This window comes from Arachis hypogaea, chromosome 4, assembly GCF_003086295.3.
Source record: "Arachis hypogaea cultivar Tifrunner chromosome 4, arahy.Tifrunner.gnm2.J5K5, whole genome shotgun sequence".
NCBI lineage: Eukaryota > Viridiplantae > Streptophyta > Magnoliopsida > Fabales > Fabaceae > Arachis > Arachis hypogaea.
This window is the reverse complement of record NC_092039.1, coordinates 4,378,569-4,439,553: the sequence shown is the minus strand read 5'-3', so window position 1 is coordinate 4,439,553 and position 60,985 is coordinate 4,378,569. Positions and strand designations below refer to the sequence as shown.

General features: G+C 34.7%; 7 protein-coding genes across 12 annotated transcripts; 4 read left to right on the top strand and 3 right to left on the bottom strand.

Moving 5' to 3' along the window:
- The first annotated feature begins 6 nt into the window (after nt 1-6).
- LOC112795874 (ATP-dependent (S)-NAD(P)H-hydrate dehydratase-like) lies at nt 7-2,034 on the top strand. Of its 2 annotated transcripts, XM_072234643.1 has the most exons (7): nt 7-351; nt 462-625; nt 766-827; nt 1,040-1,106; nt 1,361-1,428; nt 1,506-1,632; nt 1,718-2,034. In XM_072234643.1, the coding sequence occupies exons 1-7, from the start codon at nt 307-309 to the stop codon at nt 1,743-1,745; spliced, it is 561 nt and encodes a 186-aa protein (XP_072090744.1). In that variant the 5' UTR covers nt 7-306; the 3' UTR covers nt 1,746-2,034. The 2 variants fall into 2 exon arrangements, with proteins under 2 accessions (XP_072090744.1, XP_025693838.1); XM_025838053.3 differs by lacking the exon at nt 1,361-1,428 and having other exon boundaries at nt 1,504-1,632.
- A 4,319-nt stretch (nt 2,035-6,353) lies between these two features.
- LOC112795871 (nuclear transcription factor Y subunit C-2-like) lies at nt 6,354-7,271 on the bottom strand. Its single transcript, XM_025838049.3, has one exon. It carries the CDS (start codon nt 7,269-7,271, stop codon nt 6,549-6,551), a length of 723 nt encoding a protein of 240 aa, XP_025693834.1. The 3' UTR covers nt 6,354-6,548.
- A 1,314-nt stretch (nt 7,272-8,585) lies between these two features.
- On the bottom strand, nt 8,586-14,318 carry LOC112795873 (stem-specific protein TSJT1-like). Of its 2 annotated transcripts, none has more exons than XM_025838051.2 (5): nt 13,875-14,318; nt 10,110-10,350; nt 9,821-9,941; nt 9,355-9,487; nt 8,586-8,955 (listed from the first exon to the last, which is right to left on the bottom strand). In XM_025838051.2, the coding sequence occupies exons 1-4, from the start codon at nt 14,075-14,077 to the stop codon at nt 9,366-9,368; spliced, it is 687 nt and encodes a 228-aa protein (XP_025693836.1). In that variant the 5' UTR covers nt 14,078-14,318; the 3' UTR covers nt 8,586-8,955; nt 9,355-9,365. The 2 variants fall into 2 exon arrangements, with proteins under 2 accessions (XP_025693836.1, XP_025693835.1); XM_025838050.2 differs by having other exon boundaries at nt 9,378-9,487.
- A 9,310-nt stretch (nt 14,319-23,628) lies between these two features.
- LOC112795870 (G-type lectin S-receptor-like serine/threonine-protein kinase LECRK3) lies at nt 23,629-26,650 on the bottom strand. 2 transcript variants are annotated; one of them, XM_072233882.1, is made up of 2 exons: nt 26,471-26,650; nt 23,629-26,244 (listed from the first exon to the last, which is right to left on the bottom strand). In XM_072233882.1, the coding sequence occupies exon 2, from the start codon at nt 25,907-25,909 to the stop codon at nt 23,885-23,887; it is 2,025 nt and encodes a 674-aa protein (XP_072089983.1). In that variant the 5' UTR covers nt 25,910-26,244; nt 26,471-26,650; the 3' UTR covers nt 23,629-23,884. The 2 variants fall into 2 exon arrangements, with proteins under 2 accessions (XP_072089983.1, XP_025693832.1); XM_025838047.2 differs by lacking the exon at nt 26,471-26,650 and having other exon boundaries at nt 23,629-26,455.
- Nucleotides 26,651-28,007: 1,357 nt separating this feature from the next.
- LOC112795869 (ras-related protein RABD1) lies at nt 28,008-31,036 on the top strand. The gene is made up of 9 exons (XM_025838046.2): nt 28,008-28,190; nt 28,290-28,445; nt 28,523-28,595; nt 28,676-28,723; nt 28,826-28,873; nt 29,636-29,707; nt 29,826-29,981; nt 30,403-30,506; nt 30,794-31,036. Exons 2-9 carry the CDS (start codon nt 28,432-28,434, stop codon nt 30,882-30,884), a joined length of 606 nt encoding a protein of 201 aa, XP_025693831.1. The 5' UTR covers nt 28,008-28,190; nt 28,290-28,431; the 3' UTR covers nt 30,885-31,036.
- A 5,193-nt stretch (nt 31,037-36,229) lies between these two features.
- Nucleotides 36,230-38,836, top strand: LOC112798342 (uncharacterized). Its single transcript, XM_025841607.1, has 4 exons — nt 36,230-36,256; nt 36,325-36,706; nt 37,027-37,827; nt 38,019-38,836. The coding sequence occupies exons 1-4, from the start codon at nt 36,230-36,232 to the stop codon at nt 38,834-38,836; spliced, it is 2,028 nt and encodes a 675-aa protein (XP_025697392.1).
- Nucleotides 38,837-54,193: 15,357 nt separating this feature from the next.
- Nucleotides 54,194-59,340, top strand: LOC112795867 (dihydroxy-acid dehydratase, chloroplastic). 3 transcript variants are annotated; one of them, XM_025838044.3, is made up of 14 exons: nt 54,194-54,873; nt 55,261-55,332; nt 55,524-55,571; nt 56,034-56,188; nt 56,290-56,484; nt 56,563-56,674; nt 57,228-57,297; nt 57,387-57,445; nt 57,568-57,691; nt 57,791-57,861; nt 57,962-58,063; nt 58,395-58,475; nt 58,737-58,895; nt 59,008-59,340. In XM_025838044.3, the coding sequence occupies exons 1-14, from the start codon at nt 54,352-54,354 to the stop codon at nt 59,056-59,058; spliced, it is 1,821 nt and encodes a 606-aa protein (XP_025693829.1). In that variant the 5' UTR covers nt 54,194-54,351; the 3' UTR covers nt 59,059-59,340. The 3 variants fall into 3 exon arrangements, with proteins under 3 accessions (XP_025693829.1, XP_072089982.1, XP_072089981.1); XM_072233881.1 differs by having other exon boundaries at nt 54,220-54,873; nt 55,268-55,332; XM_072233880.1 differs by having other exon boundaries at nt 54,240-54,873; nt 55,253-55,332.
- The last annotated feature ends 1,645 nt before the right edge of the window (nt 59,341-60,985 follow it).

Sequence of the window (60,985 nt, the reverse complement as noted above, 5' to 3'; positions counted from 1 at the left end):
AGATAGCAAAGATGAACAAGCTCACCTTGGTTAAACAAATTTGGTGTAATTTCAAAGAATTGCACTATCCTACAAGCTTTAACTATACGTCTTGTACATAGATTTTATAGCTTTAAGATGTGCTCAGTAGTTGTGAAGCATACTGTTTTCTACTTAGTACTTGCCCTTCTGATGTAGGAATTGTTTTTTCCCATTGATGTTATATGAAATTGCATGCTGTGCAATCTAACTGTTGCCCCATGCCATTGTTCATTATCATTAATTCTAACGTTTGCACAATGTTGTTAGGATTGTGTGAGTGAAATAATGAGACATGCAAGACAGACAAATGTCCCAATTGTGATTGATGGGGTATGTCTACTGAGGTTCAGACTTACGAACATATGATCATATGACTGATTTCGTTTAAGATTGTATATATTTGATTGATTATCCTCAACAACTTTTTTGGGGAAATTCAGGATGGACTTTTCCTTGTGACAAATAATATTGACCTTGTTAGCGGTTATGGCTTAGCTGTTCTAACCCCAAATGTCAATGAATACAAGCGTCTTGTGGAGAAAGTATTGAGTTCAGAAGTGAATGATGTAGATGCTACTCAGCAAGTGCTCTCTCTTGCCAAAAAGTAAGCCATTGGTTTGTACTAGAACATTACCAATTTTCTGGCAATTGATCCTTGTGTATTTACAGATAGATTTTAGTGACTAATCATTATTTGCTATTAATTACACCAGTTAAATGCTACTATCCACTCTTCTTTGGCAGGATTGGTGGCGTTACTATTTTAAAGAAAGGAAAATCTGATCTGATAAGTGATGGTGATACAGGTGCAATTTTGATATATAGGAAATCCTTGTTCTTCCTTAATTTTGCGGAAACGTAGGGCGGCTGAAAGGATGAAGATTATTTTATCGTTCATCCTTCTTTTGCTTGAACAACATTTTCTTGTACCAATCAAGAATGTGATGTTCTTCTGGTACTCCATATTACTTTTCATAGATGTTTGTAACTCTTTTGATTCTGGTTATTATGCATGCAGTCAAATCGGTGAGCATATATGGTTCTCCTAGACGATGCGGCGGCCAAGGTGATGTCCTTTCTGGAAGGTATGTAATTCTTTGCTCATGGTGTTTGTGAAATTCCTCTCATGAAAGAATGTGTTGTATCTTTAGATGGCTCCTGCATTTATTGATATCACTATATCAGTTTTATTTCCAGGTAATTAATTATTGCTATTTAAAATTGAAGAAACATTAAAATAATTGATAGGATAAGCTCTTATCAAACATACCAAACAGGCCTTAAGATCAAAATTCAAGATTTTTGAAGTAAAAATACACCTTTCTTTTCATTGTTGCAGTGTCGCTGTCTTTTTGTCGTGGGCACGCCAACATATCATAGCTGCTGATCCAAATTCAAATCTCAGTTATATGCCATCATTTTTCTTAGGTGCAGTGGCCAACCCTATTAACCTAAGCCTTTTTTTTTAAATTCCTTTTTCAGTTGTAAAAATCCAGCTGTTCTGGGATGCGTTGCTGGGTCTGCAATGATGAGGAAGGCTGCTTCACTTGCATTCTGCCATAAGAAAAGATCAACAGTCACTGGTGACATTATTGAGTGCCTTGGGGAAAGGTAGAGAGTCTTCTACAAAGAAACATTATCTATTTTCAGTTTTTCAATGATCTTAATTCTTAAGCTCTTGCATTCTTTCATGCAGTTTGGAAGATATTTGCCCTGCCACTTAATGCTGTTTTGTGAAGACATGTGAAATTACTGTTAGCCTTGCCCACAAAGTAAGGCCTTGTTTGAACTAGCCATGAAAAGATATTACTCTTTCTCTTTGTTACTGTTTTTTTTGGTGTTTCCTTACATCAATGTATCTAGATATGAATTACCCGATCAATTACGATATAGTTTGGCACATATTCATACAAGGATCCATAGAAAATGATTTGATCAGAGTAGAGGAAATTTAGGTATATCTACCGGTGTCTATCGCAGAAGTTGATTGCTAATGAAACTCCTCTACTTATTATATATTTTGGTGCTTACTATACTTATGACATGGTAAAATAATGGTGTCAATGGGTAGAAAATCAAATAAAATGTATTCAGTTATAATTGGATTATTAAAAACTGAAAAGAGATGTCAGATGATGCAAGAGTAAGAATTTAATTGTTGGTATAAATTATTAGTATAGTTGGATTTTCTGAATAAGCTTACAAGAATTTGAATATCTTCTAATAGTGAATTGTTAAATTTTCTCGAAAAAGTCAGAGAGAATCTATTTGTCTACTGAAATGAAAGTAAAATTGTTAAAATACATTGTCAATGTTAACCTTTTTTTAATCATGTATCAATTTCTGGAGTCATGCAATGTGATGTTGGTCTTTAGAGGGAAGGTTCTTAGTATTTAGTGTGACATAATGAGATAATTTTACATTTAAGTCACTTTAAGTGTTACAATAGACAGTGATGGATTGCTTATCTCCTATGAACCACAAGTAGCTAAGCATCTGTTGTTGGTCTTTAGAGGGAAGGTTCGTAGTATTTAGGGTGACATCATAAGATAATTTTACATTCAAGTCACTTTTAGTGTTACAACAATAGAAATTGATGGGTTGCTTATCTCCTATGGACCACAACTGGTTATGCCATTTTCAAATTTCAACGCTAGATTTACTCCATGATGATGGTTGAATTTTAAACATGTTTAGTTTTAGTTTCTTATTTAACCATGAGTCAAGTAGATCATTTCGTTTTTAACTTAATTAACAGAATATGTATGTGTGCAATAATTAACTGCAATTGTTGCAGCTTAATAGTTAATTGATATTTTATTAAAGGCTTGAGACTCAATTGGTCCTTCAATAGACTAAATTGAGCCATTAAGTCACCTAAAAAACCAAATTGAGTTCGATACTTTTAGATACCCTTAGTGTCACGTAGACTAACCGTTAAAATGCTATATTCGTAGTTAATTACACACACTAAGTATTAGATGTCCAAATTACTAAAATAATTATAAAGCAAAAATTTAGAGACCAAATTAAACCTTATCTAAAAAATATTAGATGTATATATTATGTGCAAAATATGGTGTTGACTTACAGGTTATTCACTATTAGAAACAAACAATGTAGACTCCACTCGAATTATAAATACAAACTTTGAATTCAGGAACAACATGTAAACTACTTCCCTTGAAGCCATTGAGCCACTATCCCTAGTTAGACCCTTCATCAATCCATGATTCCTTCCTCCAATTTCAGCATGCAAGATTTGCTGTCTTAGTTGCATCATGTTCACCACTGCATACACGTTCCGTTCAAGATCATCAATGAGAAAGACAAGCAAATCCTTTTGAACTTCAAAAATGGAGCTATAGATCCAACAGGCCTCCTCTCTGCATGGTCCTCTCAAACAGATTGCCTGCCATTGGTATGGAGTTGTGTGTCACAACTTCACCATAGAGTCACACAACTCAATCTCCCTTGTTCATTATAAATGGCTATGGTTATTAATAACTTCATGATAAATCACACTGTCTCTCAGGTGACATCCCATACTTTGTTGCAAATGGAATTTTAGAACACTTGGATTTGGAGTAACCATGATTACTTAGCTATGACATATGATTCCATGAATAGTCCAAGTTGTCATAACCTTTCATTAGGTAATCTTCATTATCAGTGTGAAAACTCTCAAGTCTTCATACCTTGATCTATCAGGTAATTTAAACCTTCTAATTCACAATTTGGAATGGCTTTCTAGTGCTTACTCATTGAAATATATTGACCTTAGTGGTATTGATCTTCGCACGGAAACAATTGGGTCCAGTTAATGGCTATGTTCCATCGTTGTCAGAGTTTACTTGGTTGATTGTCATCTTGATAACATGAGTCCTTCTCTTCATTTTGCTAATTTTACTGCACTTGAAGTCTTGATCTTTCCGTGAATGCAATTACTCAGAGGTGCCTAATTGGTTATTCAATCTTACTTGTGATATCTCGTATATTTACCTTGACAATAATCTTTTGAGAGTGAATTACCTAAGGCAATGCCAAATTTTCAAGTCTTGAAATACTTGGTTTTGTCTAACAATGATTAAATGGACCAATTCCAGATTGCTTAGGTAAACTTGAGCATCTCACATACCTTGATTTATCTTCAAACTTATTTTCTGGACCTCTTCCTATAAATTTGGGAAACCTGTCATCTTTAGTTGCCTTAAAGGCCAGGTCTAACTACTTTACAGGAGTTGTGTCTGAAAAACATTTCACAAATCTATCAAATTTAAAGTTCTTGTTTGTGGAATCACCAAACATCATCTTTGATTTTGACTTACATTGGATACCTCCTTTCCAACTTGATGGTGTATTTTTGGGTCCTGTTGGCCCTAAACCTCCTCAATGGTTGTATACACAGACATCTCTCAAGTCCCTTGGTTTTGCGAACTCAAAATTTTCATTTGAGACTGGAGACAAGTTTTGGAGTTTTGTATCCAAAATTGAACTTCTCCAATTGGTGGGCAACTCAATAGATGGGGACTTGTCAAATGTGTTGCTTAATTCTTCTTTCATACAACTATCATCAAATAATTTGAAAGGTGGTCTCCCTAGATTATCATCAAGTGTACGCGTTTTCATGTAGACAACAACTCTCTATCAGGATCGATGGTTCCCCTTTTGTGCCATGACATGGACAGAAGAACAATTGGAGTACTTGGACATGTCCAACAACAAATTATCTGGAGGGCTTACAGATGCTGGACAATTGGAAATCGTTGCTTCATATCAATCTAGGAACAATGATCTAAGTGCAAGATTCCCCCATCAATGGGATGTTGGAAAATCGTACATCACTCCATTGCATGAGAATAATCTCTCTGGAGAATACCTCTCTCACTACAAAATTGCCACTCCTTGTTGATCCTGAATGTTCGCGAAAATCGCTTCTCAGGAAGTATACCAAACTGGCTTCCACACAAAGCAAGGGCTCTCCAACTAAGGTCCAATCAATTCACTGGTACCATTCCACCACAGATATGCCAAATGCATTCCCTCACTATCTTGGATTTTGCAGATAACAGAATCTCAGGACACATACCAAGTTGCATAAACAATATCACAGCTATGGTTGTCCATGTTCGTTCAGTCATTGCAATTGGCTACATCTTTTATATTGATGGTAGTGTTACATCATACCAGAAATCTTATGCTGCTTATGAAGGGTAAGGATTAGAATATGAAGACTGGAATTTGATTCGCATTGTTGACCTTTCAGTAATGATCTGCTTGGAACATACCTGCACAAATGTTTAGCCTCACTAAATTGCACTCCTTGAACTTGTCCCACAATCAGTTAGTGGGAAGATACCAAAGGAAATTGGCAACATGAGAGAACTTGAGTCCCTTGATTTATCAAGGAATCAACTTCAGGTGAAATTCCTGAGAGCATGTCAAACTTGTCTTTCTTAGTTACTTGAACCTGTCATTCAATAACTTAACAGGAAAAATCCCATCAGGGACACAACTTCAAGGCTTTGGTGCACTCAGCTACATTGGAAATCTTGATCTTTGTGGACCTCCACTTACAAAAAGTTGCTCACATGATGGTATATTTGGAGGCACAGAGCCTTTGGATGCTGATGATGATGATGATGATAAGTCTCAGTTTTGGTCATCTTTCTATATGGGCATGGGGGTTGGTTTTGCTACCTGCTTTTGGGGAGTGTGTGCTGTCATCTTCTTCAATAGAAAGTGGAGACATGCTTATTTCAGATTTTTGTATGACTTAAGAGACAGCTCTATGTCATGGTGGTCACAAAGATGAACAAACTTTTCAAATAGCCCTCAAAGTAGTGTTTCTCAAGTATATCCTGCTATTACAATATATATTAATAGTGAAACCAAATTGTGTGTTTTAGACTATAAAGTTTCTTTATTGTCATGAATAATATATCAATGTTACAACTTACAAGTGTGGGGCAATACTTTTATTACAAATAACCTAACTTTATGAGTGCTTATAATTTACTATATTCATCTATTTTAAAATGTCATTTTCTTATATTTTAAAGGATTAAGTTCCTCTATAGTGAAGAAGTAATCTCTAATCACCCTTAAATCAAGTTAGTGAGTGTGGGATTCACACATAATAGAAGTTACAAATTTAAGGGTGATTAACATCTTACTTTATTACTTGAGAAATCTTCTCACTTTAGATTATCTTTTCCATTGTTAAAATGTTGACAGATCTAGTAATCTGTAAAATCCAAAGTATGGCCTTATCTTACACTACATATTTACAAAAAACAAAAAAATCTACATTTTTGTTTCTGAAATTGCTATTGAAAAATAGATTCATATTTTATAATTTATACTAAGATGAACAGCAATAAAAGGATAGCATATATAAAAAGAAAGAGAGAATTCTGACTACTTAATACACTTTCCTGGCTGAAGTCAAAGCTGAACAAATACATGCATCTAATAGCTATGTCCTCACTATTATATATTTTCTCCAAGTGACCATTACTTGCTCCTCATTCATCTGAATCTGAAGAATGATTTTGCTCCTTTGGACACATAGCATGAGTAGTATTTTCACTATTTTGCTGCTCATTAATGTTATCTTGATTAGGAACATGTCTTCCCACCATAGGCACTCTTGGAGGACCATATGGTGGTGGACCCATAACATGCTGAGGTGGCACATAATAGTAGCAAGGAACAATATTATTATTGCCTCCACCTCTTCTTATACCAGCATATAAACCAAGGTCCACGGTTTCATCTCTAGGGACAACATCAACAAGAAAATCAAACACATCAGTTTTTGTGACTGCAGCAGCAATGTCATTCTTCTGAAGTGTTCTCCTTTTGTTCTCTTCAGCATTATTCCAAGCCCTCATTGTCAATTCCATGATGAACATTTCACAAGCCTTGGAAAATATAATAGGAGCCTCTGCTGATATCATCTTCACATTTTCATCAGCCTTCATGATCTTCTTGATTCTAGCCAAGGGTAAGCTGTGGATCCTGAAATCGGCCGCTTGTTCGATTTCACGGTACTGATTGTCCCAAAAGTTGTGAAGTTTTTGGTGAAATTCTTCTTCTTGTTGCAGGTGGTGGTAGTGGATGTAATGGTGAGAATGTTGATGATCTCTTAAGAGAGGTGAAGGAACAGAAGGACCAGCTACTACCTTGGTGTGTGATGGAGTGCTTGTCCCTCTTGTTGCAGATTGATCACTCTCTTTTTTATCCATAGTTTTGTTTTATGAGCTTCAAATTATTCTATGAACAAATAGTGTATATCATAAGAAACAACATTAAGAAGAATACATTTAAACAATTAATAAATCTTAATTAAACATGATAAAGAAAACTGCCATTAGTCCCAAAAAAAAAAGTATATGATACATGCATCATGATTGACTAGCCAAGAAGGAAGATGCAAAGTTTGCAATGATATGTATCCTTCAATTTGCACTTAAAAAGTATAGTTTTGTTACTTGAATAGCAAGCTATGTGAAATCATTCTGAGGTTAGTGTCTCGGTGACATTGTATATGAAGTTATGAACTTATATGTTATATCCAAATACATAACAAATTTACTTATGTGATGTATGAGAAAAGTTTCATTCATTTTTTATTTTCACAATAAAAATAATCCGAACAAACATTAAATGGAAAGAGAAAGGGAAAAGAATACAAGTCATTTATAAGTATAGTATTCTAATCAAGTGTATATAATACTGCATTTGTGGGTCATCCTTGCATGCAATGTATACAAAAATATAAATATATATCCAGAACTACAAAATCCACCATAGAACCAACTACATGCTTCATGCACAAACATTTTTATGATGTATGAAATTGAACTGAATATGAATACAATAAAGAACACAGAGAAAGAGATAGAGATACACACCTCAACTACAATTAGAGATTTCAGTTCTGCCGAGAGAGGAAAAACTGAAGAAGAAATGTAAGAATGGTGCTTATAACGCATGATAATATTTTTTGTATGACGAAGTTGCCCTTACCTTAAGTGGTTTATTACATGATGATATATACGCATTGAAACAAGCTAAGGTTGCGTTCGTAAGCTGCTGTGTTGGAATCTACACAAATGGCAAAAGGAAATTAAATAAGAAAGATGAAGATGCATGTAACTTGTGCTAGTTGCGTTCATTCATATCTCTAAAGTAGTTAAGTAGAGATGTTCCATGCATGTTTTACTTTTATAAGTTATTACTACTAGCTTGCTAGTTACAAAATAAAATCAGCAACATGCCATATATTTCGGAGCGAATATTGGGCATACTTCCATTTTTACATCAAACTCTTCTAAGTGCTATATGAACGTAATGCACGAAAATGTTGTGAGTTGTATTGCAAGAAAAAACGTTGCCTTCTACGCTTTTTCTGAATCTGATGTTTCTTCATAACAATTGACTTCATATATAGTCCAAGCAAAGATTTAAGGGTAATTTATATCGCTGAATTTTCAGAAATAGACCATTTTAATATAAAATTTTAGGGTACAACCACATATATAGACTTGCCTAAAACCTTTAGGTGAAATCTTAATGCATACATATATAATAAAGTTAAGATGCATTACATGGAATGAGAGTATTACAGAATCCCAAGCCAAACGCATAGTTTTATTACATGGGGAAGAGCTACATACACTGTACAATGGAAAGAGAGTAAAAGGCTAACCTAAAGAACAAGATACAGGAACACATTAAGTTACACTACTAGATGCACTCTTCTCACATTTATGATTTATCATTCAAAGGAAGGTATTTACATGGCCCCTCATGCATGCCTTGCAGTGATAACCACATAAACACATTACTCTGATACATCATTATGTGGAAACCCCACTTCAACAAAAACATCTACTCTGTAGCTGCAACAGCTGCTGGTCCCTCCACCTGATAATTCATCCCACCAAATAGACAAAATTAAAATGTCAGATATGGATATGTGAAACGTCATCTACCAAGAGCGCGGAACCGACAATAGAGTTAAAACTATGAATGCAAAATTTATCTGCAATCTCAAGTCTCATATTGGACTTATATTTGAAAAATAGTCTATTGACTTTGATTGATTCATTTGGATTGACATTCAACCTTTGTGAAATATCATTCAGTTTTCCCTCAGATTTTGTAGTTTTTTGGTTTTTGTTTTTTCCAATGATTCCAAACATTTCAGTTTCCTTCTGTAGTCTGTACCTAGTAGAACCTCTCTTATAACTTCTGTTACTGTTGGCTCTCTAATCTAAGCGGATAAAGATGAATATTCTGCAGGGAGAAATGAGGGGGAAGTACCGAAACTTGTGTCATGTTGTTACCTTGAAGGTTGCTCCCCAGATTTCCTCCTCCTCAGCTGGTACTGCAGTAATTTTGTTCTTAGGATTCTCATAGCATCTTAATCCTCCAACTGCTGTGTTGTAGAAACATCCTGTAGAATATGTACACAGCAACAAGACCAATCAATAATCAGAGAGTTTCTTACAAAATTGGAAATTGACTCATAACTGAGAGAATGTCTTTGTTTTATTCTATTCTAAGAGAATTTTCTGCATTCGTTACATTTTCTTTTTGGGTTTTTTTCCCCTCTGCTATTTAATATCTTTATCATATTTATGAAATATCAATATCTTGAGGGGATATGATCCATCTAGGGTCACTATAAGCATCGTTTCTGTGGGTCACACGACACAAACATTTCCCAGAATCATAGATATTTTGATCCATTATGACGAACATAAATAAGCCACAGAATTAAACCCACCTTGAGGGAAAGCAGCAAGTGACTTTCCACAAGCACCTTTGAGAATATCAGCATCATCAGCAAATGCTACGTATCCATCAGCTGTTATTCCCCAATACAGAGGAACCTTACCAGCTTGATCCTGTCAAATAAAAGAAAACAACACATGCAGATGGTTATGAGAAAAAGAACAAACATTTTGTTTGGTAAGTGTTTCAAGATAGAGATACAGATAAACTAAGAAAGGGACAAGACAAAACAGAACATGGTTATGTATCAAGATAATTTGTTTATAGGATAGATAACTTACAGAAGCTACAAAGAGGGTAGAGGTGGACTTGTCAAAAAGAATGAAAGCAAAGCTTCCACTGAGATGGCCAACAACGCGATTGGCAGGGTAGGGTGCCCTATCACGCAAGGCTTTGTAAGCCTCAATGATCAAAAGAACTTCATTGGCAGACTTGGCCAGTCCATACTGTTGTTTCAAGCTGCCCAAATTGTCAAGGGCACCCTCAAACATGCAGAAAATCTCCTCCTTAACAGCAAATGATCTGCAGTTACCATGAAGTATTTAGATTTAATGATGGTCAGTGCAATCTAGCTAAACACATTACATCGCCATATTTACTATACAATACTAGCAATAACACGTTGTAGTAGTTACAAAGTGTACGTCAACTGAGAAAGAATAAGTATAAAGAACAAAACTCTTTTTAAATGCTAAAGCATAGTTTGATCAAAATTACAGCCAAGTTAATTTTTACATTTTAGGATAAGATGATAATGAAAGTATGAAACCATTTATTGCACCATAGTTCAAGGCATTAAGCTTCTCCTAGCCTTATCACGTAATGTCACTATAATTATAGAGGTATAATCTAGATCGCAATAGACTTTGTTGGGGTATTCTGTCTTCCATTTGTTGACCAAAAGCTACATCATCCTTATCCTCACTCCCCTACCTGGGCTAAAAAGGGTCTAAAGAAAACGACAGTTTAGGAGCCAGTCCACATATCCAAACTTAATTAAAGGAAAAAACTTATATTATAAATACATCTTAGTATCCAAAAACTTTTAAATATTTTAGGAATATTGATGTTTCATTAGTTGTAATAATTGATTCAATCATATATATTTTATAATTAACATCAATAGCTAAAATTACTGAAACACGAATATACATTGCTTCTTATAATATCATGTTTATGTGATTTTGATACCGTCTAAATAAGGCATTCGAATTATTCTTCGTTTTTTTTTTCTTTTTCTTTTCTTTAGAATTACTCTCCTTTTTGCTTTTTTCTATTTTTTCATACTGAGGAATTACTCTTTTATAATATCAACACTATTTAAAATTAATTCCTGCAACTTTAGTATTCACCAAAAAAATTCCTGCAACTTTAGTGAAAAAAAATATTTAAAAAAAATATCAGCTAAAGATAAACATAAAACAAGAAAATTAGCCCCAAAAAAAGACCTAAATGATTGCAAGCAATGAAGAAAGCACCCCAATGAGAAGTACGCCCTCTAATATCTAATATCACATCTATGAGTGAATAAAAAACAAAAGAGAAAGAAAAGAGGACAACAGTATTAGGTATGGTAATTGGACCGTCCTTGAGTATGGGATGGTATATTACGCTAATAATGATGGCCACCAAAAAGACGTGGAATCTGAAATAATGGTCCCATTATTCATTCACATATGGAGATGGTATATGGACTTTCTGTTTTGAGAGCAACAGCTTAAACGTAAACCACTACTTTTTAAAACCACGCCTATATTGCACCTCATCATGGGCCCCATTCTTCAATAATTCACACTGTGATCCACAACTTCAGACGGAGACATAAAACTCAAGCCGCTGATAAGGGGAACTGAATAATGGCTTTGCTAGAAAAATTTACACAAAGGCAATTTTTTTCATTTTATGATAATCAAAATACGACTACACCCGACTCAACTAACCTGAAGTCTCCTTAATTAACAAGACTCCAATGTGTCTCAAAAAGTTTTAAGATTTAAATATTTCGATATTGAAAAAGTTAGAAGCTTAGTAATATAAAGTAGGCCATTCTCAACAACCCCCAACTCCTTGTACCGTAGAATCATATCAAAGTAAAATTGACATTGATAATTTATTATAATTATAATAAAAAAATATTATATACACACCAAATCATTTATCACATATATGTGTGTATTTTTATGTATTATTTTATATCTTTTCAATATATATTTTATATAAAAATTAATTCGACTAATTTTTTAGTATATATATATATTGTAATTTGGTATATGTCAGAAAACTAGCTCCTTCATGATAAATCTCATTGATCCTTCAAATACAGGTTTAGCTTATACGAATGAGGTCATGCTCACGGATAACATGTGAATAATGAAATGTGACTTTCTGGCCAAAATATATTATTTGCACCAAATTTACAGCATATTCAATCTTCAACCACAAAGAAATCATACTTGAAAGAAAAAGTCATAAAATAAAAACATTTCCTCTTATGAACTTTCTTGCAATATATACAGATGAAAAATAATTTTAAATGTTTAAAAACATTATTTATTTATTTATTTGGGGTTTAAAACATTACTTCTATTTTTTATTGCATGATACGTCGTGGTAATCTGTAATCATGCAAGGAAAAAAAAGGCAGCTAATCCAGGAAATGCCCATTATATCCTCCTCAAAATTAGTCACACCTACGATCGATGTGTAATATGCTTCCACTGGCCCACTCTTGTCTTTATTTAACCTTAGGAGTTATGAATTATGATGATAGTCAAATCATAACCACCATATTGAATCGCCAACCACAAATTCCTACAGCCAAGTATCCTCTCATATCTATGAATCTTCATCATTGATTAATATTTAATTAATTTAATTTTTTATATAACGTTTGCTTGTGTATCATTCTTTTTGTATAATCTTATACATTTATGGTTGGAAATATTAACTTTTTTTAAATTAATTATCCCAAAAGCTACATAATTAGAGCTAATCTCCTAAAACATATCTCCTTTTAATATCCGTTTAATATTTATATTGGTTTAACTTTCATAGACTAACACCACAAAAATATTTTATGAAACCATATCTTTTTTATAAAACTTATAATTATATTTACTAATTTGATGTCTACCCTCCATTTCCCATTCATATAATTATCCCATGTTAATAAATGAGATAAATTAAATCAAAATCTTTTAAATTATATATAATATATATTTTAATTGGTGGATATATACAATAACCTTTACATATGAGTTCACTAAACAAATATCTATATTCATCACACCAAATATCAAATATTTTTTTAATATAGTTGTCAATGACTCAATGTACATATAAAACAAATTAAATGAGATACTATCCATTTTTAATAATAAGGATATTCCCTATAAATTCTAATCGTCATTATTAAAGCTGGTCACTATAATTCAACCTACCAAATTTATTATTGCCATGTAAAAATACGTACACACTACTTGTCCTATATATCCCAATATCCATTCCTTTTCTCTTCTAACTCCACTTATTTTCTACTCCTCCTCTTCCTCTCAAGTCTTCTCTTACCAACAACTTCGCCTAAACTTTCAGTAAATTTTCATCAATTGTAATAAATAAACAAAATAAAAAATCATAACAAAAAATCAATTGTAAGCAAGAGTGATTATTAGCAGGCATGATCCAAGGGATCCGATCGTCGTTCGAGCGAATGACTCAGCACAAAACCGATCACATAACGATACAAACACTCCTTTAAGTTAATCTTAATCTCTATCATCAAATTTCTTAATAATTATCAATAATCTAACACGAGTAAAGTTCAGTGAGCGATAATCTGTGAACTGCGGTAGTAAAGCAGAGGAACCGTTTCGTTCCAATTCGACCTACCTCGAACCCAAGCGCGTGAAAACGAAGGTAATTACTACTTAATTAGCATACAAAACGACATCGCTTAAGGCGAAGCGACTCGAGTGAACACTAAACAGTAAACACTGAAACACACGATACGGTTGTGATGTGTGATTTGTGATTTTTTTTTTTTTTACCTTGGTTGCCATGGCGTCTCGCTGTGGTGCGTGTAAGCTAACTGCGCATCCTCCCCGATCTGCACCGACACCGACGACGGCTTGCTCTCCACGAACCTCTTCAGCAGAGCTCCGGCCGTTATCTTCGGCGAAGGAGTCCTGCTTCCGGCCGCCACCAGCTCTTCCGGTGGCGACACAATCGAGCTGCTGAACACTCCCAACATTCTCTCTCTCTCTACAAAAATAAAATAAAATAAAATAAAAATACAAAACCGTTTCTTTCTTTCTCTTTTTTTTTCCCCTGTTTTGTCTCACAAAGGCTGGGAACGGAATGGGAAATGAAGAAGCAGCTTCCGCTTCGTTATATAGATGGAAGCGACGAGGGCGTTTCGGACATTTCCTAATATAAAATATTACATCGAGTATCTATAATTCCGTCACCCATTTTGGAAATTAAATTTGGGTAAAATATATATTTTATTCTGGTAGTTTATAAAAAATTTTAAAAATATTTTTAAATTTTAATTATTGGAATAAAATAAAATTTAAAAATATTGGGGTAAAATAAAATTTAAAAATATTTTTAAAAAAATATAGATGACATGTGGGGTCCAGGTGGTGGCGATTATTTTTTGGAGCAGTAGAATCAGGATCAGATACCATTTTGGCTTGGAGCCGTTGAGATTACGCGGAAATCCATCATCACCGTTAATTTTTTTGGGAAGGAGTTATTCACTGCGGAAGCATCCAGAGTTTGGTCCAGTGGGGACCCGTCACTTTTTGTCAGTGGTAACATTTTTCTTTCTTGTACACTTCATCACTTTATCTTATCTTCTTTCTTTCTACAAAAGAAGGAAATTATTGAACTGTTGATAGATATATTTCTTTTTCGATTCCAGCTATGGATAATATATAATTATCTTCGTAACTAAAATGAACCACCTCACAAAGCCAAAAAATATTTCAATTTCGATTCTTCAAAATTATTCTCAAATACTAAAAATAAACACTAATATAATTATAAGTTCCACAAAAATATAAATTTAATAATGGAGAGATCTAAATTAATATGGTCAATTAAAATTTTTAACTGAGAAGATCCATTCACCATATACTACTTACCTTCTTACCCAGCTGTTACATATAGTTGTTGTCTAGTATTATTTTGTATAAATTACAAACTAAATTGGATAGTAGTTAACTTTAGACTCATGCAGGAACCTCTAAATTCTAATAACAAAAAATAACCAAATTGTCAGTAGTGACATAATCATGGAGAATATTCAAAAGCTGAACAAGGCCAGTGCAAAATATGCATATATAGAACTCTCTTATGAATTTTATATAATCAACACGTAATTGTGAACTTTAATTTATTATATCGCTTTTACTAAGCCCTTCAAACATTGTACATACCCTATTAAAAAAAATTATTTTTTAACAGTTTTTTATTTTGTTTTTAATAACAATAAAATTAGTTATTAATACATTTATTGATAATTAAATATTAGATATTTTATGCTTTGTTATTAGAAAATTTTAGCGACAATTATATAATTATCGATAAAAACTTCATTAATCGTTACAAAAGAAACGGACAATTACAAAAAATGTATAATAAATAAGATATACAGTAACTAAGACCCCTTTTTATCAATAAAGACTCTTTTAGTTGCAAAAATATATAATAAATAAGATATATAATAATTATTATATTATTGTCACTAAAAATTATTTTTATTATAACGATATATACCATTATAAATTACTTTTAAAAAAACTATGAATATTTAAAATCTACATAAAATCACTAATCATACAAATTTAAACCAATAAAAAAATTATATAAATAATTATATTTCTAACCTTGCTTGACAAAATTTTAACTAAAACTTTTAGTCTCACATATGAACCAATCAAATCATAAACCATCAAAACCTCATCATTATATTCTTGGCATAATGTGCTAACGCAAGCATCCACTACTACTCTATTATATGATTTATATGACTACATTTAGGAGCAAATTTACAACAATAACTTAGAACTTGGAAACACTTCACAATTCACATAGATGTCTCTGAGAATGTTACATTAGCCTGTTTAGTTTACTAACATGTTTGTCTATTTAATGGCTTCACTATGCAAAAAGCTTAACGGGTCAATATTTTCTACATATAAAACCGCGGATGGACGGCCTATGGTTTCTATGGTGGGCATAGACACATCAAATGGAACTAAACTACAAGAAAGTAACATAAGAAATGCTTGTCTATTCTAATTAAAGAGTCTATATCTACTTATATTTATGCTTGTGTAATTTTTTTTTATATTTTCTTATATATAGGGTTAGCAATGCATACCCTATTCGTAAGTACTTAATCCAATTCAATCCGTTCAAATAGGATAAGTTATTCGATCCGTTGCGATTAGGGTAGAGATCGGTCCAGATATGTGAGCGGGTAGAATAGAGTATAGGTTTAGGATGTATCCTATTCTACCCTACTCACACCCCATATATAACACATTTTATAAAAGTTAGGTATGTAATGAAGGAGGTAAAACTTAAACCTACGGTCTCTCTCATGTAATGACTTGTAATAAGTGAACAACCACTAAATTAGTTAATTAATTTAATAATTTAGAGTATTTATTAATATGTATAAAATTTGAAATTATTGAATTTTATATTTATTTTAAAAAAATTTGATATTTATACGAATAAGATAAGGTAGGGTAAGATTTAGAACTTTAGCGTGCGGGTAGGGTTAGGGTTAAGAGATTTTCAACCCCCGGATAGGATAGGATAGAGATTTAATGAAATTTTCAACCAGCGGGTAGGCTCAGACCCTACTCATTCCCACCTAAGGGTAGCAATGGGTAGGGTAGGGTAGAGTTTGGATCCAACCATAACCCTACATGCGAGTTGAGAATATCCCAAACCTAACCCTACCTTCTCTTAATATGCGGGTACCCGACCCTACCCACGGATTACAAATAAGATATAATATTATGATATAACTTATGATAATTTAAAATATAACTGATTTTTATGTAAAAAAAAATGTTAAATTATCAATTAATAATTTTTTAGTCTTTTACATTTAGTGAGAGATCTTTGATTCAACATCCACCTAAAATATATTTTTATATAAATATATAACATATACATATATAGAGTGCGGGTTGGTCGGATAGAGTTGAGACTCAACCCGCACCCTACCCGACCCGCACGAAAATCCTACCTGCACCCTATCCTATCCGCTGCGGATCGGGTTGACAACCCTATCCGATTGAGTGGGATCGAGTTGGGTACCCACGAGTAAAATACATATCCTAGCTCTACTTATATAAAAATTAAATTCTAATAACAAATAATATTTTTTTAAAAAAAGAATATATATAGTTGATACTAGATAGAAGGCAAGATACGCTTTTTTTTTTTATTTGATGTAGAACTTTTTTTTCTTTTTTGCTAGATTAACCTGTTTCTCAATAACAGAATATTATGATCTTAATTTATGATCAACAGTATAATATCACAGTTTAAGAAAAAATATTTAGTTTATTCTTATTTAAAAAAATATATATTTTATATTAAAAATGAAATCAATCGATTTTACACCCACAAGCAAGGTTGGATGTAAAGGTGAATCTGTGAATGAGTTGTGTTCCAAAGAAATCATATTTTGTTCAAAAGTAGAAATATCTTAAACAAGGAAGAAATCTATCAATTAGACTATATAAATTAAAGTTTAACAAATTCTTCCTATCTTCTAACGAAACTTTCACTTTTTTAATTAATATTTAAAACACAATACGATCTCGACTCTCGTGGATATAAGAATGTCAATGGGGTAGGGCGGGGGCGGGAGATGTTTCCCTACTTTCCATCTCTGCTCCCAGATTTATTCTCTGTTCCCGCTCTCGTTTTTTGCTATGGAAAAATATTACTCCCCATCTCCATTCTCCACAGAATCCCATTTTCCGCGAAGACCCCATTTCCCATCTATCTGATAGTTCTAACTAATTATTAATTTCCATATGAATAGAGATTTAAGTATTCATTCTATACAAAAATAACAAGATTTTATACAAGGGATAAGTATGATTTTGGTCCCCAAAGTAGAGGCTGAAAATTTATTTCGTCCCCCAACTTTTTTCGCTCTAAAATGGTCCCCAAAGTTTCAGTTTATTTTAAAATTGTCCTTTTTACTAATTTCATTTTTTTATTACCAAACTACCCTTCATTAAAAAAAATTATAAAATAAAATAAATATAAAATAAATTAAAAAAAAGAAAGGGATAGATACAGAGAAGGGGGTGGGGAAAGAAAGAAAAGGGGTGGGGCGAGAAAAAGGGGGCAGGGGGAGGGGGAAGGGGGAAAGGAAGGGGACCGCCGCACCACCGCACCGCCGCCCGCCGCCCGCCGCTTTGCCACCCTGCACCGCACCACCACCACCTTCTTCTTCTTCTTCTTCTTCTTCTTCTTCTTCTTCTTCTTCTTCTTCTTCTTCTTCTCTCCTCGCCGCCGCCACTGGTCTTCCTTACCGCCGCCGCTCTTCGCTGCCGCCGCCGCTCTTCGCTGCCGCCGCCGCTCTTCGCTGCCGCCGCCGCTCTTCGCTGTCGCCACCACTCTTTGCTGCCGCCGCCGCTCTGCTCTTCGGGGAAAGGGGGAAGGGAACGCGAAGGGAGAAGAGGGGGGAGTGGGGGGTTTCGGGAAGAAGAGGGGGAAGGAGAAGGGTCTTCGCCGCTGCCACTCTTCGCTGCCGCCGCCACCGTTGCTCCTCGCCGGTTTCTGGTTTCTTGTGGTTTCTTCTGGTTCTGCTGCTTCTGCATGCTTATGATTATCAATCTAATTTCTGTGTTGTTGTTGTTCTTTTTATTCCATTATGATTATCGTTTTTCTGATTTTGGGTTCTGAGTTTTGACGATGACGATGATTTTGAGTTCTGGGTTGTTGTTCTTCTATTGTTGTTTGTTTGAGTTCAGATGATTTTGAGTTTTATTGTTGTTTGTTTGAGTTCAGATTATGATTTTCTGAGTTTTGATGATGATGATTTTTCTGAGTTCTGATTTCATTAGTGTTGCTTCTGCTTCTGTTTTGCTTCAGCTTCTGGGTTCAGCTTCAGCTTCTGGGTTTAACTTCGTTTGCTGCTGTTCTTCCGCTTCTGCTTGTTGTTCTTCTTATTTTCAATTTTGTTGATGGTTCTGATGATAATGATAATGACCATGATGATAATGGTGGTGGTGGTGGTAGGTTATTCTGATTTTCAATTTTGTCATTGTTGTTATTGTTATCCATTGTTGGCTGTTTTTCTTTTCTGGGTTACGGAAGAAGAGGGGTGTTGAGGAAGAAGATGGGAGGGGAGGGGAGGGTATTTTCATCCGAAAGACGATTTTAAAACAAACTGAAACCTTGGGGACCATTTTAGAGCGAAGAAAAGTTGGGATACGAAATAAATTTTCAACCTCTACCTTGGGGACCAAAATCATACTTATCCCTTTTATACAAAAAATCTAAACGATAAGATGGAGACTTCTTTCGAAATGACGCAGTGGGGGAACGCAATGGCGAGCCAGAGGATAGAGAAGTCGACAAGGTGGGAGACGCGGCAACAGAGAGAAGAATGGACACGACGACAAAGTTACGGAAAGGAACGCCGCAAATAGAGAGCACGACGCAGTGAGGATCATGGCAAGATGAGGTGTGACAATGCGGTGAGAAGGGAAAGCGGCGAAAGGGTGGCTGCAGAGGGATTGGATGGAGTATGGACAGCGTTAATGATTTCTGAATTGAAGTAGAGTTATGCAAATAAGGACAATTCAGTAAATTTATTAACTTTGGGGATTAGTGGGGATGGGGCAGGGATCCCCGCTCGGATCCTCGCGTCTGCCTCGAGGAAATTTTGTCCCCCATTCCCATCCCCACGGAAAAAATTTCTCATAATCGGATCCTCATTCGAGACAATTCTCGCATGGATTCCTGCGTTTCGGAGAGTTTTGCCATCCCTACGTAGATATACGTACCTCCACATGCTACCAATATATGCCTATAAAGTGAATATGATGAGTATGGGTATATGTACACCAAAAATAAATATTAACTTAGTTATTAATATAAAATATGTAATAAAAAAATAAAATTTATATTAAAAATATGTTAAATAAAATTTTTTTTTTCTCAGCATGAATAAAAAGCTTATTTAGAAACGAAGCTATTGCTAGATTAAGTTTGTAATGTCTTCTACGGCGAAAGCTAGTGCACTCCAGATAAAGTAGGGAGTGCAACACTCCTTAAAAGTTAACCTACTATCAAAAGTTATCAGGTAAATTTAATTTATTTATTATTGTTATTATTTTTTTTTGTCATGGGCGAACAAACAAACCAGCACTAACGAAAAGACTAATTCCTCTGTTACTCTGTTATTGTCGATGTGATGTCTTCAAATATTTTTACTGTATTGTTTGATGGCACGTACTTCCACTATCGTTTTAGCTAGCTATAGATTTTGACGCTCTTGAACCCACCCTATTCCACTTCTACCATAAGTGACCATCAAAGTCCGAAAAATTGCTGCCATAGAAAAGGAAGACCCATGTCTATCGCCACTGCTGGTTAGCTAACTCCAAACACAAAACGGATTCTGTAGAAGAACCCCGGTTTCCATGAAGGCGCATGATTCTCAGATGACGACGCAGTCAAAGCACAATATGCATGGCAGTTACAACAAGTCCATTATCTTTTATTTCAAATTAACCTCAACGTGTACTTAATAGAATGAAAAATTAAAATATAATTATATTTAAATAATTATTTGTATTATTTTTTTATTAATTTATTCAAAAAATAATTAAATTCTGAAGCTAATTGGTATAAAATATTACAGATATAAAACTAAGAAAAATTTTTATTTGTATAAAAATGAGCCTAATAAATAATTATTCTATTTAATATATAATTAAGAGTATTTCTTTCTTTGCCAACGAATTATAGTTCAAATGACATAATCTCTTTATATTCACCTAAGAATTGGTAAAAAAAAAAATACTTCTTTTCTTTATTAACTTTTTAAAACATTAATTATTTATTTTACATACAATATAAATATAAATGAATATAATATTTATTGAGTAGAAGCAATTACACAAAAAATTTTGTTGTCATAGTATTTGAACTAAAGAAAAAAAATGTTATTTTAAGAAAAAATAATAATATATTTTTAATAATATTCTTAATACAAAATAATAAATTTTAAATATTTTTTTAAATAATATATATTAACTAAAATAATATAATTATCCCAAATAATATATTATAAATATAGTAAAATAACATATTTCAATAAAAAATTGTTAATAAAAAATTATATAAATATTTTGTTTACATTAATTTTTGTTTCGCACAAAATAAAATTATTATATGTTTGTTTGCTTTTTACGTTGTATAAATATTTTTTTAATTAAATTTATATAGTACTAAATCTTTTATCATTCTGTTCATGTTTAATGTTTTAATTTTGTTTCACACAAAATAAAATTATATATATATATATATATATATATATATAATACAAAATTTTTTATCATTGTATTTATATTTAATATTATAATTTTATTTCACATAAAACAAAATTTATTTAAATTGTAATATTATATATATATATATAACACAATTTTTTTATCATTGTGTTTATATTTAATATTATATTTTATTTCACACAAAATAAAATTTATTTAAATTTTAATATTATATACATAATATATATTTAATATTATTTTTTTTAAGATTCTAATATATCTTTTTTTTGGATTTAGTACATGAATTTTTAACTTATTTTTTATGTATTATTTATTTTAATTCTAAAGTCCAATAACTTTTTTTTTGTACAGACTTATTGTTTTTAATATTTATATACTAATTTTTTATTTTGAACTTCATCCCAACATCTGAGACTTGCCAAAAAAATTTAAAATTTGTAAAAAAAAATAATTAACCTGATTAATAGGTTACTTTTTTAAATTCAGACCATTCAAATAAAATATAATAAATGAAGAGTTTAGATTTAATAAATTCACAAGGTGTGCAGCACTCCATACTTAGCAAGGAGCGTTTAAGGATGAGCCGTCTTCTACTATTAGCATTTTTAATTCTTTACAAGTAAAGTTGCATTTGAATAAAGATTTTGCACCCAACAACAAAAAAAAAGAAAATAATACGACTGCGACGCCCACAGATTGAAAACGTTCCTTTTGGGGTTGAATTATTGGGAACCTTTTTTTTGTCTCACGTTTGGACTAAGCTATTATTGAATCTTAAATTAAATATCATATACTATACTTTATGATTACGTGCGTTTCGCTTTATATTGAATTCTTAATTCTTAATTACCTTAGTTAATTATCCTTAACTATTTCTCCATCATAAATTTGTCCTTCATATTTGTAACTTGTAAAGAAGCGGTATCACTAGTGAACTGGGTCCAATTATTATCCAATCAAAAGAACTATTAGTTTTCAACTTTTCATTGTCACTAGTTATTAATTAATTAATTAAACCAGACAATCTTTTAGTAAATTGTAATATCCTAGTGTATACATTTCAATCTTCCTTCATTTTCCTTAAAACAATTCAAATAAAATTTATATTACAAAAATTTACAAAAATAATTGTTTATACATTCCCAGTTGACTTATCAATTCATAAGTTCAGCTGTAATTAATGCAAATAGAAGGTTGAATTGAACCCTCAAACAATTTGGTGAACCATCTCTGTATGTCTGTTGGTATGTATGCAATTTTTTTTGTTAATATTTTAAACAGTAATTATTTGGTGGTATATAACTTAAGTTCAACTTCATTATTTAACTTTTTTTCCCTTGACTCAGCATAGAAAGGAACTCCATCATTTTTATAACTTATATTATATTATTATAATAATGCATAAACCTCCCTCCTAATTGGATGCTTGACATTGTAAATAACACCATGACAACGATATCTATGGAGTTAAACGTCCCTAACACTATACCATTTCTTTCCTATGAGTGATGAGTGAAGAAACTTGCAAGAATAAAAATAGAATGCAAGTTGCGGTAATATAGTATTTAAAATAGAATAAAGTATATTTTTTATCTTCGAAGTTTGGTAAAAGTTTCAAAAATACTTTTAAGTTTTATGTTGTTTTAATTTTGTCTCAAAAGTTTTTTATTTGCATCAAATATATCTTTAATGGCTAAATTTTTAAAAATAACATCAATCTAATAATAATACATGAAAATTATGCTTAATTTGCTTGTGTTGAGAGTTATTCTTATAAAATTGTTGTTGAATTGATTTTAAATTTTTTGAAAAATTAGTCGTCATAGGTATATTTAATGCAAATCGAAAACTTTTAAGATAAAATTGAAACAAAATAAAACCTAAGAGTATTTTTGAAATTTTTGTTAAACTTAAAGAACAAAAAATATACTTTATCATTTAAAATATTTAATAACAAAAAAATGTTAATAAAAAATTAATAAAATTTATTATTTTTGTCTTCCTAACATATATATAAAGAGTGCCCATAGGATCTTCACTGAACTATAAAGTACTCTGAATTGCTTCAACGGCCACTACAGGAGAGAGATCTAATCTAACAATGAATATGTATATATACAAGTCCTCTCATCATGATAAGCTATCAAAGTTCTTATCATATATTAATCTATCTAATAAGGTATTATAGACACAAAAAATAATAAATTACCCCAACCTCCTTGACATTGATATCTACATTAAATATCTATATGAACTCACCATTAATATTTATACCTTAATTTGTTCTCTTTTTACATTTCTTAAATAAATATGATGGAACCTTGGCCTTCATATTTGACTAGCCATATTCCAAACCTGATCTATGTTTAGAACACAAGAAAATAGATAATCTAATACACCTTAATAGACGCAAGAACTTTTATTTGAAAGAGTGACAACACAACAAAAGAAAATGAAACAGTATTAGGCTATTAGACAAATGCATTAAGCTACAGACTGATGGTAGTTATCAATGAAGGTAAATCAGGAGGGGCTGGTACATCTATAGACCCTTCAAGCATCTGCAAGATTTTCTTCATGGATGGCCTCAGTAATGGATCCTCCTGAATGCACCATAAAGAAAGCATCACATACTTTTCCACCATCTTCATGTCAGCTAAGGCCTCTTTGTCATCTTTCACCAATAAATCAAGTTTCCTTTCATGAAAACAATCATAGGCCCAATCTGTCAGCACCATCTGGTTCTCATTCTCAGCATTTGCTTCAAAGCTCCTCCTGCAACAAATGATCTCTAGTAATAGCACTCCATAACTGTAGACATCAACCTTGATGGTAATTGGCATGTTTCTAAACCACTCAGGGGCAACATACCCTTTGGTTCCCCTTATCCTTGTAGTGGTTCTAGATTGACCAATTTTCAAAAGTTTGGCTAAGCCAAAGTCAGATATCTTAGCAGTGAAAGATTCATCAAGCAAAACATTTTGAGGTTTAATGTCACAGTGTATGATCTGAGTGCTACACTCTTCATGCAAATACAAGATTCCCCTAGCTGTCTCCAATGCTATCTGCATTCTCTGAAACCAACTAGGCCTTTCAGTGGTGTCGAAAAGGAAGCTTGCCAAAGAACCTTTGCTCATGAACTTATATACAAGCATTCTGTGGTCTCCCTCATTGCAAAATCCCAAGAGTTGGATCAAATTCCTATGATTTGTCCTACCAAATGTACTTACCTCTGTTTTGAACTCTTCTTCATTTTCTTTGACCATGTTGTTTAGCTTCTTAACTGCAATGTGGCTCCGGGTAGGATCAAATGAAACTCCTTTGTAGACAGTTGAAAATGCCCCTTGACCAAGCACCTCCTCGAACCCATTCGTTGCCTTCCTCAACTCTTCAAAAGTGAAACTTCTAAGACAAGTGCCTACAATGGATTGGCTAGGTTGATTTGCCTTAGAACTCTTAGATCTCCACCAGTATACAACTGAAAAACCCGCCACTAATAGGAGCAAGTTCATTAACACTGAACTGCTTAGAAGCACGGAGATAACTATAATCAGCTTAGATTTATCTTTCTTTCTAACTGGACCCTCACATTTGAAGGTAGAATTATCTTTTCTTATCTTTAACAGAGCTTTTGCTTGAAAACTGGGATCTTTCCTTCCATTGGAGAAGGGTAACTTCTTTTTCCAACACCCAGCACCTCTAAAAATGGCAAGAGCGCAGAAACAATCACTCAAGCAATCCTGTCTGCACCAGTCCTCATTCGCTTGCTCAAAATATTCATAATCTGTCAGAGGCCAGTCTGTATTTTCCATCTCATAGAAATCAAAAAGATCTGTTTCTGGGGAAGATCCATCACAACTTTGTGAATCAAAGTCCGGTCTGCATCCTTTCATCACATCCGCTGGATCAATGAAGCTATATCCAGATGGACAATGGCAACTCTTTTTCCCATCATCAAAAGTGCAATAACTGTTGAATCCACAAGCTCCACTGCCATAATCTTCCGTAATATCCAAGCAGATATTTGGCGGTAAGTAATAAACAGTTGACCATGCCATCTTCCAGCTTCTTGTATTGGAGTTACTGCTCTTCGGGTAGGCATAATGCCTGAAAACTCCATCATATTCAAGCACTGCTCTCTGGTAGAAATCTTGGGTGGAAGGAGTATTTGATGATATCATGCTGATTATGCTTCCGTTGTTTGCCCGAAGGAAAAGAACCCCAGATTGATTGAAGACTAATGAGAAGTCACTGCCAGAAGTATTTGTATTCCAATAATTAAAATTTGAAGAGCTCCACGGATACTGTGTAGTATAAAGTGCAAGGTTCCCATCATCTTTTAATATAAACTTAAATCTTCCACTTGAGTAATTTGTTTCCAAATATCTAGAAACAAGAGTACTTGGTTGATTTAGAACTTGTCCTGGTAAGATTGTGTCAGTGGGATGATCAAAACTTTGCCATAAGTACTCGGTGCTTTGACTCGCCAACACGAAATTGCCGGTATCAACCATGGCAGCATGGGATGTTCCACTGCCGGAGGATCCAGCAGACCATATTCGGTTGCCGGTGGGATCATTCAGCAAGAAAAATCCATCTGAGGTAAGCTCAACTTTGGAACCTTTTGGTGCAAGGTTTCCTCCATTGGCTGACCAAACAATGGTCCTTTGCGGTATTTGGTTGAACCAAATGGATAGCAAGAACCCATTCTCCTCAATCTGTTGGAAACCAACTGCAAAGTTACCAGATGGTGATACAGCCCAAGTGGAATCACCTGCTTGTGCAGTGTGGGAAGAACCCAATGAAATGTTCTTATGGCTCTGACCAACACTGGCAAATGGAAGTAAAGCTAGGAAGAAACAGAACATTAGGTGATACTTCTGCTCAAGAAACATCATTGCATGCATGGAAGAACTAAATTTTTGTTGTGTTTTAAAACGGAATTGGTAACTAGTTGTTCTTGATTCTAAGCATCATTTTATCATATACCTTGTGTTCATGAAAACTAACAGTGGAAAACGTGTGCATATATATGCAAATGCATAGCTTTAAGTCGACGAAGAATTGGAATTTACCTTAGTTTTCACAACATTCAATGCAAGTCGGGACCTTGATTTTTATGTTGACTCGAAAAGTCATGGAGCAAATTGTGTGGAAACTATTTTCCAACGACTGATTCAATGAAGAAAAAAACGTTAACGGGCCGTTTGGTTCAAGGGAAATAGGGGAGAAAGAAAATGAGTGAAAAATGGAATTTTTCATTGTTTGGATGATCCAAGAAAATTAAGAGGAGAAGGAAAATATAGTGTAGGGCCCATTTAAAAGTTTTCTCTCCAACAATGAGATGAAAATAGATGAAGAAAAAGTACATAATGGTTTAATTACCAATTTGCCCTTTATTTAATATAAATTATAATTTTATATAATATAGATAAGGATATTAATGTAATTGTATTCAATATAATTTTTTCTTTTCTTACTTTTTTTTTTATCCAAATAAAAAAAAGTTTTTCTCTTATTTTCTTTTCATTTATTATTTTCTCTTCATCCAAACAACACACACAAAAATCTATTTTTCCTCTTATTTTCTTTTCTTCTATTTTCTTTTCTTCCATTTTCTTTCCTTCCATTTTCTATTTTGCATCCAAACAATGCCTAAAAGACAAAGGGATAGCAAAAATGTATAGATATACTACGTTCACTATTCTACTTAAAAATAAAAATAAAAAATAATATAATATAAATGTATGATATTTCTCACCGGTTGTTCATAGTCATTTTTTGAAAAGTGGTAGTATTTGTATATTTGGTAAATTAAATTAAAAATAATTTTTAATAAATATAAGTAAAAATAAATATGTTTACTAAAATAATTTTTAAAATTTAAAAATATTTTTATAAATATTAATATAAGAATTAAATTTAAATATTAATTAATATTTAAATTATATTAGATTTTTTAATTTTGATAAATATAAGTTGATTTTTAAAAGTTTTTTAGGATTTTAAAAACAGTCTTAATTTTTAAAAACTTAAAGTACAAGCATACGAATTTTTTGATTTATCAAACGAAAAATAAAATACTTGTACTTTTTAAAAATAGGAATATCTCTTTAAAAAGGTTTACTAAACCCATCCGAAATCACCAACTTTATTCTTCACGAAAAGAAAGATTTTCATGTTTGTCTTTTTTTTTTATCTTGTCATGTTTGGTTTTGGGCATAAACACTGGCTACGATTGGGCCTTAGGCATCCAAATAGGGCTAGATATCATTAGTTCGGCTTTAAGCAAAAGTCCATGTATCCAAACCCAAATAATGAAAGAAAAAAACAAACCACTCCGCCCAAAACGAAGACCTATGAACAATATAATATTTGTTTTAATTGGTGTCATAGTTAGTTGAATAATCCGTTTAAACAAACTCAAATTTGTTGCAGATTAGTCCTGACTCCTGAGTCTAGGAGAATATCATAGGAATTAAAATAACATTTGTTTCTTGGTATTGTTGTGAGATATTTATTTATCATTTCATTAAAAAATTAATTTTTTACCAATCTAAAAAAAATATCAACTAATTATTATAAAAAAAGGTTGATAGACAGTTTTTTCATATACTTGGGCCAAGTAATTTTTGCTAGTGAATGATTAGTAAAACACGTTTCTCTTTTCCTTTTTTTTTTTTCTTTCCCAACACATGACAGCACATATAAAATGTTTTTCAATGAGATTTCCTGGCAAAGTGGACTGCGTCGTTTGTGGGAGTGTTAAGGCCGCACCGCTACCAGTCTGAAACTGTAACGTCTCTTTCTCTGCTGTTTATTTGTTAGTACTTAAGAAAGAATTAAAAGGTAATTAGTAGTTTAATTGAGTATTTACCTTGTTGCTGTCGACAGAACTTGTTTAACAAAAGGTGTATAAAGAAAAAGAAAAGAAGCAATCATTTAATTTGACCATTGCAACGGATCAAGCAAGCAAGGAAGAAGAGTAGAGAGAGCTAGTTTCCTTTCCTTTCATTTCATTTCATTCCTTTCAAAAATGAGCAACGAATAGTGAGTTTCCTTTCCTCTCTTTCCCCTTTTTAAGTTTAATTATTAATTAATTGTTGTAATTTGAATGGATTTGACAGCGATTACCTCTTCAAGCTTCTACTAATCGGTGACTCGTCCGTCGGAAAATCTTGCCTCCTCCTCAGATTCGCTGTAAAACCCTCCTTTTCACACTCTTTTTTTCTCTTCTTCTAATTGTTCACCCGTTCTCTGTCTTTGATTAATTTCTTCAGGATGATTCTTATATCGACAGCTACATCAGCACCATTGGAGTTGATTTCGTATGTAACCTAATATTTTCTGTTTGTTACTTTGCTTCACTGTTTACGCGTTTCTCAATACTCATTATAATTTCACTCTATTATTTATTTATTTATTTTCAGAAAATCAGAACTGTGGAGCTGGAAGGGAAGACCATCAAGCTGCAGATTGTGAGTATTTTTTTTTTTAAATATTATGTCAATTTCTATGGCCTTTTTTTTTTTCTGTTTGTAACCCTTGTTTCCGTCGGTGCTCTAACTATACATGTCCCATCTTGCAAAAGCCCCAAAACTATATACTAAAAATGAAGAAGCTTCGTTATGTTTTAAACAAAACAATTAACGCACATGCCATGGCTTCTTTTAGTTCCATTATTATTATTATTATTATTATTATTATTATATATGTGGCTTGGTTTCAACTACATTTAGGTTTGTACTTTCTTCTCATTAAAACCAATCCTATTATGAGTATAATGCCCCACATCCCTCAGATTACAAATTTACTCACCTTTGGCGTAGTAATCTGTGGACTGTGGTCCATGGAATGTGTACAGCATAAACAACGATAGTGAATTCTTGATTTCTCTCATGTGTCCTCTCTGTCTGTGTGATTTTGACATAACCAATTTCGGTAAAGTTCAGCATGGTCATAACCATTTTGTTATAACGGTGTGCTCCAGTCTCTGATTATGGTGGCCACATGGTAACATTGCATTTCTTTCTTATAGTTGCACTCTTGAGGCTGAATGTGTCTGTTTTGATGTATTTTCTAGATGTCTTTGTAATTAGAACTCAATTGCATGATTCATTTCGTCTCACTGCAAATCATTGAAAGAAGGATCAATGATGGTGCCCAGTGTTCAAGAGTCAAGACACCATCTTTCTTCCTAAGAATTGATGTCTGATACTTTCTCTATTTAATTTGTTTAGTGGGATACGGCTGGTCAGGAGCGCTTTAGGACTATAACAAGCAGTTATTACAGGGGAGCACATGGAATTATTGTAAGTAACTTTCTTGTCATATGAATCCTCTAAAGCTAGAAATGCATGCTTGCCTTAGCACCAATAAACTTGTTTTTAAAGCAAACTTCTAAAATTATGGAGTTCGGGATTGTGACAGATTGTCTATGATGTTACCGAGATGGAAAGCTTCAACAATGTGAAGCAGTGGTTGCATGAGATAGATAGATATGCTAGTGACAGTGTCTGCAAGCTTCTTGTGGGAAATAAATGTGATTTAGTTGAGAATAAGGTTGTTGATACTCAAACTGCTAAGGTAAATGTCTAAGTATCTTTTTGTTTTCCTGTGCACATTCATTGAGCAATTTTCTTGTTTCTTGGAAGTTTTTCCTTTTTTTTTTCCAATTAATTTTTGTACCTTTTCATACATGTTTTCTTTCAGCATGTTTATTATTCAACAGAAGTTTTTACTCTAAGGTCTAGATCATGTTTAGGTAACCTTCCATGTGTTAGCATGTAATGTTTCCTATTTCCTTTAGGAGCACATGTTCGTCTTGTGATATGTTTCAGTAGTTATTACTGATTAATGAATATAGAATTGTTTACTCAAAGAAGTAAACGAGTGACTCCACAGTAATTAAATATTTAAATATTAGTTAAATCTCCATGTAAAATAAGAGAAGAGTAAGAAAACCATAGTTTGTCTAACATTATTGTGTTATAATCATATATGACAGGCATTTGCAGATGAGCTTGGCATCCCTTTCCTTGAGACAAGTGCTAAAGATTCAATCAATGTGGAGCAGGCTTTCTTAACTATGGCAGCAGAGATTAAGAAGAAGTATCTAATATTTCTTGCTTCCCCTCTTTTTCATTTGAGACAGTTACCAGATTACATAGGCGGCCAATAAAAACTGTGATTTTTTGTTCTTTAATTACTTTTGTGGAGATTTCAACACTAAAAAATATTGAAAGGCCATGATAAGTTTATGCCCCTTTTCTTCTTAAACTTGTGCTAGATTTTTATGCAGTGTTAATGTTCTATTTCACGAATCATCTTACATTTAGTAGCATGTAATCTATTATGGAAAAGTATTGATTGTGTGATGTTTTGGAACCTACCTGTAGGATGGGAAGCCAACCAACTGCTAGTAATTCGTCAGAAACTGTTCAAATGAAGGGACAACCAATTTCTCAGAAAAACAACTGCTGTGGTTAGGTAGAAGTCTTAGATTTTCTACTCAAATGTTAACTGTTATATGAAAATACAGACACTGTTCTCGACTTTGTTATGTTATGTTACAATAACTGTTGCAATGTCTATATTTAAATCCTTGGATAATGAAGGAATCCAACTTAAAATTTCTGAAATCTGTGTGACATAGATCATAGTAGTTGTAAATTCTTGGATGATGGAGAAAATGTCAGATTAATGTTATTTTTATATTTAGTTTTTTTTTTTTTTAAAATATATCATTCTTATATTTTGTGAGTGTTTGTGTTTAAATGAAGTTGTAGAAGTATTTTTTAAAATCAAAATTAGTAGTAATGTTTTTTGGATATAACAAATATATATTTATTTTAAAACGATAAAATTACAATTAAAGTCATATCATGTTTGGATAAAATATTTTTTTTTAAAAAAAATTCAAACATTATATTTTTAATATAAAATAATTTAATCACCTACATAATTATTAATTAATGATGACAAGGAAGTGAAGCAACCCAACAGACACACAAATTGAAAAGGAAGAAAACTAGTGGCAGAAAAAAAGGGGTCTAAGAAAATAGAACATGACTTAGGCATACTAATGTTGAAACGTTTCATTGCGCAAAGTATGAACAAAGGTACATTCGATTTGCTTGCTGGAGTACACTATATCCAGCAAGGGATAATAGAAATTGTTGTTATTGTTAGCCTCTTCAACAAATAGACTTTAGGAACTGCTTTTAATGGTTTGGTTTTTCCATTCTTATACTACTTGAAATGAGCTTCTAAATTTGAGAGTCAATCATAGTCTAATATTTATAGGCTCAATTTGTGATATGTGCTGCATTTGAAACAAATTTCAAAGTATCACAACAAAGTATAAGACAGAAAAAAAAAAAAAAAGACAAACAATGAGCAATATGTTATTTAAATAGCAGAGGTTCCTTGATTGAATTACTACCCAGATAAAGATCCAACACCTTGTGATTTTTCGTTTATTTATTTATGTATACTTTTTGGTGTGCCTGATTACATGTGCATGCAAACCCCACGGGTTAATTGAGAATAATAATTTGTTGCCCAAATTTTACATATAGATGAATACAAAAATAAGTTTGGTACCCTTTATTTGAAAGTTTGATACAAAATCATTGTTTCACATCCTTAAAATATCACTGTATAGACAGAATAGTGGGAGAAAAAGTTTGAATTTAAGATTTCGTATATAATACTTAAACTCATTAAACCCACTTGTAATGGTCTCTGAGTGAAAAAAAATCTGATAACACTTTTTTTTAAAGGTATTTGTACTACAATTTTTTTTTGCGGCATTATTTTCATCAATGGTTTTTCTTCACTTAACTACCATTGGTGAATGAATTTTTCAAAAACAAACTTATTAATAGTTTGTGGAGGTTTAAAACCCCACAAAATTCAAATAAAATTTTCCACAAAACTAATTTTTATTATTATTTAATAGATTTTTTAACAGAGAGATCGTATTATCCTAAAAATAAAAAGGTTGAGGGTTGAAGTATCCATTTTTTTTGGATAGGGATAGCTTTGTCCTTCGTGAAAATTGACAAAGACCGGATTGAGTGTTTACTCTTAAAATATTATTAGAGCTGTTAGTAGTTGAGAGTTAATTATTAATAAGGATAAAAACCCTAAACGGCCACTGATAATTACCTCGAAAGACAACGAGACCCTTAACAAAAAAAATCAACCCGACTCTTGAGTTTTACTTTTATGGGACTAATTAGCCTTTGTGTAAAAAAATAATCAATGCTATTTTTTTTTTTTTGCACAGGGGGCTAATCAGTCCCAAAAAAAAAAAAGATCAGGGGCCGGATTGAGTGTTTTTTTTTTTTTTGAGCCTCGTAGTCTTTTCGAGATAATTGTTAGGGGTCGGGTGGGGTATTCACTCAATTAGTAATGACTAGTAGTTAGTAGATTGATATTTATGAGGTTAGTTGGTAATACCTTTAATTCCCTTGTAAAGAAGGTGACTCTTGTATCATGTAACAACAACTTCAATACAATAACTTTACATATAATATTATCTTCTTATTCTGCTCTTCTCCCAGAAATTTAACATAGTATCAGAGTTATGGTATTAACCTTGAAGAGGATAAGTCATTAGTTTTTCAGTAAAAAATCACCATTTTTTTTCACTCAAATATTTTCATCTATAATTTTTTTTTTGTTCTTGTTACTGATACTTTCTCACCTTACCAAATAATCCATCCTTTTCGTCTTGTCCTTCCAAGTCCAACGGACCCAAAATTATGGTTGTTGAGAGCTAAAACGCGCCTTCACACGCCTCTCAAAGTTTGTTGTTACCGTTAGTTCTTCTTCTTTTCTATTCTCTTCTTATTCGTCCATTTTATCCTTCTTCCTCTGTCAAGAACCACCTCCTGTCCATACATTTTCTCCCTATCTTTATCTATTTGTTCACTGGCCACCATGTGCCGTTGCGGCGTCCCCGACATCCCCTTTTTTCTTCTATTGTTTTTCTTCCTACACCTCCTTGATTATCTCACTCCTATCTCACTCTCAAACACATAACTAGAGCAGTAGCCTTGTTCCTCCTTTCCTCTATGTCCAGAATCACCAACCTGCAACACACGCGTCTTCTTTCTTCTTCTTCTGCGTCATAGCGCTGCAAACATCGTCTCTTCTGCGTCACTGCATGCCGCTCACATCTTCCCCTAATCAGAGCAGAAGCCATTTTTCTCCTTCTTGTCATGACCAGAATCGCGGCCCACGTTGGACGTCTCTTCCTCTGTGTTACCGTGTCGTACGCCTCTTCCTCAACCATCTCATCGAAACTTATTCAAGTTGGGAATTATTAATATCTTTCATTCACCAACTTGTGGAGACATGTTAAAATATTATTAGAGTTGTTAGTAGTTGGGAGTTAAGTACTAGTAGTTAGTAGATGGATATTTATGAGGTTAGTTGGTATATCCCTATAAATAAGGTGATTCTTGTATTATATAACAACAACTTTAACACAACAACTTTACATATAATATTATCTTCTTACTCTGCTCTTTTTTTAGAAATTTAACATGTATAAAAATGAGTTAAGTCTCAAAGTAGTCCCTAAACTTGTACTCGAGCCTCAAAGTGATCCCTGAAATTAATAATTTCTTAAATTCGTCCCCGAAATTGCACTCCCGGACTCATAGTAGTCCTCGAGACATTTTCCGTTTATCAGAACCTTGAAACGACGTCGTTTTGAACAAAAAAAGTATAGCGTAGACCCCCCAATTCAAACAAAAAAAAAAGAAAAAAGAAAAAAAGAAAGTGTAGTGTAGAACCACCCCGTCCTCCCCGCTCAATTCCCAATCTGTTCCATTCCCTTCTCCTTCCCCTTCCTCTTCTAATTAAACGAGTCATTAAACTAGTTTCATTTCAAAGTATCCAACTCGTCTGTCTCAGACCAGAAAACTCTTTCAAAATTTCTTACTATCAACGACCACCACTGCAAACCAAAAAGAAATGGCAAATTTAATAACAAAATTTCTGAACTCAATAAAATTTCGAACACTACTCTTTTCACTCTCATCATCGCTCTCACATCCTGTCCGCCGCTCAACTTCCGCCGCGCAACACCAACAACCACCCACCTCTGACTCCTCTTCCTCTTCCACTTCTATCTTTACCTTCTCATCTAGCGGCGACAATAACAACAACTAGAACATATATGTGAAAGAAAAAGAGAAAGGTTGGGAGAAGTAGAAGAGGAAGGGAAAGGAAAAAGTTGGAAAAGAAGAAGAAGAAGGGGAAGGAGAAGGGGAAGGAGAAGGGGTTGGCGATGGGGATGGGAAAAGGAACAAATTGGAAATGGGGTTGGGGGGAGGGGGTTGGTTTTAAGATAGGCTTCTTTTTTTTTCTTTTTTTTTTTTGTTTGAATTGGGGAGGCTTCTTTTTTTTTTCTTTTTTTTTGTTCGAATTGGGGAGTCTACGCTACGCTCTTTTTTTTTTTTAAACAATGTTGTTTTAAGGTTCTGAATTCTGATGAATGGAAAATATCTCAGGGATTACTATGAGTTCCAGAGTGCAATTTTGGGAATGAATTTGAAGAATTATTGGTTTCAGAGATCATTTTGAAGCTCGAATGTAATTTCAGAAGCTACTTTAAAACTTAACTCGTATAAAAATACAATGACAACAAATTTTTTGTATTTATTAACATTTGGTTTCATCATCGTAAAAAAGTTTGATTATTTTATAAAAATAAATTGAGTATTTTATTTAAAAAATTTGATTATTTTAAATTTTAATGGCTATTCATTTTATCAATATATATATACCAACTAATTTTTAGTATTTGTGAACATTTTTTTTATCAATTTTAAATTCAACTAATAACTTAATTCCTTGGCACAATAGGAAAAGTCAATAACTTAATAATTAATTTTTTTTAAAATATTTTTTTGTGTCTATAATTAGTCTTTTATATACATATGATATATGTGATTTGTGCGTCAAAAAATGGATTAAAGATATGGTAGGCGAAGAAAATTTTTTTAAAATTTAATTTAATTAAATATTTTTTTAATTAAAATTTTTTATTATCAATTCTTAAATTATTAGATCAATTTAATTAAATTTAGTTATTAAAATAATTTTATAATATAACATCAACGGTTGAATTAATAGTCAAAAGTCAAAACGGTTAATGAAAAAAAAAAAACAAATTGGCACCTAAAAACAGCTCATTAATTAAAATATGGAAAATATTTTGGTGTATTGGGAGAAAATGCACTTATTGTGTGTATTACAAATAGATGGACGTGTCAGATGAAGGGGTAACACGCAGGGGGCGTGGTGCCTTCAACACGCAGGGGGCGTAGAGGCTAGGTGGCACGCTCTGGTTGAGCCACGTAAGCAGCATGCAGAGGGCGTGCTGAGTCAGCACGCAGGGGGCGTGCTGATGTGGCGGAATGTCGTTGCAGCACGTGGCAGCACGCAAGAGGCGTGGTGAATCAGCACGTGGGGGGCGTGCTGACGTGGCGACGAGTGATTGGCCAGGAAGTTCAGCACGTGGAGGACGTGATGAGTCAGCACGCAGGGGCGTTCTGACACGTGTCAAAGCGTGATTGGTTGAGACAGGCAGCACTGCTCTATATAAAGAAGAGCTCGAGAGTGTTTTCCATAGTGAGTGAGATTTGAGTGTGTTGTGAGGATTCTTTGAGGTGGTGTAATGGAGGGAACTGCAAATTTGGTGGTGTATCGCAACGGGGAGATAATACGTAATACTCATGAGGGAGTGAGGTTTGTGTGCCAGAATCTGTTTTCGTTTGTGGTTCCCTGCACGATGACATTAATAGAGCTGCAGAATGGCCTCTGTCAAAGCATGGAGAATGGTACGTTAATGAGAGTGAGCAGAATTCTGTACTGAAATTCGGTTGTGGTTTTTGGTGGTCTAATACAGTTTGATGCCATGCCGATCACTGATGAAGCGAGTATGCAGAAGATGTTTCAAATTCACCAGCAGACTCAGATGCGACACCCACAGATTGAGGTGTACGTTGATTTTGAAACTGTAGAGGCAGTGGCGGTTCAGAATGATATAGATATACATGGTGATAGAGATGCAGTGTACCAAGGAATGAATAGTGACAGCGAAGATGATTTCGAAGCCACTTATGAGGCCGGTGACGAAGATGAAGATGGTAATGTGGGAGTTGAGGCAGCAGCAGAGAATGTAGTGGTGGGTCCGTCGAGCAGTCAACCGATGGACGTTCCACCTTTTATGCGTGAGTTGGATCTCGAGGCCATGCATGCCCACGAGTTTCCGAAATATACAAACATAGGTACGTGGTCACTAAATAATAATTTTTTGTTAGTTTATACGTTCGATTGAGTAAAAAATAGTGTTGTCTTAACCGGACCGGACCGGACTGAACCGGCCGGTTCGACCGGAAAAATGGTGAACCAAATATTAAACCGGTCCGGTCCGTTAATTAAACCGAGTAAGGAAACGAACCAGTATGAATTGGTGAAATCGGAAATGAACCGATGAAAACCGGTCAATCTCGGTAAAATAGTTGAATATTCTTAAAATGTTAGTAAAGATATGTATTTTATATTTTAACTTGAATTTTTTTACTATTTTTTAATTTTGTTGACATAGGCGTTGTCGATGGTGAGGACGGGGAGTTCTGGATTGGAATGGAATACAGTTCTAGAAAGTCGGTCGTCGCAGCAATTAGAAGTTTCACTATTGGTAAAGGAGTTGACTATGAGGTGTATGAGTCTGAGCCACAGACGTTCTATGCAAAATGCAAGATGTACGGGCGCGGATGTGACTGGCTTATCCGAGCTAGCTTGATACGGAAAAAAGGTTGTTGGGAGATACGAAGATACAACGGTAGCCACACGTGCACGATCGGAACAATTTCACAAGATCATTCAAAGTTGGACTCAGATACAGTTGCTAATGCTATAAGGCCATTGGTTGAGACGGACCCGTCCATCAAGGTAAAATCTATAATTGCGGAAGTCCAGTCAAGGTTCAACTATACCATTAGTTACCGAAAGGCTTGGTTGGCAAAGCAGAAGTCCATAGCCAACGTTTTCGGTGGTTGGGAGGATTCTTACCAAGCCTTGCCATGGTGGCTATCGGTCATGGTGCAGAAGATGCCTGGTTCAGTTGTCCAAATAGAAACACGACCACTGTACAACGGGAATGAGGAGGCGCAAGGTGTAAAAATACTTCATCGTGTATTTTGGAGTTTCAATTCATGCATTAGGGCATTCAGGCATTGCAAGCCCCTGGTTCAGGTTGACGGTACACACCTATACGAAAAATACAAAGGTACACTTCTAGTCGCTGTTGCACAAGATGGAACCATAATATTGTGCCTATCGCCTTTGCCTTGGTGGAAGGGGAGACAGCTGATGCGTGTCACTTCTTTCTCAGGAATCTGCGAATGTATGTTGTTAGAAAAGATGGCGTGGGTATGATCTCAGACCGACATGAGTCAATACGGACAGCAGTAAATCGTTCCGGTGGTGACTGGCAACCTCCAAGAGCATGGTGGATGTTTTGTATATGACACATCGGCAGTAACTTCTTAAGGGCATTCAAAGTCCCTCACTTGCAAAAGCTTGTTGTCAACATAGGGTATTCAACAACGGTGGAGGAGTACAATATCAACTATAAGAGGTTGGAAGAGCGAGACGAGGCATATGCCAGGTGGTGCGATGCCATTGGACTCAGACATTGGGTATTGACATTCGACGAAGGACATCGATGGGGCCATATGACAACGAACCTTGTCGAGTGCATTAACTCAGTCTTGAAGGGTGCCCGTAATCTACCTGTGTTGGCGCTGGTCCGAGCAACATATTATAGGTTAAATGAACTTTTTACGCGGAAGAGTGCCGAGACTCACGAACGCAAGCGTGCTGGATATACGTACTCCGCATTTGCGCAACAGCGGATAGAAGCAAGTATGCAACAGGCTGGGAATATAGTTGTGCACCATTTTGATAGACGAAATGAGGTGTTTGAGGTGCGCGAAATGACTACTGGAAAGGTGCTAGTTGTTGATCTTGCACGACGGACGTGTGATTGTGGGCACTTTCAGGTTGAACGAATACCATGTCACCATGTTATTGCTTGCTGTGCTAACCAGCGTCTCGATTGGCAGTTGTATGTGCATGATGTGTACAAGATGACAGAGGTTCGTAAAGTATATAAGTTTGAGTTTACACCATTAGGTGATCCCGATACATGGCCCCCTTATGAGGGACCCACATTGGTCGCTAATCCCGTGCAGAGGCGAACGTCTAAAGGCAGGCCCAAACTAACCCGATACTTGAATGAAATGGACTCACGCGACATGCGTGGTCCTCAGATATGCTGTCTCTGTGGTGCTCAGGGTCATAGTCAGAGTAGGTGTCCTCAGCGTGATGGACCGAGTGGTGCTGCTTCGTAGTTTAATATTGTCATGGTTGTATTTTTTATTTGTATTTTGTTAGTCGATGATTTTGAAATTAGACGTGTTTGTATATGTAAACAAACATTAAACACGATTTGCATATGTAAACAAAACAAACATTAACTGATTACATATGTTAAACAAACAAACATCAACTGATTACATACGTTAATTAAACAAACATTAAACACGATTTACATTAAGTTAATGACCAAAGCTCACTTCTTTCCAACGAACCAGTGCAGTCCCTTACGCATAATGCCCGTCCCTAACCGCGATGGAGTATACCTATCAGGTGGATTTCGCTCCGTCCGTAGGTCATATGAGTGACCTCGAACTGACCCTCCTGCATCTGTCGGAGCGGCCGACCCGCCTGCCTCTGTCGGAGCGGCCGACCCGCCTGCCTCAGCTGGAGCAGATGGACCGGGGATGAACGTGTCAACAACTGCGTATCCCCGCTGACGCTGACTAAAACCACTATCACATGACGCACTCTCTGACGCGTGGTCAGAAGTACGACCCCGTAAAGCATGTCCCATATCTACTGATGCCCTACGTGGATCAGCCGGCACTGACGGTGAAGGGATACTACTAAAATCTGACCAGCCACCTAAACCAGCGTCAATCCAATCCTGTTGTAGCTGATCTCCGGGTCCGTCGCTGGAGAAGTCAAACCAATCATGACCGGAAGGAATGGTAAGTATGGGATCATGATGCTGAGAGTGGTGGCTGTGCTGGGACTGCTGAGAGTGGTGGCTGTGGGGGGGACTGCTGAGAGTGGTGGTTGTGCTGGGACTGCTGAGTGTGATGGCTACCATGACTGTAGACCGGTGGCTGTGGTATATAATAAGGAAACAGCTCAAACACTGCATGCTGAGGTGGCTGAGGGGGAGGTGGCTGTGGGGCAGGTGGCTGTGGATGATGAGGAACGTACCCTGTCAATCTCAACAGATGTCCGTAGGAGCGCATGTACCAATCCCGGTACTCAAGCGTCGGTAAAAAATCCCAGGTCGGTAGGGGGTGCAGGTCTCGTAGTCGGCTGTGTCGCCTGTTGGCCCACTCCACTATCCATGGCCCACGCAAAACTGTCCAGTCATGAAGTTGCACTCCGCGTAGAACGATGCAATGATGGTCAACTGGAATATCCCTTGGTATCCCCGGAGGAGGTTGTACATATCCAAACTTACGCATCACTCGGTCCGCAGGGTGCCACTCAACACACTCGAACGATAACAACGGAGCAACGATGTCACACACCTCAAGATGGGATGCAAGTCGTCGGGGACGATCAACCCGTCATACGGCCGCCACTCAAACTGCCACAGTATTATTGGTATATTAGAACCCTAATAATAATGGTTCAAAAAACAGATTAGAAGAGCCATAACTACTTACCTCCTGCATGTAATCTATATCATGCCTGAATGTCTCCACCGTCTTCGATGACCACGCTGTGGTCCGTTCCGAATGACTCCACCTGAAACATTGTTAATTGAAAAAAATTAAATAAGTCATCATATGTCATATATGCATGAATATAACACATAACTAAAATAAGTCTTATTACCTCATGGCAACTGGTATCTCGGCCGGTGGAAGCGTTTGTCTCGGTACGGGAGCAAGACACGGCATTCGCTCCCATGCCCAAACAAACAAGAGATTTAGAGGGCCATCAATCTCCTTTGTATCATATCGTGATGCACGGCATAGTGCTCTATAAAGATGTGCGAGACAAGCTGACCCCCAACTATAAGTATGGATCCGCTCGAAATCACGAAGCAAAGGTAGATATTTCGCATGGGCATATGCAGTCGACTTGTCTGTGAATAAGGTCGACCCTAACAAACAGAAGATATGACATCTGACGTATCTCCTGATAGACTCGTCAGTGTCCAACTACTCTGCGTCTCTAATACGTCGAACCCATCCAAGCTTTATATAAGACTTCGCATTACCACTGACTGATAGCTCACGACCGAATATCTCTATGCCCTGACTCTGAACGAACTCGCCACTACTATCTGTCCATCCACTGACAGCCTCTCCATCAATGGGTAGTCCGAATATATGAGCCACATCCTCTAATGTCACTGTAACCTCACCGATCGGCAATACAAAGGTGTGAGTTTCAGGCCTCCACCTTTCAACCAGAGCCGCTAACATGGGGTGAAATCCTCTTATGACTTCAATTCTAGACACATGGTAGAATCCCGTGGCGCGTAAGTAGTTCTCCACTATCGGATTCCACGTCTGTGGCGGATCCAGTTTACGCACCAACAAATTCTGGTTAGGCTGCATCAACAAAGATATCTGTTACATTATTTAAATAATAATCCTTATAAATATATTAATAAACATTCACATATTTATTTTAATATCTTATTTATTAAAATATTCAACATAGCTTATCTATTTATTTATTTATTTTTTAAAAATTTAAATTCCTTATTTATTATAATATTTATTTTTTAATTTTTTATAATATTATTTATTAATTAACATACGCATATTTATGTTAAAAATTCAAAATTTTTACTACTTAAAAAATTTATGCATATATTTATTAGTATGCAAACCGTAAATATATATGTATATATTATATTATATTGTTATTATTTGTATATTATTATTATTATTATTATTATTATTATTATTATTATTATTATTATTATTATTATATTTTTAAATTGATATAAATGGGCGATTTTTTTTTTACTGATGCATGAAAAACTAATATTTTTCTACTTTTTTGCAACATACATTTTTTTGTTTATTAACAGAACATATATTTATTTTACTATAACATTTTAATATTTTATTGTAAAAAATATATATTTTATTATAAAATTTTTATTACATTACATAATATACAGTTTATTATATTATAATTTTTTTATAACATAAAATTAATCTCAAAATAAAAAATATATATATACGTTACTATATTAAATATAAAAAAAACAGAAAATTAAAACACAATAAAGATATAATATACCAACTTACATAAATTGGATGATCCAAATAATTTATAATATGTTCTTCCGGAGCACAGTAATTATGAACCATCTTTTAAAATAAAGACAAAAAAATTTTTTCCTCCTATTTTTCAATGTTCCTCTTTTTTCCACCGCAACCTTCTTTCTCGTATTTCTTGATCCCTAATCTCTCTTGTAGTCTTCAACACACTCTCTCTTCAGCAACCTTCTCCTACTCTCAAACAATATTACGCGTACAATGACCAAGAGGCTCCTTATATAGAGCCCTTTCTCTGCTTGTTGCTTCCCGGAGTGGAGATTGTCTCCTGCATGAAAGACCGCCTTGGAAATCTGCGCTGCCACCTCCACCACGCCCCCCCGTGGTGTCAGCTTTTTGCATGGCTGCCACGTCACCACGCCGGGCTTGGGCGATGACACGTGGCCTCACCACGCCCTCTGCGTGGTGCTTGGGCGATGACACGCGGCCTCAGCACGCCCCCTGCGTGGTGCTCCGGTGATGACACGCGCCTTGGCTGCTTGGACAGCACGCCCCCTGCGTGGTGGCTGCTACCTCCACCCCATGGTAAATCACCCCACTTTCCAATAATCTCCCAAAACACCAACCACTTCTCCATATGAAAAATAATTTCCGCCTAAAAACTGCAATTGTGATTTGTGAGTAAAATTGTTGGTTTTGTTTTTTGAATGATAACACCTGACTTAATTATTTTGTGACACATTAAATGTCTAAATTTTTGGATACCAATTTAATGTATACATAACAATATTTTCACCATTAGCTCATAAAAATATTGAATAATTTCCTAAGTTATCTTTTTTTATTTTTATTCTTTGAAGGAAGAAAAAGAATTTATTCCCGTAAACTTTTAAAGAAATATTTTTTTAAATGAATTTTTTTAAAATAAGAATAATTTAATATTTAAATATTTTATGTAAATTATTATTTTATCTATTAATTATATTTAGATATAATAATATAAAAATAGAGAAAGTATAAGGAGTCAATGGCCTAAGCGTACCATGTGTACGATGAAGGTTTATGAAATATTAGATATATGACCATTAGTGTTACATTGTCCTATCAAGTTACGCTTTTGGGATGAGTGGTTTCATGACATGGTATTAGAGTTCTAGATCCGAAATGTCAAAAGTTTTATCATTGGTGAATCCCAAAATCAGCTTAAACTTTTGGATGAGTGATTTTATGACATGAGATGTTTATTATCCTGGTATCTGGATGGTTATTCTAGATAGTATGAAGTGATGTTTATTTTATTCATAGACCAAAGATTTAGCATATTGTACACGTTGTATGCTTAGACCATTGATTCTCTAACACTACTCATACAAATATTATTTATTTATTATATTAAAATTTGGAAAAGTTTTCGCATGTTGCTCCCTTCACCCAACAATCCAGGTTTTTAATACCAGCTTTGTGCCTTTGTTTTTGTAAAATTTTGATCTTCTAAAATTTAAATTTCATTTTAAAAAATAAAATGTGATTTTTTATTATTTATTTTATAAGTGAAACTAAAAAGTAAATATAAAATAAAAATTATTTAAAAATAAAAAATTATATTTTATTCTTTAAAGTAAAATTAAAATTTTAAAAGATCCAAATCCGATGTGATTTGATGGTTAGCGTGGATGCTATCTAGCTGTTATTTATTATGGGAGTCGATCAATGAACAAGCCAGGAAGGAGGTACGTGTGGTTAAATGTGTTTGACAACTGTGAATTTTTTACAACAAAATTTTTTAAAATAATTGCCACGATACGTTAAAAAATAAATAAATACTGATTACTATAATACGTTAACAAATAAATACGTATTGATTTAATACGGATATTATTTAATGATAAATTAACATCTGGACTATATCATCTGCAGAAATAATTTATTGTGGTAAAAATATATTATATATTCTTTAATATTAATATATCCTTTAAATTTAAATTAATTATAAAAATACTCAAATATTCTCTTAAATAAATTTATTAAAAACATTAAAATTTTTTATAATATTCTAAAAAAACAGTATTTTATTGTTAATATTAAAAAGACTAAATTTTTTTTTGTCTTAGTATTGTTTAATTGTATTTCAAAAGACTTGTGTTCTACTTTAAAAATATTAAAATATTTGCAAAGTTCATTTAAAATAATTAAAATAATTTTTAGCATTTATTTTAAAAAGATTAAAATATTCTTTAAACAACATTTTTAAAATTACTAAAATACTACTTTAAAAGGAGTAACTACCCTTTAAAAGTAAAACGTTGTATAATTATATTACACATGATAATTTTGATATTTTTTTTTAAAAAAAACTAAGGTTGAGCAAAATAAACTTATTAAAATATTTTAAATAAAAAAACAATATTTTAAGGTTAATTTTCAAAATACTATCATTTTATAATTAATTCATATTATTTTATTGTATAAGAAATTAGAAACTAGAAATTTCATGTTAATTTTAAAAACGAGAAAAAATTTAGTTTATTTTAACATTATAAGAAAGTTGCCAGAACTGTCGAATTTAGCGATGAATAAATTAAATCTGACGGTATAAATCTCGTCGGTAATTATTTAGCAGCAGATTTTTTCGTCTGTCACTAATTACCGACGAATTTAGCAATGGATATAAAGTATAAACTTATAATCAGTGAAATTTGATAGTAATATATTATTTCTTAATAATTAAATTAATAACTGCTAACGGATTTAATTGACGGTAAACTTAAATTTTATTTTTTTTAAATTAAATTTTACTATATAATTTTAAAGATTTAAATTCAATAATGATTAAACCAACAAAATTTAAATTTTACAATTTACCATAATAATTTATTTAAAACTTTTAATTCAAAGTTCACAAACAACTTCCAACCAAGGTTCGAAAAATCGGACTAGTCATCGAACTGCTCTAGCTATTGGTTCATTGGTTTACTGGTCCAACCGATCTAACTGGTGATTCAACCGAAAAAACTGTTTTAAGATAAAATAATAAATAAATTATAAATAAACATGCTAAAATATAATTATAGTATAACATAAATATTAAAATAGTTTTCAAATTTAAAAAATTACATTAAATGTCATCAATCAAATTTATATAATCTTATTAATATGTTGATAGTGGTGGTGTCTTCTGAGGTATCAATGTCTCCTCATCCAGCCCCTCCAATTTCTTCAGCTAAAGCCAGCAATTAGAAAACAAAACCAGCAATTACAAAACACTAAACCTTCACCCAGCAATTACAAACAAAGCTAGCAAAACCAACACAACCAGCAACTACAAATCAAAGCAAAATCAGCAACTACAACACAATGAAAACAGAGTAGCATTCAACAACAACCATTACAAAACAGCAGCATAACAACAACAGTGCCATAACGAAACAATAGCATAACAACAATAGCACCTTAACAAGTCACTAATCAGAAATTTCAAATTTAATTAGCAATCCTATTCTTGTTTCGTGCATTTATTACTCATAAACAAAACTCAACTCCACCTGAATTGTTAATTTAACCTTGGTCTTATGGAATCATAAATAGGAATACATTACATTGCTCTTTCTCCTAAAATTCAAGCAACAACACATGATTTCTCAGTTTAAAACCTTATTCACCGGCTTCTCTTCTGATGCTGTGACTGGGAAGCAACAAATTCAGCAACAAGCAACAAATTTAACAAATCCTAGTAAAGTCCCGATTTATAGCAAAAAGGAAAATTTATTGATTACCAATTCAGCAACATGCAGAAATACAAGAGAAGGGAAATTTGGAAAAGAGAGAACACCAAACCAAAACATTAACCAATAATCACAAAATACTAAACTTTCACCCAGCAATTACAAACAAAGCCAGCAATTAAGCAACAAACAGAAATTGAGCTGCAAACCAACAAACAAAAATCTGCAAACCAGCCAGTTAATTTTTAGATTATTTATTTCTCATGCTAACCAACAAACAGAAATCTGCTAACCAACAAACAGATTATTTATTTCTCATGCTAACCAACAAACAGATTTTTTGATAGTCATGCTAACCAACAAACAGAGGAAGTTCACAATTAAACTGAAATCTGAGTTGACAGAGGAAGTCGAAGTTCACATAGTATCAATTTCATAGAGGAAGTTCACATAGGCGAATAACAAAGAAGATGAGCAGAGGACGAGTCACTCACCTGGGGTCGACGGAGGGCTACTGGTGTTGACTGTTGAGGACCGTGCGACGATGAAGACGATGAGACGGGCTACTGCCTGCTGGTGTTGAGAAGATGAAGACACGCAGATGGAGGGCTACTGGGCAGGGAACCAGGCGACGACAGTCGCACTGATGACCGGTGACTGCGGCGACGAAGGAGGGTGCGATGGCAAGTTAGGGTTTGGGCGGCTAGGGTTCACTCTTCTGTGTTCTCTCACTATGAGATGAATATGATTCAGAATCAGCTGAATCATGAGTGAATGGGTTCGGGGGATGAAAGGGGATGGGGTGCAGGGTGTTCCACGGGTCGGGTCGGGTTTAGGATTTAAAAAAAGAAAACAATAAAACGGCGTCGTTTTTGCAGAACTGGCTGGTCACCGATTTGGCCCAACCGGCCGGTTTTTGGCCGGTTCGTCGGTTCTTTGGCAGTTCTTCCCAGGACGGTTTCTACATGAGGACCAGACCGTTTGCGTCACCGGTTCGCGGTTAAACCGATCAAACCGGCCGGTCCGGTCCGGTTTTCAAAACCTTGCTTCCAACATCAAAGTTTATGATTAAAATTTATTAAAGTTTCAGTTTCACTCAACTCTCATATCCAATCTTCTCAAAATACCATATTCTCACGTTTCACCCCAAATTTAAACACCTCATACACATTTTCTACCTCAAACCATTCAGTTAATGATATATAATCAAATTGTATACCATTAATCTAATTAAACTTTATTCAAATTTAATTTTTTGAATATTTAAGTAAATAACCAGCGGTGACAGTGACAATGGATATTGGGTAGAGGAGTGTAGGGTTAGAATATAGCAAATGCCAACAATATAAAAAAATGAAAGAAGAAAAGAAAGAAGACATATTTGAATGAAAGAGAAAGAGTAGCATCGTAGTTGACGAAGACAAGCAGCGGCGGTGGCGAATGATGAAGGTAGCAATTCGCAGAGAGAAAACAAGTTCATCCATGGTAGAAACAAGCTTATGAATTTAGGGCCAATTCTACGGGTGAATTTATCATCGAATGCATAGTTAGTGAACAAAATAGCGCATTTCATTTAATTACCTTACAGTCGAATTTTTTTCCCTAAATTCGATAGTAAAATGCGTGCCCACCAAATTTTTTTCTGTGCCATTTGTTACTGTTGGATTTAGAGTAAAAAATATGAATTTGACAGTAATATTTTGTAGATAACAAATTTAGTATTGCAATTGCTAGTAAATCTAACAGTAATGTCTGACGCTAAATCTAATGGTAATAAAGGATAAAACACTATAATAAGCCAAGGAGAATGAAATTTTACACAAATAAGCCAAATGAAAAATTGGTTCATGAATCCACCAATGCACATTACTATATAGTTCGAATCAGGTTCATTCGAACTCTATTCACACATAATTCGAATCATGTTGATTCGAATTATGCACAAACGTGCACACACACTAATTCGAATCATGTTGATTCGAATTACACTCACACACGCTGCACATAGTAATTCGAATTCAACAGATTCGAATTACTCATGATTTAATTATGTCCATTTTTTTATTAAAAATTTAATAATTGATTAAAAAAATTAATAATTTAAAAATTAAAAAATATATATTTTATTTCATGCATTAAAAAAAAGCTAACAAAATATTTTACTCTATACAAAATAATTTTAAAAAATGGCTTAAAAGATATTAGGAATACTATAAAAATTTGTAATGTCCTAATAACTTAGGACATTAAAGAAATACTCTACATAGTCAATAATAATTTAGAAATTAAAAAAATATAGTTATAACCAATATTTACCTAAATTACTAGAGTATTACAAACTTTTATAGTACTCCTAACATTTTTTAAGCCATTTTTTAAATTGTTTTGTATAGAAAATGGCTTAAAATGGCTTAAAATGCACTTTATTCTAGGCAAAATAATTTAAAAAATGACTTAAAAAATGTTAGGAGTACTATAAAAATTTTTAATGTCCTAATGACTTAGGACATTAAAAAAATACTCTACATAGTCAATACTAATTTAGAAATTAAAAAAAATATAGTTACAACCAATATTTACCTAAATTACTAGGACATTACAAATTTTTATAGTATTCCTAACATTTTTTTAAGCTATTTTTTTAAATTGTTTTGCCTAGAATAAAGGGCATTTTTAAGCCATTTTCTATGCAAAATAATTTTAAAAAAATTGCTTATAAAATGTTAGGAGTACTATGAAAGTTTGTAATATTCTACTAATTTAGGTAAATACTGGTTATATCTATATTTTTTTTTAATTTCTAAATTATTATTGACTATGTAGAGTATTTCTTTAATGTCCTAAGTCATTAGGACATTACAAATTTTTATAATACTCCTAACATCTTTTAAGCCATTTTTAAAATTATTTTGTATAGAATAAAATATTTTTTTGTGGTATAATTTAAATAAATTTATTTAAAAAATTTATAAAAAAATATTCATGAGCTATTAAAAATGCACAAAAGAGTATTGTATGAAATTCGAATTGATAGCTCACTAATATTTTAAAGAAGTCTCGTAATAAAATATTTTGTTAGCTTTTTTTTAATGCATGAAATAAAATATATATTTTTTAATTTTTAAATTATTAATTTTTTTAATCAATTATTAAATTTTTAATAAAAAAAATGGACATATGCAGCGTGTGTGAATGTAATTCGAATCAACATATTCGAATTAGTGTGTGTGCACATTTGTGCATAATTTGAATCAACATGATTCGAATTATGTGTGAATAGAGTTCGAATGAACCTAATTCGAACTATATAGTAATGTGCGTTGGTAGATTCATGAACCAAATTTTCATTTGGCTTATTTGTGTAAAATTTCATTCTCCTTGGCTTATTATAGTGTTTTACTCAGTAATAAACATTTCTCTTGTAGTGTAATGATTAAAGTAGCCTCTTTAAAACTCTAACAAAAATAATTTTTTATGATTACTTTTAAAAGACTATAACACTTGAGGTTTAAATATGATTATTTGTATTAGAAAATAAAATCTGAATATCACTTAGGGCTTGTTTGGGTGAGTTTTTAAGAAAAGATCTTTTTTCGAGTTATCTTTTTTTAAAAGATTTTATAGAGAAGTAAAAGTAATTTTATGTTTGGATATCTCATGTAAAAAGGTCTTTTTATCTATCAATTATGTTTGGGTATAACAATATAAAAGTACTTTTTATTTATTTATTACATGAAAAACATCTTTTTTTTAAGGAAAAAAGATCTTTTAAAAAAAGATGTAAATTACAGCTTCTCAAAAAAGATTTTTTTTTATTTTACTAGTGCTTTTACTTTTACTACTAGAAATTTGTCAAACACGTTAAAAAATAAAAAAAGATCTTTTTTCATTGAAAAAAGATCTTTTTTTAACAAAATAATGGCGTCTAAACATGCACTTAATAATTACTAAAATTTTTGCAGAATTTATTTTAAGAGATTAAAATATTTTTTAACATTAATTTAAAAAGACAAAAATATTTTTAAATATCAAATTTAAGGTACAAAACATAGACTATAATCATGAATTTTTAAAAAAATTAAGTTATCTTTTATAAAATTAATTAAAATTGTTTTATTGTATTAGAGAGTAAAAATTAAAATCTCTTAAAATCTTAAAAGAAAAAATAAAATAACCTTTTATAACATAAATATTGTTTAATTATATTAGAAAATATAAATTTCAATGTCTAAAAAAATCCCAAAATAATAAAATACAGCTATAAATCCTAATTATGTTACAACAAAATAGTTCCAAAAAATTCCAACGAACTAACTCATGGTTCCTTAGAAAAATTAGTCCATGAACTGCAATTCATAGAAAACTTGGCTTGCCTTGAAACATCCTTCATCAATCATCATATAACAACAAAGTTGACATTTTGTCAGTGCTATATTAGTCTTTTTATACATTATTTCAGAGATATTTTGGACATTATATCACGTGTTAGACGACAAATATTTGATCTATTACCGTTTAATACATGGTATATCAATATTTAAATAAAATAAATGACACATGTGAAAATCTTTCTAAAATTTGTATGAAGCACACTGACAAATAAAAAATTTCAACGCCACCCAAACAAGTTTAAGGGTAAAAAACCATAATAAGCCAACTGGCTCAGAAAATTACGTAAATACGCCAAAGCAAAAATCGTTTCAGCAATAAGCCAGATCGCATTTTTATATAATTCGAACCAGGTTGGTTCGAACTCTATTTGTTAGTAAATCGAACCAGGTGAGTTCGAATTAGGGTTTTCTGTTGTTAATAAATCGAACCAGCCTGGTTCGAATTAGGAATGAAGGTAATTCGAACCAGGTTGGTTCGAATTATAGAGAGAGAAGGTTCCCATGTCATTCGAACCGGGTTGGTTCGAATTACACCAATCATAGTTCGAACCAGGCCGGTTCGAATTAGTGTGAGACTGAGCTAGCTATGTATCTATGGAGGAGGCAGATCCGAATCGGCCAAAGAGATGCGGCCTATGTCGCCAACCCGGACACAATTTAATAAGAAAAAATAGACACTAAACTGTTTCAAGATTCATTGATCATACAAAATGAATGTCCCAGAACACAAATAAAAAAAAAACATAGGTAAACAGACTATAACATAACAAAAAAAAGTACAAACCACTATGATACTTGATTGAACTTTAAAGAAAAAAATACATAATTAAAGAAGCCATATTCATTACTACTCGCAACAATCAAACTAAAAGTCATGTGCACTAATGTAAATAATACTGAGACTAACAACATGGGAAATAATCTAAATAACTCTAAGACTAGTAAGATGCGCACTAATGTAGATAATGCTAACACTAACAACATGCATCCTAATGGTGTCCTGTCTGAGACGAGCCTGCAAGCTGTGGGCAACTACGTCGTGTGTGTCCGGGTTGGCGACATAGGCTGCACCTCTTTGGCCGATTCGGATCCGCCTGGTCCATATTCGTCCGTATCCTAGTGGATCTAGGACGACCCTCTCTGGCACGCCTCTTGTCAGGGTCTGGAATCACCGTGGGTCCGTCGTAAGGTGGCCAGAAGCCCTCCGGGATCGGAGGTGTGAATCCCATCCGATACACATTGAACACCGAGCTAATCTGATAGACGCTGTGAACGTAAGAGGTCCAGGTGACCCGTGAGTATGCACAGCATGCAAGTGCGTGCTGACACGGGAAATGAAGAGCCTGGAAGTAGCCGCAGTCACATGTCCGAGAGGCAAGTGATACTCTGTAAGTACCCAAGGAGAAAGAACCAGTCGGAGTGGTCTCTGCTACAGTGAACTCGGAGTTATCCCGGTCATACAGCGTCACCGTGAAGCACCTGGCCGTCTTCATGTTGGCCTCAATACACTTCACCAAATGCTGACTGAATTGTTGTCCTGTTCCCATCTGGGCCTCAGCCTCTCTCCCCTTGCGAACAAACAGTTCCGCAAGCCTACAATATGTTGCCTTCACCAGGGATGCTACAGGGAGATTTCTGACCCCCTTCAGGATAGAGTTCACACACTCGGAGATGTTTGTCGTCATGTGACCAAATCTCCGCCCCTCATCACGATGCTGAGTCCACAACGAGTAATCAATCCGGTTCGCCCACTCACACATCGCCGGATCTTCAGATCGCAGGATATCAAACCAGTAATCAAATTCAACCTCGGTCTTCGCATACGCCGCGTTGACTAGTAGCCTCCTAGCGTCTTTGCCCTTGAAGGTTAGGGCAAAATTAGCCGCTACGTGTCGTATGCAGAATGCACGGTACGCAGATGGCGGTAGCCAACCGCCGTCAGGATCCTCAAGCGCAGCCTTGATGCCGTTGTGCCTGTCCGATATAACCAGCAGACCGGGCTGCGGGGTCACGTGCTGTCGAAGGTGCGAGAGAAAGAATGTCCAGGATTCCGCATTCTCACCCTCTACTAGTGCGAATGCCACAGGTAGAATGTTGGAGTTCCCATCCTGTGCAATCGCGATGAGCAACGTTCCCCCATACTTCCCATACAAATGTGTGCCGTCAATGCTGATTAGCGGCTTGCAATGACGGAATGCCTCGATGCAGGGCGGGAAAGTCCAGAAAAGTCTGTGGAAGTACGCTTGAGATTCGTCCACCTGTCCTCCAACTCGAACCGGGCTCGTCTTCAGTACCGCAACACTCCCAGGCATCGTCAGCTGGACACCCAAGACCCACCTAGGCAGGTCGTTGTAGGACTCATCCCAGTCACCGTATATGAGGGCAATAGATTTCTGCTTCGCCATCCAAACCCTCCGGTAAGTCGGCCTAAAACCAAAGTGCGCTGCCGTGGCGTTCAGGAGCACCTTGATGCTCACGGATGCATCGGCCCTAACCATTGGCATAATGAACGCCGAAATCACATGATAATCCAAACTCCTGTGGTCACTCGAGATGGATGTGGCCAGGCAGGTGTGAGGTCCATTGTACCGTTTGACCTCCCAAATGCCCTTGCGCTTCCGGAGACTCAGTCGAATCAACCATGTGCACCCGTTCCCAAACTCGGAACACTTGCCCACATACCGGCGGTGATCGGACTCCACCACCTTGTACTGTACCCCTCGCCTGATGCTGTAAGTCTTCACACTTAAAAGGGCCTCATCTTTATCCTGGAATTGTTGACCCACCTGGAACTCTGTCAGACCAGTAGTCCCTTCCGCATCTCTAGCTCCGAATCCAACAGCGTGCCCTAAAACCCCCTCATGTCTCATGGCGTCCAAGTCCAACGAGGAAAAATGTGGTGGATACTGCTGTGTGCCAGAGCTAGAACCACCTACCTCCAACGCAGGCCCAGTCGCTCCAATATCATCAGCGCTATCATCGTCAATCATATCCGGCTCGACGTCATCCTCGTCTTCATCGTCCAAAAAACCGTCTCCTACGCCAACAGGTGCAACTCCCACTAAAGCGTTCGGCAAGTTTTCCCTTTCCACTACCTCGTCGCCTTCGGTGGCATTGAGGTCAACAGCGAAAGATGGGGAGGCGACATGTTGGACCACTGGTTCGTACACAGGGACGGACGAGGAAGCAACGGCAGGCCGGGAACTAGAACCTGCTGCATTCGCTATAGTGTTCGTATTCCTGTTCGAACCGCCGGAGCTGGATACAACATCAACCAGCCGGGCCAACAACTCCGGTGTCCTCACCTCCGGAAACTGCCGCCGACAGAGAAACATTACTTGCAAGTCCGCATCATTATTAATCGTGAAGCAATCATACTTCACCGTATTCTGTAGCACCGTGACTGGAATGCGATAGAAAAACTTCTTTACCCGCTTCGCACCCTCCAGACCGAGCTTCATTAGTACAGCGCTAACAAGGTCATCGTAACTCGTCGTTGATGTTATGACAATACATAGAGGATTCTTATCTGTGAACTTTACTCCGGAACGAGTTTTTCTATTAACAGATCCTCTGTGGTGCACCAAAACCACAAAACTCTCCTCACTAGCCATCCTACTCCCTCTAATGATACTAACTCACGTTTGGAACCATATATATACAGCTCAGTCTCACACATAGTTCGAACCGGCCTGGTTCGAACTATGATTGGTGTAATTCGAACCAGCCCGGTTCGAATTACATGCAAACATTCTCTCTCTATAATTCGAACCATCTTGGTTCGAATTACCTTCATTCCTAATTCGAACCAGGCTGGTTCGATTTAGTACCAACAAAAAATCCTAATTCGAACTCACCTGGTTCGATTTACTAACAACTAGAGTTCGAACCAACCTGGTTCGAATTATATAAAAATGCGATCTGGCTTATTGCTGAAACGATTTTTGCTTTGGCGTATTTACGTAATTTTTTGAGCCAGTTGGCTTATTATGGTTTTTTACCCCAAGTTTAAAAAATAAAAAAAGGGGCTGAAGAGACATAAGTAGGTAATTGTTGGATCAACCCTAGAGAACTCTTAAGTCTTAATCACTAAAGATATTTCGTGGAAAAATTAAGTGAAAAAATATAAGATGAAAATATTTTCATATCTAACTTAAAACCTTAAGCTATCAAGTTAATGAATCTCTCGTCTTATAAATTTTTCACTCTTTTTTACTTTATTCGATATGAGACTAACTTCAACACACACTTCCAACACTAACAGTAATAAGTGACAAAAAATTAAGAGTCAATTGTCATTTCATGTTCATAATCATACCTACCCTAGCTAAACCCTCAATCCTCTTCTCTAAAACCTCTCTTCACTCTTCACTCTTCACTCTTGAATCTTGAATCTTCATTCCTCTCTTTTCTCAATCATCACACAATGCAGTCCACTCTCTTCTTACCCACCTCGCTCCCCACTCTCCGCCGCCGCACTCTCCCCTTCTTCTCCATCAGAGCCTCCCAATCCGCTTCCTCCGTCACCGTCGACTCCCCACCGGAGTCCTCCTCCGCCGCCGCCGCCACCCAAAAGCTCAACAAGTACAGCTCCCGAATAACCCAACCGAAGTCCCAAGGAGCCTCCCAGGCCGTACTCTATGGCGTGGGTCTCTCCGAGGACGATATGGACAAGCCCCAGATTGGCGTCTCTTCCGTCTGGTACGAGGGTAACACCTGCAACATGCACCTTCTGGAACTTTCCGAGGCCGTTAAAGAAGGCGTTAGGGAAGCCGGCATGATCCCCTTCAGGTTCAACACCATCGGTGTCAGCGACGCCATTTCCATGGGTACGAGGGGGATGTGCTACAGCTTGCAGTCCAGGGACCTCATCGCTGATAGCATTGAAACCGTTATGAGTGCTCAGTGGTATGATGGCAACATCTCCATCCCTGGCTGTGACAAAAATGTAAACACTTTTTACCTTCACTTTTCAACTTGTTTTTCATACTGTTTTTGTTAAGCAAGGTTTTAATTTTGTGTTTATGTGAATGGGGATATACAAAGGTTGCTTTTTTTTTTAGAGTGAAGTTCATTTAGTTCGGTAGACCGGAATGTAGATTAGATAAAAGAGGGTGTTTTTGCTAACTTTGTTTTGTTGGGTTTCTTTAGTTTGCAGATTTGGTGGATTGATTTTTGTTGGTTAATACGTTCCTTTGTCTCCAATAGCTCAGTTGTTAGCTTGTCAAGTTTCCAATTTCTGCTGTATTGCTGTGATTACTTGTTTTGTATGTTTTGGAGGAGTTATAGATTGTATTCTTTTAGTAGTTGAGTCATACATCTCACAGTTTTACAGATGCCAGGTACAATCATGGCAATGGGCCGCCTCAACAGACCAAGCATTATGGTTTATGGTGGAACTATAAAGGTAGGAGGAAATTTGGCTATGCCTTCTTGTAATTGTTTTAGACTTCATTTGATCGATGTAATTAACATGTTTGTGAAGCCAGCTGCAGCCCCCTAACTGTCCATTTCCATAGTGAAAATGTGAAATGTCATTACTGATTCTGAGGTTGTTTATATTCTTTCTAATGTTTATTGTAATATTCCTTTTTGCAGCCTGGTCATTTTCAGGGTAATACGTTCGACATAGTATCTGCCTTTCAGGTATAAGAAATAAATGTCTTGAGTCAAATTCCGTCTTAATGTGATTCCTGTTTAGTTAATTTCTTCATATTTGATTTTGCACCAATTTAAACAAAGGCAAGTTTTTTCAAGAGATAGAAGAAAGAACTTAATGAGGAGAGTGGAAAATATTCCTTGAACAGTTAAAAGATAAAAATGAATAAAAGAAAAACATATACTAACTGGTTCTCTCTGAGGCCCTTTATACTTGCAAAAAATTATTAGAGAAAATCTTATATTGTCAATTAGGATGTCATATTCCCTATGTCTGGAGTCTGGACCATCTTCCTAGAAATAACGGAGCTCCTCTTTAAATCGAAAAATTAAGAATTTTGTAATTGTCAGCACTTTAAAATGCTGTACTTTATAATATATATCTGTTTCCCTGAATATCTCAGAAGTTGGATACCACTATGTCACATTTAACCAGAAATTTTACTGTAGATTTATGGTGAATATGTGAGTGGATCAATTGACGATCAATACCGACAAAATGTTCTCCGCAACTCTTGCCCGGGTGCTGGGGCTTGTGGAGGAATGTATACAGCCAATACCATGGCTTCTGCAATAGAAGCTATGGGAATGTCTCTTCCTTATAGGTAAGTATGTTATGTAGGTTGACATTGTTTTTCCTCATCTTTTTTGGTCCCAAGAAAAATAAAATAAAGTACGTGGTTTCCTTTATTTTTTACTTCTATAGCTCATCTACACCTGCTGAGGATCCATTAAAGTTGGATGAGTGCCGATTAGCTGGGAAATATCTTCTCGAATTGTTGAAGATGGACTTGAAGCCCCGAGATATCATCACTCGTAAATCACTACGCAATGCAATGGTTATAGTTATGGCACTTGGTGGATCTACTAATGCTGTGTTACATTTAATTGCTATAGCCAAGTAAGTGAAGTTTGGTGCCAAACATCCTACTCAGAGATAACAATTCTAATTGGAAAGGTCATATAATGATTTTGGCAGGTCTGTTGGCATCGAATTGTCTCTTGATGATTTCCAAAAGGTTAGCGATGAGGTTCCTTTCCTTGCAGATCTCAAGCCTAGTGGAAAATATGTCATGGAAGATGTTCACAAGGTATGTATTTAATTTTTATGTTAACTAATGGAGTATTGCTTCGCTTTTTTTTTTTTTTTTTTTTTTTCAATGGTACCAAATTAGGTTGTAAAAAAAAACCCAAGAAAATAAAGTGAATGGTGTAGAGATGAGAAATATTGCATTCAATGGGTATATAGGATAGGATAAAGAAAGAATGAATTAGAGTGAAATTTGGGGTTGTACCCACTATGGAAAGGATGGTGCAATTTCAACTTAGGTGGTTCGGTCATATGTGGAGTAGGCATGATAAATCCCGAGATAAATCACATGGAGGGAAGCTCAGCAGTTAAAACTTAAGCATTGACCGAAAAACTCTTGGAGAAACAACTTAAAGATTTAGGTTTAAATTGTTTTAAAACAGATTTGGTTTATTTTATGGTATTATGGCACTCTCTTATCAATGTAAATGTAGCTGATCCTGCTTAGTTGAACAAGGGTTGATTGTTGTTATCCTTCTTGAAGTCATGCTTGTGGTGCCTATGCTATTCTATTCTATCCTATATTGCTTGAAACTCATTTTTGTTTTTGATAGATTGGAGGGACCCCTGCTGTTATCCGCTACCTTCTTGAGCAAGGCTTTCTAGAGGGGGACTGTTTGACTGGTATGGCCATTTGTCTCTGTGTGTTTAGAAAAGAAGATTCTTTCCTGCAGAATATGCATGTCACTAACATAGACATACCTCTTCTATAGTTACTGGGAGGACACTTGCTGAAAATTCTGAACTTGTTCCTCCCTTGTCCCCCGGCCAGGTATGAGTATCATGACATTTATGTTTAATTTTATCTATGCTACTACTTCACAGTTCCCACAATTTGATTGTTAATGAGTTAATCTCTTGCAAGCTACAAATTTTGTGTTATGTGTGGTTCAGGAAATAATAAGGCCTATAGAAAATCCCATAAAGAAGACAGCGCACATTCAAATATTATACGGAAACCTTGCCCCACAGGGTTCTGTTGCTAAAATTACTGGAAAAGAGGGGCTATACTTCTCTGGTGAAGTTTCTCTCTGTATTTTATGAATTTCTTAAAATATTGCTTTGGATAAATTATGTTTGCCTGAATCACATGTTAATGACATGGATTTTTCAACAGGCCCTGCACTTGTATTTGAAGGAGAGGAGTCAATGATTGCTGCCATTTCAGAGGATCCTTCAAGTTTTAAGGTATTTCTTTCCACTGCCTTGTTACGCTTTACACGGATTTAACCACTGCTAAATTGAAATGATTAATTGAATCTCTGCATATGATATTCCACTTTGTCAGGGGAAAGTGGTTGTAATTAGGGGAGAGGGACCTAAGGGCGGTCCAGGCATGCCTGAGATGTTAACACCAACAAGTGCAATAATGGGTGCAGGGCTTGGAAAGGTCTGACCTATGATGTCTTTGTTTATTCTATTTACTTTCTTTGTAATAGTCTTTTCTACGGGTAAACAGTCTTACTGTAGACATGATATACAATAAAGCTCAATAGCATCATTTGATCCACGTGGCCGACCCTACCTAGTGGGATAAGGAGGCTTTGTTTTTGTTTATTGTTGTTTTTCTGATATTGTAGGAGTCTCAATTAATATGAATCCTTGTCTATCTATCTATCAATGCTGGTACAAATATGCTTAATTTAATTTTATTTTGTAATTTACAAGAGACCCTGATAATGGACCTAATTATTGACATTTCTTACATTTGGATGCTGCAGGAAGTTGCCTTGTTGACTGATGGGAGATTTTCAGGAGGATCACATGGATTTGTTGTTGGCCATATATGCCCTGAAGCACAGGTTAATTGACTATGCTATATTATCATTTTATTATGGCTATAATAAGCTTAAAAAAAAATTGAAGATGCTAACAATGTAAAATTTTTGATATTCGATCAAATGATTTTCTGTAACATGTTCCTGCTGTCGTTATATTATCTAAAATGATAGAGATAGAGATGGTATTTATTTCGTGACATGTTCTTGTACTCAATCTATAAAGAAAAATCTTATAGTTCCTTGTAGCAGCTGATAATACTTGTGGTTTAATTGATGTTACAGGAGGGTGGTCCAATCGGCTTGATTCAAAACGGAGATGTCATCAACATCGACGTCCAGAAGAGGAGGATTGATACTTTGGTATCCGACGAGGAGATGGAGGCACGCAAGAAGAAATGGTCTGCTCCGCCATACAAAGCTAACCAAGGAGTTCTCTACAAGGTATGATGAGACATGAAGTTCCTTAAGATGCAACAAAAGAAAAATGAAAAAATAAATACACTTTATTTCTTGTGCTTTTATACTTAGATTTTATTTGGTTTCTGAAATGCAGTACATTAAAAATGTGAAATCAGCTTCTAGCGGATGTGTGACGGATGAGTAAAGAGAGAGAGAGTAAGAGAGAGAGAGCAGAGTTTTGGTGAGTAGCAGAGGGAGAAAAAGAGGGTCATATATGTGTGTTTTTGAGGGTGTTATTAATATTTAGGCCTAAAAGGGTGCATAGCAATGTAGCTTGATGTATCTCTTGTGAATTATAATTATTCTTTTGCTACTTCATTATGGACCAGTTATCATTTTTGTAATTTTTGTGTGAATTTGTTTAATGTTGTGTATCAGTTAATGAATAAATGTTAGTTTGAACATTTCTCTTAGGAGAAATGAGAAATCAATGTTCTTAAAATAGATTTCATCATTCGGATGAAAATCATAATAAAGCTCAATATTTTCTGTTTTCTGTAGACAAAAGAATCAAATAAAATAAAATAATAGACAAACAAGTATAAATAAACGGGGTGCATCCAGACGTACTTCTGAAAGAACATACCAAGGGACCAGTACATCTTGTCATCTCTATCCCGATTTCCCACTAAACTCATCTCAATTGGGGATTCAAGGGACCTTATGACAAGAGCGTCATGGATGCCGATATGTTCTTTCTTTCCAATACTGGAACTTCTCATGGATCGGATCAGTTTCATTTCTGATAGGCAGGGTCCTCAAGAACGAGGCAAGCCTAGAGCATACGTGAAACTAGTAAGCAAAGATAAGCATATTGGAGACTCAAGATTTCAGAGAGAGAGAGATTTAGAGAGTATTCATGGTGAATATCTTACAATGGTTATATTGAAAGATCAAGTTCTGATTTTTACAATGGGAGAGCCCTCTATATATAGAGGCTCTTAGGTAGTGGAGGATAAGAAAGAATCTTATCCATCATTACAACAAGACAAACAACTTTAAGCAAACTACTCAAATACAGACACGTGGACTGCACTACTAAGAGATAAGAAGGAATCTTATCTTTGGTTACATCATGACAACTTTATCTCACATCACTCCTTTTTATGATTATAAAAGGACAAACTTACTTTATGTCACACCATATTTTACATGATTATAAAAGACAAAATACCATAATTACTTTTGGACATCATGGTTGTTGCTGGGTCCCATTCTTCACGGACTGTATTTCGTAATGGGCTCATGTTCATCAATGTCATCCACAAGGTTATGTGGTCCTTCTGTGTATGGATTCTCAGTGTCATCATCTTCAATTCCAGCATCCACATATGTAGGGCTTGGCAGTAGTGGATAGACCCTTGATCCTGGTTCTTCATCGTCAATGTTTCCATAGCCATACGTGGCTTGATCTACAAGAGGAGAATGCCATGGGTGTTCATTCTGGTGGAGTGGCGGGGTAGGATAAGTCACAGATGAAGCAAGAAAATTGGATTGGAATTCTCTTAATTCTTCTTGTATGGTCCTGGAAGAGGAAGCTTCCTCTTCTGATGGAAGTGAGAGTCCTTCAATGGCTCCTGTGAGAACATCAACATTAGGGTTGTTGTGGAAGGTGAGATGTTTGGCCAGATTGTTGAGACAGTGTTTCTCATCTGTTGGCCATATCTTTGAATAACCACAATGTTAAAGTTATTTCTGGTGTAGAGGATCTCATTACGATAGGCAAATAGCCTTCTTAAGACAAAGGCATAATAAAACCTGTGTCTTAGCTTATCAGGGATGTTCCAAACATCATGGTCTGTTAGTGCACTGAAGAGTTTTCCTCTCCAAAAAGGAATAGGTGCAAACATCTTAAGAAGTTTCTCAAGATTTGTTCCTGAGAAGCTTTTGTCACAGAGAAACCTGTACATAGCAATTCCAGGAACTATGATGGCGCAATCATACTGGACAGTGAGCGCCCACATGAACCACAGCATTTCTTCAGGAATTTCACCTTTGATGATGGGTATGATATGATAAGGTGTTTTCGGGTGAAAGTGTTGAGGTTTTGCTGTGATTTGGGTAACAAGGAG

Excerpts from the sequence above, each read along its gene's own strand:
- LOC112795874 (XM_072234643.1), top strand. The coding sequence starts at position 307 with ATGAGACATGCAAGACAGACAAATGTCCCAATTGTGATTGATGGG. Across the intron at positions 1,429-1,505 it reads TCCAAATTCAAATCTCAGTT|GTAAAAATCCAGCTGTTCTG; the intron begins ATATGCCATCAT and ends CCTTTTTCAGTT. Across the intron at positions 1,633-1,717 it reads ATTGAGTGCCTTGGGGAAAG|TTTGGAAGATATTTGCCCTG; the intron begins GTAGAGAGTCTT and ends TCTTTCATGCAG.
- LOC112795867 (XM_025838044.3), top strand. The coding sequence starts at position 54,352 with ATGCAGTCCACTCTCTTCTTACCCACCTCGCTCCCCACTCTCCGCCGC. Across the intron at positions 56,675-57,227 it reads TCATGGAAGATGTTCACAAG|ATTGGAGGGACCCCTGCTGT; the intron begins GTATGTATTTAA and ends TGTTTTTGATAG. Across the intron at positions 58,896-59,007 it reads ACCAAGGAGTTCTCTACAAG|TACATTAAAAATGTGAAATC; the intron begins GTATGATGAGAC and ends TCTGAAATGCAG.
- LOC112795871 (XM_025838049.3), bottom strand. The coding sequence starts at position 7,271 with ATGGATAAAAAAGAGAGTGATCAATCTGCAACAAGAGGGACAAGCACT.
- LOC112795869 (XM_025838046.2), top strand. Across the intron at positions 28,724-28,825 it reads GCACCATTGGAGTTGATTTC|AAAATCAGAACTGTGGAGCT; the intron begins GTATGTAACCTA and ends ATTTATTTTCAG. Across the intron at positions 29,982-30,402 it reads TTGATACTCAAACTGCTAAG|GCATTTGCAGATGAGCTTGG; the intron begins GTAAATGTCTAA and ends CATATATGACAG.
- LOC112795873 (XM_025838050.2), bottom strand. The coding sequence starts at position 14,077 with ATGTTGGGAGTGTTCAGCAGCTCGATTGTGTCGCCACCGGAAGAGCTG. Across the intron at positions 9,942-10,109 it reads CTACCCTCTTTGTAGCTTCT|GATCAAGCTGGTAAGGTTCC; the intron begins GTAAGTTATCTA and ends TTTATTTGACAG. Across the intron at positions 8,956-9,377 it reads TCTGGGGAGCAACCTTCAAG|GTGGAGGGACCAGCAGCTGT; the intron begins GTAACAACATGA and ends ATGAATTATCAG.
- LOC112795870 (XM_025838047.2), bottom strand. The coding sequence starts at position 26,302 with ATGCATGCAATGATGTTTCTTGAGCAGAAGTATCACCTAATGTTCTGT.
- LOC112798342 (XM_025841607.1), top strand. The coding sequence starts at position 36,230 with ATGGCCTCTGTCAAAGCATGGAGAATG. Across the intron at positions 36,257-36,324 it reads CTGTCAAAGCATGGAGAATG|TTTGATGCCATGCCGATCAC; the intron begins GTACGTTAATGA and ends GGTCTAATACAG. Across the intron at positions 36,707-37,026 it reads TCCGAAATATACAAACATAG|GCGTTGTCGATGGTGAGGAC; the intron begins GTACGTGGTCAC and ends TTGTTGACATAG.